This window comes from Heteronotia binoei, chromosome 6 (assembly GCF_032191835.1).
Source record: "Heteronotia binoei isolate CCM8104 ecotype False Entrance Well chromosome 6, APGP_CSIRO_Hbin_v1, whole genome shotgun sequence".
In the NCBI taxonomy this organism is placed as follows: domain Eukaryota; kingdom Metazoa; phylum Chordata; class Lepidosauria; order Squamata; family Gekkonidae; genus Heteronotia; species Heteronotia binoei.
In genome coordinates, this window is record NC_083228.1 from 8,521,882 (window position 1) to 8,582,829 (window position 60,948).

The following is a 60,948-nucleotide window of genomic DNA, read 5'->3' on the forward strand; positions in this document are numbered from 1 at the left end:
AAGATTTACACCTGACTTTGATTAATCATTTGGGTCCTTATTGGATGGACTTTTCTTTGGAATATTGGAAGCTTGTACTTCCTTATAATGTGACTGAAGATTTGTATGATTCTTTAAAAAGTCTTTGCTAAAAGTGTTAGCCACCCTGTCACAGTGTTCATTTGCTTGTTTTTACAGTGGATTAACACCAGGCTGTTCTTTCTTCCTTAGTTGGGCACCGTGAATTTCTTCAGGGTTGCCTCTCGAGAAAGACTCCCCTCTTGCCCTCATCATAGCATCCTGGGTCACTAATCTTCAGCTGCGTTTCTTTCATTTATACCAGGGGTGTCAAACTCATTTGTTATGAGGGCCGTATCTGACATAAATAAGACCTTGTTGGGCCGGGCCATGTTGGGTTGGGCTGAGCTGTGCCGGGCTGGACGATGTGTGTACCTATTTAAGATTAGATAGCAGAGATATAAACTTGATAAAGGACACAAGCACAAATATATATTTTAAAAACTTAAAACAAGCTTAAAATGTTAACATTCATTTGTCTTAAAGGTGCTTTCTTTGTATTTCTCCCATGGGATCCAGGGAACTGGGCAAAGGAAGCTCTGGCTCTTTCCTTCCTTCCACAGGGGACAGAGGGGGGAGCCTCAGCCAATGGAGAAAACAGAGGTTTTGCTCTGTAGCTCCTGTGCAATGGAGCAAGCCTTGCAAAGCAAGCTGTGATGCAGAAGGAAGCAAGATATAGGGAGAAGGAAGTAGATGACAGCCAGCTGCTTGGGGGCCTGATAGGAGCCCTCTGGAGGCCTGATTCGGCCCCTGAACTGCATGTTTGACACCCCTGATTTATACTCCACATTCCTCCCCAGGGGGAACCCAAAACATCTCCCATCATTCCCCTCTTCTCTGATTTTAAGCTCACAAAAACCCAGCAAGGAAGGCTAGGCTGCCAGAGGGTGCCTGGGCCCAAGCTCTCCTTCTGAAGGGGAGGGGTGGTGGGTCCTGCAGAAGGTCAGAAGATCCCAGGTTCAGTCTCCAGCTGGACTGAGCTTTCATCAGTAGAGAGCACAGAACTAGGCCGTGAACTCCAAGGGTCACAAACCAAGAATGAGAAGCTGCCCCCTGACCCCAGTCCTTCTGCCTGCTTGAATATGAAGTTCTCCTGGCCTGAGCTGAAAGTCTCTGAGCATGTACAAAGTACCTTTCAGCTCTTGGAAGGAAAGATTTCAGTTCCCTGACCATGATCTTCTTTCCAGGCAACAGATGGACAGCTGGCAGTCCAGGAACACCTTGCTGGTTCCTCCGGTGCTGCTGGAGTGGGCTCGCTGTGTCCTCTCCCTTTGCCTGGAATGCTTCTCTGAAAGGCCAAGGACAGCTGGGTAGGAGGCCTTTGGAAAAGAGCCACCAAGATAAGGGGGTTCCAGCAGGCTTGAAGGCTGCATTGGGCTGAACAACTCTAGAAAGGGGAAGGAGGAAAGACTTTTTTCTTGCTTGCCACCTCCTTTGGTTTTTATGAATCACATCTTGCAGATTTTGCTGTTGCCAGACAAATCTTCAGCTACCTGAACTCTTTCCCCAGTGGGGCTGAAAGCATTCTGGCCAAGTTCCTCTGATCCTCACCCATTCTTTCTGCCCCCTTCCGGACGTTAAGGGTGATTAACATGTGGAACTCACTGCCACAGGAGGTGGTGGCAGCTACAAGCATAGACAGCTTCAAGAGGGGGTTAGATAAAAATATGGAGCAGAGGTCCATCAATGGCTATTAGCCACAGCTTATTGTTGGAACTCTCTGTCTGGGGCAGTGATGCTCTGTATTCTGGGGCTTGGGGGGCACAGTGGGAGGGCTTCTAGCCCCACTGGTGAACCTCTTGATGGCACTTGGAGTTTATTTTTTTTTTTGGCCACTGTGTGACACAAAGTGTTGGACTGGATGGGCCATTGGCCTGATCCAACATGGCTTCTCTTATGTTCTTCTGGAAGCTGCTGAGGTGGTAGAGCCCCCTCCTGAGGAGGCTGTGGGCCATCCGGCCTGCATTCCCCACACACACAGAATGAAGAAAGGTGTGGAAATCCCCCTCCCCATTTACATTTGGAAGGAGAAACCCTGCAGGATCACATAGGGAATGACTGGGGAATTTGTCTGTCCAATTGACTTGGATGGCTTTTTGGTTCTTCGATAAAAAGCCTTCACTTTTGTTAGTGCTAATTCCTGCGTGCTGGGCATAAGAGTTCTCTAGGGATGCAGTGACCCTAGACCAGCTTTGGGTGGGGTTGTCGCCTGCCCCTGGCCTTCCTTGCAGGGCTGCTGGTTTTGTCCCTGGTGGAGCCAGGTGAGGTTTCTCCTTTCCCCCTCCTGGGTGTAACTTTAAGAGTCGTGGCAGACTAGCAAAGGGCTGTGTGTGATACCAGCCTGTGTTCTCCTAAATAGCTGCTTGACTGAGCTGGGTGTTGAAGGCTGAAGGCAAAGGGAGCTAAGAAACAGATAAGGACCTTTCTGTGACTTCCCAGCACGGAGGTGCAAAACCTAAAAGGCAGCCCTGTCAGAGTGAATAAACGAAGGGGGGGGGGGGGCTGAGGTGAGTTACGACAAAATGAGATCTAGGTCAGACCTCCCTAGTTTGCCCCCCCCCCCACTTTCCAGGAACCTTTGACTTCAAGACCTGCTGACTATTATTTCATTTTTTTTTAATTGATTGCGGTAGATTTTTTAATTCTGCCCTCCCCACGAGTGCGTTTAGGGCAGATCACAACAGCAGGGAAAAAAATCAATAGTTGAAAGTCCAGTGATTCAGGAATTAAAACCATCTAATTGGGAAAGCTGGTGGGAAAAAAGTACTAGATTTCCACCATCTCATTCAGCTCTGTGGTCTAGATGAGCAACTGGTAGGAATGCATTCAGGCACTGCCCCATGGGGCATCGTTGCCCTTTCAAATGGATGTGTAGCCCCCACCCCATACACACACACAGTTGCCTTCATGCTCTCCCACCACAACGTGGGTCTGCTGTGATCCCTGCATGGAGCTCTCCCAGGAGTCAGTGGGTTTCTTTGCCCTCGAACCAAGGCACCAGCTTCCTCTCGCAACAGAAATGGAGATGAAGTCCCCAACCACTCCTCAGTGAAAGACGCAAGAACCAGGGGTTTGTGGTGGCCATTTTGTGTCTGCCTCATCTCCTTTTCATGCTGAATTCAGAATGCCAACGGTGCCCCCAGGCTCAGAAAGGTGGGGGAGCCTTGGGCTAATCCCTGCATCTCTGAGGCCTGTTCCCCAAAACACCCTAAGCCCTCCAGAAACAATGACCCTTTTGAAATGCCACCTTGGGGAAGTTTGAGGCTTGACGCCCACCCCACCCCCACTTCAGCCAGTTTCGTGTAGTGCAGCATGCCCCAACCTTTTTGGCACCAGGGATCGGTTTTGTGGAAGACAATTTTTCCATGGACTGTGGAGAGGGGGTGTTGATGGTTTCGGGATGATACGATTGTGCACTTTATTTTGGTGTGGTGGTTAAGTGCATGGACTCTTATCTGGGAGAACCAGGTTTCATTCCTCACTCCTCCACTTGCCGCTGCTGGAATGGCCTTGGGTCAGCCATACTATCACAGAGCTTGTCCTCGAAAGGGCAGCTGCTGTGAGAGCCGTCTCAGCCCCACCCACCTCACAGGGTGACTGTTGTGGAGGAAGATAAAGGAGATTGTGAGTCACTCTGCAATCCAGAGTGGAGGGCAGGATATAACGCCAATGTCATCGTCATCTTCTCTACTTCTCCTCCTTCCTTCCTACTACTACATTGTAATATATAATGAAATAATTGTACAACTCACGGCCCGGTTGCTAACAGGCCACAGACCAGTACATGAACCTGGTGTAGTGTAGTGTAGTGGTAAGAGAGTCAGACCGAGAACCCCTGTTCAAACCCCCTGGGTACCAGAGAAGCGCATTGCATGACCTTGGGTGTTGGGAGAGAAATACTTTCATTGCACTCCAGAAACCATTTCTCCATTGTTTCTACTGAAAGGCTAGATGTTCAGTTCAGTTTAGTTTATCATTATTTCGGCCCATGGCCGGCATAGATCAAAACAAACTAATTTACATAAAATACAGAAAGTGCACAGCCAATGGGAGTATTATGGCCTGTCAGTGTTCTTGGTGGGGGGGTCTACCGAAGGAGAGGAGGGCAGCTGGTCACCAAAGGATGTCCAGGTCTTCTTCTGTCAGCAGAGGAAGAGGGGAGCCATTCCAGAGTCCCCTCAGGAGATCCTCCAAGAAGGCCGGAGAAGCCGTGATCTCTGGAAGGTCCTCCAACACTGAGTAAAGAGGAGCTGGTTGGGGCAGTTGTGGCTGACTGGAGGGGGTGGGTGGAGGCTGGGGGAGGACAGAAGTGGGGAATAGGACTGTTTGGAAGTTGCCAGCCAAAGTGGGAGCAGGAGCAGCTTTCAGCTGTATCTTGGAGGGCCGCCTGGCCCTCCTGTTCTGAAACCAGACCTGCAAGGAAAGGAGAGAAGCAAAGGGTCCCGTTAACTCTGAACAGAAACGTGTCTTGCTTCCCGCTTTTCGGAACTCATCTCTGTGGACATTCTCTGATGCTGAACCTACGAATGTCCCCTTCCCCATCCTGTCCACTGCAAGCCTGAATGCGATCCACTAATCACAGAGGAGAAAGATATCTACTCAGCCGACTGCCATTCATTCCTGCCCCTTTCTCCTGGCCTCCGTCACCTGTTATGCTGGAAGCACAAATGTCTCTAGCCTGCCCCAGAGATTCCCCGTGAAAAAGAACTTCCAGATGGTCGGCAATCCACACTGCAGAAAGGCCCATCCCAATATTTCCCAGCTAAGTGGTTGGCCCTGGAGCAGGGGCCGGATCAGGAAGGGGGCAGAGGCTTCCAGCATCTGGGGGGGGGGATTTATGGGTCTTTCTGGGACTGCCACACATGGGACAGAATGCTAACATTTCTGAAAAAAACATTGAACTTCTTCCACCTCAGGGGGGAGGATGCCCTTCAATCTGGCAGGATCTTCTTAAGAAACAGATGGAGGAAAACCAGCGCTCACATGCTCAGACTCATTCTTGTCGACATCCAATTGTACAAAAATGTGGGTCCCATTTCAAGGATTTAGACCCTCCAGCCCCCCCCACCTCCCCACCCCCACTGCTCTGGTCTGAGAAGCTTCAACCCACTCAGTCATTTTAAAACACAGTCAAGACACACAAATTGTTAAAAACCTATACAAGTAAAGATACTGAAGAAGCAGCCCCAACTTACTTGGGTCCGGCTTTCAGGGACTCCTATTCTCCTCGACAGTTCTTCCCGTTCCACGAAGCCCGGATATGGATTCCCTTGGAAGGCTTCCTCCAGGGCCTCCAGCTGTTTTGGGGTGAAATGGGTTCTCCTTCTCCTATCACCACCTTGGAAACTGGCATTCTGGTTGAAAGGAGCATCTGTAGGGGGGAAATGAACAGGGTTAAGTGCCTCATGAATGCCCAGACGACTGCCCAGTTCCCACTGTGCTCACTCCACAATGAATGTAGCCTCCACATCCCATAGGACAGGAATATCTGACAGGCACAGTTTACAGACCTTCCTTCTCCCATTTTCCATTTGATCCTCACAGCCCCCCTGTGAGGTAGGCCAGGCTGAGGGGGTGAGACTGGCAAGAGATCCCCCAGGGGATTTCCATGGCAGAGCAGGGAGGCGAATGGAGTGGGAAGCAAAATGTCTTCCTTGAGAAGGAGACGGATTTCCAAGCAGGGCATCCAAGAGACCAGCAAATTTGGAAAGTTCTGGGGAGGGGAATCATTTGCAAATGCTATTTTCAAGGCAGAAGGGCTGATGGAATGCAATGAACAAACTACTTTATCTCCTCCCCCATCTAATTTCTGAATAAGGGGGGGGGCATATTCAGTCCACACCAACTACCCCCAATGTACAACTGACCCTTCCCCCTATGATTTCCCTCCCCCACAATTGCTAGAGTGATCCAGCCCACGTTTCTCGGGGTGGGGGGGGGGGGGAGGAAAGGCCAAGGAATTAAATGGGTTCTTATTTGACATGTACACAGAGCTGCATGGCAGCCAAAATCCCAATAAACTCTCGCAAAGGCAAAGGCAGGAACTGCCCGCTGCCTGGATGGGATTCTAAAAACAAGGCAGGTGAGAGAAACGGGCAATTCGCGGCCCTGCATTTATTTAGTCCAAAGCAAACTAGAGGAACCCACAATGCAGTCCTAAGCAGACTTAATCTAAAGTCACTGAAATCAATACAATGACAAAGTAATGCATGTGTTTACAGCTGTCATTTGAAAACGAAGGGGCCTGAAATTGCCACCTGGGCACGATTGGATTCTCATGGCAAGTAGTCCCAACAAGCAGGGCCATCCAAGCATTGCTATTCCAGATGAAGGACCCGAGATCAGTGGGCTGAGACTGCATTTCCCTGAATGCATTTCTCTGGCAAAGCCCCTCCACATTCCCCTGGGAGGAAAAGGCGTCTCTCTCCTGGGTCACAGGAGCCATGAAAAGAGAACACTCCCCCCAAAATGCAGTTTCAGTTCACAGCGGTTCTTTTAGCCACTTACCAAATGAAAAACTGGGTTCTGGCACAAATTTTGAAAGGTTATAGCCCTCCTTTCCTCAGGCAATCTTTTTAGTCCACAAACCTCTCTCCTGGACTCCAATCGCTAGATGTTGTAAGGCCTGGCCCTCAAGTCTCCACTTGACTTCCCCAGGGAGGGGAGGAAATAGCCACCCCCAAAAGTTTTTTCCCCAAAACTGGCATTCAAAGACAAGCTGCCCTTGGAGAACATGGAGGTTCTGGTTGGCTGCTGCCCTCTGGGACCTTTCCACCTCCATGAACCCGTCTCTTCCCCTTTCCAAGTCTGCTAAACCAGCAGGAGTCACCTCCACATAGTTCATTCTATAGAAGGATGATTCCAGCTTCACTGGGCACTTAAGCTTACCTGGGACCCAGGAAGTTTCAACCCCCAGACTCTCCTGCCCCTTCTCTGTCATCCCTGCTTACCTCCTCCAGCAGCAGCTGCCATCTTGTCAGGCTTCCTGGAGAGAAGGAGGCTTTTGGTTCGGATGAGTTTAGGGCAAAACCTCCCTGCTAGATCACTGTGGGACCAGGCCTTCTTCTAGACCAGGATCTCTGGATAAGGGAAGCTGGGTTTGGGCCAGGCTCTTATGGCCCACCTGAGAGGCAACACCTTAATCTTTGACCAATGGGAGATGAGCCAGGAGGGTGATTTTAGCACCATCCCTGGGGGTCTTTGGTGCTTCATGCAACAAAGGGGTGATTCAGAGGTCCCTATCTGTCTCCCCATTAGACCTGAGTGCAAATGGGCCTGCAATCTGAGGACTCTTTCCTGGGTGGGGCCCCTTGAATCACAAAGGTCACTCCCGCAGGCTGAGTTAGATGCCCTCTCCCTTGGCCCATTTCGCCCTAAGGGGAGGAAATGGCCCATTCCTGGAAAGATAAGCTATAGGACACCTTTGCAGGAGATCTTCTCTCCCTCTTGTTCTGACCGTTTTTGAAGAATATCTCCTTCTCTCCAAATTACTGAAATCCCGGAACTTTTTTCTGAAGCTGGAAAAGATTGGTTTTCTGTATTCATTCTGTATCTTAGATCGCCAGTTGTGAGAAATCTCTTGTTCTCCACAATTATTTATTATATTGACAGTCTGCAGTTTTGGAGTTATTAGCTTTGGGGAGTTGAGGGTTTTACCCTGAAAATATTGATGGTCTCACAACAGCAGAACATTTGGATGGGAAGAGAATGTGTTTTTGAAATGTTTCCTTTGTATCCTCTTAGCCCACGTAGAAAGGTCACAGACAAAGATTGTAGAAGGTTCAAGAGGACCTGAGGAGGATGCTGAAAAGGCCGGCTGGGCCCAGCCTTTCCGAGACCTCTGGAGTCCATCCCAGTTGAGAGGAATGAAGTTATAGCTTTAGATTTTGTGAAATGCAAAAAACCCCTTTCCATTAAATGTCGCTATATTTCACTGATGTGAAATCTTTGACTACAATATCACCAAAGGTTCACCAAAGGTTCTGTTTTAATTATTTATTTGAAGCCTTTGTTAGCCAATATAGACATTGCAGAACTCAAGGCAACATTCAATACGATTAAAACAGAGAAAAGGCCACAATTTGAAATCCGATTAAGGAGTGCCAATAAAGAAAGATGGGCTGAGTCAAAGGCAGTTCTCAGTCACACTTCTAGGGCCTTCGGGAGCTCCAAATGGAGGGGGCCAGATGCAGACCAGAACTGATGTCCTATTTTTGTCATGCAGAAACAAGAAATAGTGACCTCATGATTATTAGAGCTTGCATCTAGCCATTGCTTTGGCACAGTCACAGATTCTCAGGAAGCCTGACAATAAATCGTGTAAAGAGGAGCAATGTTATTCTTGAGAAAACAGCCGCTCACCTTATCAGGGGGGGTCATGGCTTGGGAAAAACCATCTGTGGGATTCTCCCCTGGAATTCCTGCTTGTTCCATGATTCTCTTGAGCTCATTGTAGTGACGGAGGAATCCCTGCTCTTGGGGCTCTGTCCTTGCCTTCTGAGGTTGCCCCAGCACACGCAACTTCACCAGGGAGCAAACGATGACAGTTCTCAACCTGCAGATGAGAACAGGAGAGCTCCCAGAATTAGGACTGATCCCCTGACCACAGAGAGCAGTTCCCCTGAAGAACATGGCTGCTTTGGAGGTCGGACCCTGTGGCAGTAGAGCTGGCTGAGGCCCTTCCCCAAGTCATCCATCCCCGCCTGCCACTCCCAAATGTCCAGGAATTACCCAACCCAGAAGTGGCAACCCTAAGAGTTCTGCTCTGTGGGTCTGGATCACTGGCAGAGGGGGGAGGGCGAGAAGGGGCAGAGATCAGAACGGCCCCTGTGCTATGGGGACTGAGGATCAGGCTTTGAGAAGATGCATCTGAACCTACCGTGGTTGCCTCCAGCAAACACTTCCTGAGACATCCCAAGGATATATCCTGGGACTTGTTTTGTTCAACATCTTTATAAATGATACAAATGATTTGGATGAAGGAATAGAGGGAATGCTTATTAAATTGCCGATGATACTAAATTGGGAGGGGTTGCAAATACAGTAGAAGACAGAGACAGAATACAGGATGACCTTGACAGGCTGGACAACTGGGCTAAAACCAATAAAATGGATTTTAACAGGAAGAAATGTAAAGTTCTGCATTTGGGTAGGAAAAGTCCAATGCATGGTTATAGATGAGGGAGACTTGTCTTAGCAGTAGTATGTGCAAAGAGGAACTAGGGGCCTTAGTGGACCATATGCTGAACATGAGTCAACAGTGTGATGCAGTGGCTAAAAAGGCAAATGCAATTTTGGGCTGTATCAACAGAAGTATAGTGTCCAGATCACATGAAGTCATGGTATCGCTTTACTCTGCTCTGGTAAGACCCCACATGGAGTATTGTGTTCAGTTTTGAGCACCACATTTTAAGAAGGATATAGACAAGCTGGAACGGGTCCAGAGGAAGGCAATGAAGATGGTGAGGGGTCTGGAGACCAAGTCCTATGAGGAAAGGTTGAAGGAGCTGGGCATGTTTAGCCTGGAGAAGAGGCGGCTGAGAGGTGATATGATCACCATCTTCAAGTCCCTGAAGGGCTGTCATACAGAGGATGGTGTGGAATTGTTTTCTGTGGCCCTGGAAGGCAGGATCAGAACCAATGGGTTGAAATTAAATCAAAAGAGTTTCCGGCTCAACATTAGGAAGAACTTCCTGACCGTTAGAGCGATTCCTCAGTGGAACAGGCTTCCTCGGGAGGTGGTGGGTTCTCCTTCTTCGGAGGTTTTTAAACAGAGGCTGGATGGCCATCTGGCAGCGATGAAGATACTGTGAATTTGGGGTTGGTATTTGTGGGTTTCCTGCATTGTGCAGGGGGTTGGACTAGATGACCCTGGTGGTCCCTTCCAAATCTATGATTCTATGATTATATTCTATGATTCTGTTAGAAAGAACTTCCTGACAGAGCAGTTCCTCAGTGGAACAGGCTTCCTCGGAAGGTGGTGGGCTCTCCTTCCTTGGAGGTTTTTCAACAGAAGCTAGATGGCCACCTGACAGCAATGCGGATCCTGTGAATTTAGGGGGAGGTGTTTGTGAGTTTCCTGCATCATGCAGGGGGTTGGACTAGGTGACCCTGGAGGTCCCTTCCAACTCTATGATCCTATGATTCTAAGGAGGTAGAGTCTAGTAGCAGCTTAAAAGATGGACAACACTAGCTTTTGGTTGGGCTTTCATGAGTCATTGCTCACTTACTCCGGTACAGTGACCTACAAAAGCTCCTCCCCTGCCAGAAATGTTACTCTTGAAGGAGCTCCGGGACTCTCGCTCTTTTCTACTGCTGCGGACAGACAAACAGGGCTTCCCACCTGGATCTCTCTGCCGGAAGATGTGGACCAACACTTGCGTGGGTGGCCAGTGGGGGGGAGAGGGGGGAGGACACCCACACTGCTGTGGTCCTGATCCTAGGCAGACACTACACACACAGGAATGGAGGACGACCCACAATGTGTGTATCGGCTGGAGGGAGCTTTGACTCTGGAACTGAATCCCAGGAGGCTAATCCCCTTGGGGCGGGGCAGGTTAAAGACCAGGGAAAGGGAGGGAGACCTTCAGGACAAAGGGAGAGTCTCCTCTACTGTGAGCCTGGACTGATAAGCCGCCTTCTGGGCAAGGTCCCTGGGTTTCTTCCAGACCTTTGCTTTAATTTGAGAGAGAAAATGTGGGACTCTGGCATAGAAGGCCAGGAGGATCAGGAAAAGTTGTGTCAATTAATTTCAAACATTTATGGGCCACCTTTCTTCCTCATGGAGTTCCAAGCAGCTTAGAAACATGGACAAAACACCTAGTATAAAATACATGAAAATCATAAGACCAAATTTTAAAAGAACAAGACTGCAGATTTATACCCCGCCCTTCTGACTCAGAGACTCCAAGCGGTTTTCAATCTCTTTTAACTTCCTCCCCCACAACAGACACCCTGTGAGGTGGGTGGGGCTGAAAGGGCTTTCCCAGCAGCTGCCCTTTCAAGGACAACCTCTGCCAGAGCTATGGCTGACCCAAGGCCATTCCAGCAGCTGCAAGTGGAGGAGTGGGGAATCAAACCCAGTTCTCCCTGTCCACACACACAACCACTACACCAAAGTGGCTCTTTTAAAGACATTATTCAGGATTGCTACTAAACTGAACCCAAATAAAACCATATTCAGCTGCCTCCTACAGCTTGAAAGCCAGCCCTTCCCTCACACAGTTGATCCCCCCCCCAGTTCTATAATCCTAGTCCTGCAGCACTCTCCATTGGCTGTTTCATGGCCCCTGGCTGGACCATTTGATATTCTGTCACCCTACTGAGCCTTAGCAAGAAGGGCAGGCAGTAGAGAAAGTCTATCAAGAACTGTGGGTAGAATGGCAGGTGTGTGGGGGGGGATTGCATGACAGAGTCAGTCTGGATCCCCACCTGTGCCAGGTGTGAACATAAGAGAAGCCATGTTGGATCAAGCCAATGGCCCATCCAGTCCAACGCTCTGTGTCACACAGTGGCCAAAACCCGAGGTGCCATAAGGAGGTCCATCAGTGGGGACAGGACACTAAAAGCCCTCCCACTGTGCCCCCCCCCAGCACCAAGAATACAGAGCATCACTGCCTCAGACATAAAGACATAAGAGAAGCCATGTTGGATCAGGCCAATGACCCATCCAGTCCAACACTCTGTGTCACACAGTGGCCAAAAAACCCAAGTGCCATCAGGAAGTCCATCAGTGGGGCCAGGAAACTAGAAGCTCTCCCACTGTGCCCCCCCCCCCCCCAAGCACCAAGAATACAGAGCATCACTGCCCAAGACAGAGAGTCCCAACAATACGCTGTATTCAGTGTCGGACTGAGTCTAAAAATACTGGTTGCCAGGAGACATAGGGGGTCCACCCACAACTACAAGGCTATCATTTAATTTGTATAAGAAATAAATAAAATTTTCAAACAAATACATAAGTGAGCAAAAGGTCTTGAGAAGAAGACTGCAGATTTATACCTTGCCCTTGTCTCTGAATCAGAGACTCACAGCGGCTTACAATCTCCTATATCTTCTCCCTCCACAACAGACACCCTGTGAGGTAGGTGGGGCTGAGAGGGCTTTCCAAGCAGCTGCCCTTTCAAGGACAACTCCTACGAGAGCTATGGCTGACCCAAGGCCATTCCAGCAGGTGCAAGTGGAGGAGTGGGGGATCAAACCCGGTTCTTCCAGATAAGAGTCTGCACACTTACCCACTACACCAAACTGGCTCTCATAAGGAGATTTATATCCAAGCAGGGCATCCAAGAGACCAGCAAAGGGCTCCATGGTTCTTGGGAGGGGACATCATTCTGAATAGGGGGGTGTTTCATTCAGACCACAGCAGCTACCCCCAATCTGCAACTGTCCCCCCCCCCCCCCGCCCCGAGTTTCCTTGCTTGCTCCCACAATTGCTGGAGGAACCCAGGCCAGGGAGGGAAAAATAACAAGGAATTTAAAGGGACTTATATTTGCCATGTGCACAGAGCTGTGTGGCAGTCAGAATCCCCAACAAACTCTCCTAAGCCACGGAAGTCACTGCCGGCTGTCTGGATGGGATTATAATAACAAGCCGAGTCAGAGAAATGGGCACTTCCCAATCCCAATTTTATTAAGTCAAATACAAACCTGAGAAACTCACAATGCAATTCTATCCATACTTAACCCAAGCCTTTTAAAGGTAAAGGCATTTCCCTGTGCAAGCACCAGTCATTTCCGACTCTGGGGTGAAGTTGCATCACAACATTTTCACAGCAGACTTTTTACAGGGTGGTTTGCCATTGCCTTCCCCAGTCATCTCCACTCCCCCCCCCCCCCAGCAAGCTGCGTACTCCTTTTACCGACCTTGGAAGGATGGAATGCTGAGTCAACCTTGAGCCAGCTACCTGAACCCAGCTTCTCCTGGCATCGAACTCAGGTCGTGAGTACAGAGCTCAGATTGCGGTACTGCAGCTTTACCACTCTGTGCCACGGGCTTACAGCTGCAGTTAAGTGGCCCTGAAATTTAGGGTTGCCAAGTCCAATTCAAGAAATATCTGGGGACTTTGGGGGTGGAGCCAGGAGACATTGGGGGTGGAGCCAGGAGTAAGGTTGTGACAAGCATATTTGAACTCCAAAGGGAGTTCTGGCCATCACATTTAAAGGGACGGCACCTTTTCAATTCCTTCCTTCCATAGGAAATAATGGATAGGGGCACCTTCTTTTGGGGCTCATAGAATTGGACCCCCTGGTCCAATCGTTTTGAAACTTGGGGGATATTTTAGGGAGAGGCACTAGATGCTGTACTGAAAATTTGGTGCCTCTACCTCAAAAAACAGGCCCCCCAGATACCCGTGGATCAATTCATGATTTTCTATGGGAATAAATCTCCATAGGGAATAAGAGTTCCCAGCAGACATTTCCCTCCCCTCCCCCCGCTTTCTGACGACCCTGAAGCAGGGGATCCAAACCGGGGGGGCTTCCAAACCGGGGGATCCCCTGCCCCCACCTGGGGATTGGCAACCCTACTGAAATTGCTACCCTGGGATGGTCATTGGATTCCCACGGCATGTAGTCCAAATGAACAGGGTGACCCATACAGTCATTCCAGGCGAAGGACGGGAGATCAAGGGGCTTGGGCTGCTGCGGTTTTGCATGGGACTTTAAACACATTCATAAGTATTGCAATCCTTCATGAATTTCCCCTCCACATTTACCTGGGAAGGCGTCTTTCTTTTGGGCCACAAGAGCCATAAAGAGAGAACTTTCCCCCCAAAGCAGCTTCAAATGAAGGGGTTCTTGGAGTCCCTTACAGAAGATAAAACTGTGTTTTTGCACAAACTTTGGAAGTTTGTAGCCTGCTTTTAGTCCACAGAAGCCTTTCCTGGAATCCAACAGCTAGACTTTAAGGGCTTTGCCTAAATGCTCCACTTTACTTCCCCAGGGAATGGGGGACACGGCCACCTCCAAAAGTTGCTTCCCCAGTGCTTTGACTGTATCTTTGACCTTTATCAAATGGGAGATGAAATAGGAGGGGGGTTTTGGCACCAGCCCTGGAGGTCTTCTTCCCCTCATTCAACAAAGGGTCCCTATCTATCTCCCCATTAGACCAAATGGGCCTGCAATCTGAGGACTCTTTCCTGGGTGGGACCCCCTGAATCACAATGGAGGTCCCACCCGCAGGCTGAGTTAGATGCTCCCTGCCTTGGGCCATTTCACTCTACAAGGGGCAAATTGAAAGGGAGAAAACGTACGTTTAAACGCATTCATAAGTATTGCAATCCTTCATGAATTTCTCTGGAAAAAGATAAGTTATAGGACACCTTTGCATGAGATTTTCTTCCCCTGTTGTTCTCCAAATTGCTGAAATTCCTGGTCTCTCTTTGAAGCCTAAATAGAATGATTTTCTGTATCAGTTGCTGACCACAGAGAAAAGCAAGAAGCGACAACTGTGTATATAAACAATAAAGAATGTATAAATCTTTGAAAGTCTATTTGTCCTTCCTTATCAGTGATGCCACAATACACAATATGAAAATATTCTTACAAAAAGGAGGTGATTCCACTGCAGGAATGTAAACAGTCCAGTTTCATTCCCAAAATAGTCCAGGTTCTTATATTAAATTGTTCATGCGGAACAAACCGTCTGTCCCACTTCTTCACAAATCTTTTTCTGTGTGGAATCCAATTCCCTTAAAGATTTTGGCTCCAAAGGTAAAGGTTCTTCCTTACGTACCCATCAGCTAAGAACCACCACGTTCCACATTAAGATGCTTTTTCTAGAGCCAATCTGTTCTATAAAATGCAACGAGTCAAATTGAGAAAGACTGCCATGTGGTTAAAAAAAAAAATTAAACCAGAGGCAAAAGGCATACCTGTAATATCAATCAATCAATGTCAAGCAAAAAATTCTTCAAACTTTTCCCATTTGACACAAGCTCAGTGATTGCCTTACAATACATTTGCCATTTTCAAAGGATCAACAGGTGTTGTGTATCATCTCCTTAAAGGTACGGTATCTTACAGCTAATCCAAAAGTTTAAGCATTTAAAAATTATAGAGGAGTACAGTTACAACTAACTTAAAAACCACTTACAAATTATAAAGGAGTTAGATTTGCCAATCCCCAGGTGGGGGCAGGGGATCCCCCGGTTTGGAGGCCCTCTCCCCACTTCAGGGTCATCAGAAGCAGGGGGACGGGAGGGAAATATCTGTTGGGAACTCTATAATTCCCTATGGAGATTTATTCCCATAAGGAAATAATGGAGAATTGATTTGCGGGTATCTGGGGCTTGGGGGGAGCTGTTTTTTGAGGTAGAGGCACCAGATTTTCAGTATAGCATCCAGTGCCTCTCCCCAAAACACTCCCCAAGTTTCAAAAATATGAGAATAGGGGGTCCAATTCTATGAGCCCCCCAAAAAGGTGCCCCTCTCCATTATTTCCTATGGAAGGAAGGCATTTTAAAAAGTGTGCTGTCCCTTTAAATGTGATGGCCAGAACTCCCTTTGGAGTTCAGTGATGCTTGTCACAGCCTTGCTCCTGGCTCCACCCTAATGTCTCCTGGCTCCACCCCCAAAGTCTCCTGGCTCCACCCCCAAAGTCCCCAGATATTTCTTGAATTGGACTCGGCAACCCTAAGAGGAGTACAGTTACAACTAACTTAATTTATCAAAACAGGACAAGTCATTACTTGAATTGAGACCAAAAGGTTGCATGGTTTTTCATTGATGTATCCAGCATGCCTCCATTTGAAGCACGGTCCTCTGCAAGTCCCCATATTTAAATTTGGGGTTCTCCAATTTTTGTACAACAATAAATCTTATTAAGTTAATATCATGGCCAGATTGCCGGAAATGATTTACCAGAGGAGCCCACCAAGGACTGGGCTGACTGGGGAGAGGCTGCAGCTGCTGCTGGGAGAGGCAGGGGGGCTGAAGTCCTGGCCTGTCCCCACAGAGACCATCCCCTGGCCCTTGTGGCCTCAGAGGCCTGGTCACAGAGGAGGGCTGGGCTGACTGGGGAGAGGCTGCTGCTGGGTAGGGTTCCCCATCTCCAAGTAGAGCCTGGAGATCTCCCTCTTTCACAGCTGATCTCCATCTGGCTGAAATCAGCTCCCCTGGATAAAATGGCTGCTTTGAACAGTGGACTCTTTGGAATTGTACCCTGCTGAGCCCCCCCCCCCTCCAGAAACCCCCCACTCTCCTGGATCCACCCCCAAAGTCTCCAGATATTTCACAACCGAAACCTGGAACCCTATGAGTGAAACTGTTGACGTGGGGAAAAGGAACGGAACCAGAAGAGACCAGTAATGCAGACCTAAAGGAGGTTAATGGAAGAGCCGCAGAGGAGATGAAATTGTTTTCTGATTTACTGGGTAAGATTCACAACTGAAACAGAAATAATATTAACTTCTCAAGGAGGATGCTTTTCCATTGGTTGACTGAATCCCAGATCACCTTATCCCAGAAGCCTTTTTAAAATTATTACTCTCTCTGAAAGGTTACAGTTTTTCTGGCATGCAATGTATTACACTTAATATGTTAAGACTTAACATCACAGAGACTTAACATCACAAAACATCCTAGTCTTTTTTCCAATTTAATTTATTGAAATGTTGTGAAAGAAGGCACAAATGGAATACAAAAATAAACCTAGAAAATGCAACAATCAAGAGTATGTAGAAGTCAAATTATGACTACACAATGGAACAACTTTAACGTTATCAGTAGTAGGAACCAAAATTTTAAGTACAGGGATCAATTAAAAAAAACCCCAGTTTAAGTGAGCTGGAACAAACACTATTCAATATCAAAACAATCCTAAAGTTTGTTAAGTGGATCAGGCAGCAGAAAGTTTTCATCCAAGACAGCTTTCTTTGGAAAACCCTGCTTGCTTCTGCAAAGAGATTGTAAAAGTCCAGCACTGGCATAGCGGCGGTTGCAGTTTGGGGCACATTTGGGCTGAATCCTTTTCTAGAGTCCACCGGCCTTTGCTGTTGAAGCCCATTTGGCGATGTCCACATATGGCACTCCTTCGACCCGCTGTCTCTTTAGAGGCCCCAAGTCGAGCCAAAAATGTTTTCTCATTTACGTCCTCTAAAGTAGCTTCCTTTCCTCTGTAGCCTCCATTTAAAACCAGCTCCTTTTGGCCTGGGGCTGGAATGACGGTCTCCAGATGGGTCTGGTCAAGTTTCAGTTTGGCTCTGGAATCCACCATCTTGACCACCGCTGTGTATCTGTCGAGTACTTCCTTAACCACGGCCGCCTTCTTGTGGTATTTCTCACCAAGTTTCTTTGTAGTGATTTTGACCACAAGTCCAGGTTGCAGCCAGTAGTCGGTCGGTCGGGGTGGACTTTTTCTTCTCTTCTCCCAGCTCTGTGATCTCCTCCAGTGCTGTCTTTCTCTTTTCTTCTTTCGACTGCCCGGAGTTCAGAGGGATTTCTTTGCACTTCACCGTGTCTGTGTCGGTCCTGCCATCCCCAGCCTGCTGGGTCCCAGCAAATGGAGCTTGCGTGGTGGCTCTGTGGAAGTTCTCGCTCCTTGGTTCAGATTAAAGACCACTTTATTTGAAAGTGTGTCAAATCTTAGAGTTCAGCCAAATTCTCTTAGGGGGTTTGAACGATGGAGCCCAGAAGCAATTTTTTTGGAGGGTGAGGGTTAAGAAAGAAAGAGCACAATAAAATGTAGAGGTTCCAGAGCTCCGCTCCTGCCCAAAATGAGGCCTGCAGAAGACTCCCTCCGCCCTCCCCCACCCCCGTGTGCTGTGGTCTTGATCTTAAGCAGCCGCTCCACACTTTGGAATGGAAGAGACCCCATAACTGTTGTGTGATTGTAGGATGTCTTAGAGAGGATGGGGACTGCCGATCCAGCCTCTGCACTCTGTTGCGTGTCTAGAGGCCCTTGTGAGCTTCTTGGTCCATTGAGGGGGTCAACGCAACATACACAGGCTCCAGGCTCAGGGATGCTTTGCCAGGAGCTGGGCACACAAAGCGCAACTCCAGGGACTTTAGGCTGGAGGTACAAAAGGAGGAAAGAAGCAGATTAACTGGAGAGGACAAATTCAGATGGGTAGCTGAGTTGGTTTGAATTAGCTGATCAAAGTTTGAATCCAGTGGCGCCTTTAAGAACAACAAAGTTTTATTCGAGGTATAAACTTTAGTGTGCAAACAAGCTATATCTGAAGACGTGTGCGTGCGCATGAAAGCTTATACCAAGAGCAGCCAAACTTACTTTAACGTAAGAGCCACATAGAATAAACATCAGATGTTTAAGAGAGACAAAGCATGAACATCAGAAGGAAGAAGAAGACATTGGATTTATATTCCACCCTCCACTCAGAGCAGCCCACAATCTCCTTTATCTTCCCCACAACAAACACCCTGTGAGGTGGGTGGGGCTGAGAGGACTCTCACAGCAGCTGCCCTTTCAAGGACAACCTCTGCCAGAGCTTTGGCTCACCCAAGCCCATTCCAGCAGGTGCAAGTGGAGGAGGGGAGAATCAAACCCGGTTCTCCCAGATAACAGAGCTCTGGCTGACCCAAGGCCATTCCATCAGCTGCAAGTGGAGGAGTGGGGAATCAAACCCAGTTCTCCCAGATAAGAGAGCTCTGGCTGACCCAAGGCCATTGCAGCAGCTGTAAGTGGAGGAGTGGGGAATCAAATCTGAATGCATGTATCTGAAGAAGTGAGCAGTGCCGCACGAAAGCTCCTGCCCTACCGCAGATTTGGTTAGTCTTTAAGTAGCTCCGGGACTCTTGCTCCTTTCTGCTGCTAGAGATGGACTAAGAGGGCAGCAGACTCAGCCCTGCCTGCACCTCCCCAGACCTGGCTCATTATTACATATTGGGACTGGAACATTCAGGGTTGTGCTGCCAGCGACTTTGCTGAGCACAGGAGCCCCCTGGACTTTGGGGGGTGCCCAAGCAGGAGTCAATGGGCCAGTACTGGTACCTGCCAGTTAAAAGGTGATGGGTTTAGGGTGGGGTCATTTGCATGCATTTAAGCAGGGCTGTTAGCTCTGTGAGTCAGTCTTGTTGCTGATTTCACTAAATAAAGCAGAGCTCTTTCAGTGCAATGGGTCTTGAACCCAGTACTTAATCCTCCTCTTGTATCTTTCTTTAGACCCTGGCTGGGAAGGGCCATCACTTGCTACTCTGTTCCTCAGCTGGGGGAGGGGGGGGGTTTTGAATGGGACAAATGTGGGATGGTGTCAAGAGTACCTCTTGCCATTTAGGCAGAATGTTACTTTCGCTTTTAGCTTCACCAGCTTCTATCTCTGTGGAAGGGATGGGATAAAGCATTTTTTCCAGCCTGATCTCAGAAATGGCCTGGGAATGAACAATGCAGGAGGGACTGCTGGCTGCACTGGGAGAGCCAGTTTGGTGTCGTGGTTCAGTGTGCGGACTCTTCTCTGGGAGAAACAGGTTTGATTCCCCGGTAGTAAAGGGCAGGATATAAATCCAATCTCTTCTTCCTTCTCTTCCTCTTCTTCTTCTTTCTGGAGAACCAGTTTGGTGACGTGGTTAAGAGTGCGGACTCTTATGTGGGGGAACCGGGTTTGATTCCCCACTCCTCCTCCACTTGCACCTGCTGGCATGGCCTTGGGTCAGCCATAGCTCTGGCAGAGGTTGTCCTTGAAAGGGCAGCTGCTGTGAGAGCCCTCTCAGCCCCACCCACCTCACAGGGTGTCTGTTGTGGGGGAGGAAGGGAAAGGAGACTGTGAGCCGCTCTGAGACTCTTCGGAGTGGAGGGCGGGATATAAATCCAATATCTTCGTCTACCTCACAGGGTGTCTGTTGTGGGGGAGGGAGGTAAAGGAGGTTGTGAGCCACTCTGAGCCTCTTTGGAGTGGAGGGCGGGATATAAATCCAATATCTTCATCTACCTCACAGGGTGTCTGTTGTGGGGGAGGAAGGTAAAGGAGATTGTGAGCCGCTCTGAGACTCTTCGGAGTGGAGGGCAGGATATAAATCCAATATCTTCATCTACTTCACAGTTCATGGTTCACATCTCCTCCAGCTCTTTGACCTTGGTTACTTAGAAATTAGCCAGTTCCCAGACATGCCATCCTCCCTCCAGATAAGTAACAAGTTACAGTTATAGCAAAGCCATAGCAAGCACAGCATAGCATGGTACAATTGAATACATATGACAAGAGTAATAAAATGGAGTGACTCTTGACACCACCCTGAACCTGCTTCACTGTGCACTTGCCCCGTGGTTGATCATTCAGATTGTTGTGGCATCCTCTCTCTTTTTAAAAAGAAATCTTTAACGCATGCATGTAAGTGTGTATCCGAAGCTTCAGCTCCTTTTACATGAGAATAGTCCCATTGATAGGAAGAGCCCTGTGCCACAGAGTGGTAAACTGCAGTACTGCAAGCTCTGCTCATGACCTGAATTTGATCCCGGCGGAAGCTGGGTTCAGGTAGCCGACTCAAAATTGACTCAGCCTTCCATCCTTCCGAGGTTGGTAAAGTCCCCAGCTTGCAGGGGGGGAAGTGTAGATGACTGGGGAGGCAACGGCAAACCACCCCGTAAAAAAGTCTGCCATGAAAACATCATGATGCGGCGTCACCCAATGGTTCGGTAAAGACTTTGCATGGGAAGGTAAAGATGTTCCTAATTATTGCAGTCCTGAATGCATTTCTCTGGCAAAACCCCTCCACATTTCCCTGGGAGGAAAAGGCTTCTTTCTTCTGCACCACATCAGCCATGAAAAGAAAACTTTCCCCCCAAAGTACCTTCGAATCAAGGGGGTTCCTGCAGCCACTTACAGAAGGAAGAACTGGCTTCTTGCACAAAACTTTGGAAGTTTATAGCCCTCCTTTTCCCCAGGTAAAGCTTTTAGGCCACAAAAGCTTCTCCTGGGATTCACGGGCCAGACTTCAAGGGCTTTGCCTAAGAGCTCCACTTTCCTTCCCCAGGGAATGGAGGACACAGCCAAGCCCCAAAGTTACTCCCCCAGTGCCTTGACTGCCCCCTTCATCTTTATCACATTGGAGACAAACTAGGAGACAAACTTGTCTCTCCTAGACAAACTAGGAGAGACAAACAATGGAGACCGTAAATAGTTTTCAACATTTTCCCCTCTGATTTGCCCTTACAAAAATCCGGCTAGACATAAGGGGAGGGATGGTGGCTCAGTGGTAGAGCATCTGCTTGGGAAGCAGAAGGTCCCAGGTTCAATCCCTGGCATCTCCAAAAAAGGGTCCAGGCAAAATGGTGTGAAAAACCTCCGCTTGAGACCCTGGAGAGCTGCTGCCAGTCTGAGAAGACAATACTGACTTTGATGGACCAAGGGTCTGATTCAGTAGAAGGCAGCTTCATATGTTCATATGTGTTTGTGGCACCATCCCTGGGGATCATTTGGGCTTCATGCAACAAAGGGGTGACTCAGAGGCCCCTATCTGTCTCCCCATTAGGCCTGAGTGCAAATGGGCCTGCAATCTGGAGGGCTCTTTCCTGGGTGGGGCCCCTTGAATCACAATGGAGGTCCCTCCAGCAGTCTGAGTTAGATGCTCTTTGCCTTGGGCCATTTCACTCTGCAGGGGACACATTGAAAGGGAGAAAATGTTCCATTCTTGAAAAGATAAAGGCTGCAAGGACACCTTTGCATGAGCTTTAATTAAATATAGCTGCAATTTGCAATGTTGCTGCCCTATATGTGGTGTACTGTGTAGCTTCTCCCCTTACTGGTTTTAAATGTCTTCTATTCCCACACTCATCTCCAAAGTTCTAAAAACAGAGAGTGAAGAAGGGGGTAGTCTCTAAACAAGTGAAATAAGATGTGCTATATTTTTAAAACAAAAAAAACCCAGATTCCTAGTCTCCTATAGGGCTGGGGAGGGACAGTGGCTCAGTGGTAGAGCATCTGCTTGGGAAGCAGAAGGTCCCAGGTTCAATCCCTGGCATCTCCAAAAAAGGGTCCAGGCACATAGGCTTAAAAAACCTCCGCTTGAGACCCTGGAGAGCCGCTGCCAGTCTGAGTAGACAATACTAACTTTGATGGACCAAGCGTCTGCCCCAGACAGAGAGTTCCAATGATAAGCTGTGGCTAATAGCCACTGATGGACTCTGCTTCATATGCTTATCTATGAAGCTGTCTATGCTTGTAGCCGACACCACTTCCTGTGGCAGTGAATTTCAGCTTCAGCTGAGAATTTCTGCTTGAACACCACATTCCCAACCCAAATGAGACCGGGGGGGAGGGGGGGTCCTGTTGCATTATCAGGGACTTTTATTCTCCACACTGCCCCCCCCCCTTGTTATGAACCATCAGGGTTGCCACTATACCTTGGCACTGCAGTGTTGAGAGCTACTGTTTCCAACTCTTTCTAGCCCAAGGGTGTCGAACTCATTTGTTACGAGGGCCAGATCTGACATAAAAGAGCCCTTGTTGGGCTGGGCCATGTTGGGTTGGGACGAGCCATGCCAGGCTGGGCCATGTGCGGACCTATTTAAGATTAGGCAGTAGAGAAATAAACTTTTTAAAGGACACAGACAAACACAGCATTAAAAAAAATCCCTTAAAACACAACATGCTTAAAACATCAGCACTCGTTGGTCCTAAAGGTGCTTTCTGTGTATTTCTCCCATGGGATCCAGGGAACTGAGCAAAGGACGCTCTGTCTCTTTCCTTCCTTCCCCAGGGGACCAGGAGGGTCAGAAGCCTCAGCCAATAGAAGGAAGAGAGGCTTGGTTCAGTAGCTCTGCTGTGCAATTAAGAGAGACCGGCAAAGCAAGCTCTCCCCCCTTCCTTCCCAAGGGAGGAGCCTCACCCAATGGAGAAAGCAGAGTCTTTGCTCTGTAACTCCTGTGCGATTGAGCAAGTCTGACAAAGCAAGCTGAGATGCAGAAGGAAGCAAGAGAGGGAGAAGGAAGCAGACAAGAGAAAGTTGCTCGTGGGCCTGATAGGAGCCCTCCAGGGGCATGATGCACAATGCAGGAAACTCACAAATACCTCCCCCTAAATTCACAGGATCTTCATTGCTGTCAGATGGCCATCTAGCCTCTGTTGAAAAACCTCCAAGGAAAGAGAGCCCACCACCTCCCGAAGAATCCTAGAGGTGGAAGGGACCTCCAGGGTTATCTATTCCAACCCCCTGCACAATGCAGGAAACTCACAAACACCTCCCCCTAAACTCACAGGATCTTAATTGCTCTCAGATGGCCATCTAGCCTCTGTTTAAAAACCTCCAAGGAAGAAGAGCCCACCACCTCCCTAAGAATCCTAGAGTTGGAAGGGGCATCCAGGGTCATCTAGTCCAACCCCCTGCACAGTGCAGGAAACTCACAAACACCTCCCCCTAAACTCACAGGATCTTCATTGATCTCAGATGGCCATCTAGCCTCTGTTGAAAAACCACAATTAAAGGCTCGCAGCCCTGCAGAGCAGCCTAACTGCCACCTGCAGCCACACCCAATTGAGCTAGGCAGAGCGTGACCTGATGTCTAAGGCACTGGGCTCTTGGAGAGCCCTAAGAGGCAAGTTCAGGCAGGTACTTTAAAAACAGTAAGGCTTTTATTAGAAAAGCAAGTCAAAGTTTTAAAGGGAATTAAGGAAGTGCCAAAGAAAACAAAAACACTAACACAAATAAACAAACTAATACAACAGACAGCAGACAGGCAATTTACCATGTGGTTCCACCGCTTCTGTGGGACAGCATCTTGTCACCCGGAGAGTGGCTAGAAGAGTGTACGCAGCATGGCCCACGCCCTCTGCAACAGATTCTACTTTGGCAAAAACTGGTGTTGGTTGAGTCTTTGAATAGGCTGGGGCAACTCAGTAGGGGTTCTCCTCAGCTTCCTTGGCATGCTGCAAAATGGCCTCCGGGGGTTGCTATCCTCAGTCTTACGCAGGGCAATATTCTTGACAATGTAGGAAGACAGAGTCCTGCCATGACTTCCGACACGGCCGCCACGGCCTGGTCCTGCCACCGGAGGTTCAGGCTTGTGAGATTTCAGAGGATCCAGCCGATCCTTTTCCAGCTGCTTTTTTGTACTTCTGTGCCGCGGTTCAAGGAACATGGGAAGCGCGTGAGGTGTTATAATAGAATCTTGTGTGAGAGTCTCTGCCTGTCCCCCTTTTCTTGTTGTCTTCACAATGCATAATTTTGCTCCCCTTTGACTTTTGATGGGATCGTAGTATACTTTAGCTAATCCATTCCCTGTACCAACCATGATCTGGTTCAGCTTGGGGTGCCAAAGACAACGGACGACGCTCGCGTCTGTGACGTCTATTTCATGCACTTCCTTCAATGTCTTCCGCTCAAAGAAAAGAAGTTTTCCATGGCCACCCCCTTTCTTAACCGAAGTACCAGTAACAAGTAGTTTATCATATGGGCTGAAACAGCAGTCTGTCATGGGGAAGAAGCTAGGAAGACCAGTTACCGAGTTAAGGGGTGTTTTAAACTGTCTGATATCCCATATTTTTAAGGTGTCGTCTCCTCCTCGGCTGGCGAGAGCGACGCCATCATAGGAAAACGTCAAGCATGACGTGTCAGTGCCTGGAGCGTGTGCCTGCCTGCAGTGGAACTCGGTGTGGAGGTTCATGTTCCGGTCCCAGATCTGGATGGACCCATCCTGGCAGCCAGCCGCTATGAGTTTGCCCTCTCTGCTGTAGGTGCAGCTTGTGGGAACTGCTCGCTGACCTTGAGCTGACCGTGGTTTGAACACCCCTTTGTGCTTCTTGTCGTGGTTCACATCCCACGTTCTCACCGTCCCATCATTGGAACAGGTCACAAACTCCTCCTGGATTTTGGGGTGCCAGCAGCCTGAGTTGAGCATTGCCGTGTGCCCCTTGGTGTTTGCCATGTCTACAATGTATTGGTCTCCTTTGATGCACTCCATTATGGGGAAGCCGTCCCGGTCAAGGACTTTGGCTTGAGCGTTACCGGAGACAACAAGAATGACGTCCCCCGTGCTGCTATATTGCAGGGACCGGATCTGGTGACATTCACATGGCTGCAGAGATCGAAAAGCTTGAAGAGAAGCGTCCATTCCAGCAAAATCCCAGAATTTAACATTGTAGTCATAACCTCCAGTTATCAAGCGTGCACCAGATGGATCCAACCCTAAAGCAGAGACTGTTTTTGTTCCATGGTGCAGTGTGATTTCATGTGAGTCTGGAATCTTCTTGACAGGATGCTAATCTTCATCTTGTGTGGTTTCTTCTTCCTCCTCCTCTTCCTCCTCATTGCTCTTGTACCCAGGAGGAAGGGGTGGCCCAATAAGTTCATCATCCTCAGTTTCTTCCACTGGTCCTTGGGGTGGTAGAGGTGGCCCAATTAACTCCACACCAGAACTGTTTTCACTTTCGCTACTCTCTGAATCCTCAGAAGGTCTTCTTGGAATTGTATGTGAAGAGGCAGTTGCTCGATGGACGCTATCACGTTGACTTCCAAGTTCTCTTTCATTCTGAGCTGCCTCTTTCTCACGCCTTTCCAGAACCCTCCTACTTCTTTCCACAGCAGTTCTTCGAGTTTGTTCAAACATTGCGTTGAAGTCAAATGTTTGAGCTTTCTTCCCAAAGCTTGAGAAACCCATTGTAGATGCCAGTTACAGATCAGGTCCAGCCGTCAGGTCAGCATCGCTGTCTTTTCCCATCTGCTCCATCTTGACAATCTTCAGTCCTATGCAGAGTTAATCCAGAATAAAGTCCCTGAAATCAATAGATTTAGAAAGGAATAAGTATGTTTATAGCTGCAATTTGAAATTGACACCTGGGGACAGGCCAGGACTTCAGCCCCCCCCCCCCCCCGCCTCCCCCAGCAGCCATAGCCTCTCCCCAGTCAGCCCAGCCCTCCTCTGTGACCAGGCCTCTGAGGCCACAAGGGCCAGGGGATGGGCTCTGTGGGGACAGGCCAGGACTCCAGCCCCCCTGCCTCCCCTAGCAGCAGCCTCTCCCCACTCAGCCCAGCCCTCCTCTGTGACCCAGGCCTCTGAGGCCACAAGGGCCAGGGGATGGTCTCCGTGGGGACAGGCCAGGACTTCAGCCCCCCTGCCTCCCCCAGGAGCAGCCTCTCCCCAGTCAGCCCAGCCCTCCTCTGTGACCAGGCCTCTGAGGCCACAAGGGCCAGGGGATGGGCTCTGGGGAGACAGGCCAGGACTTCAGCTCCCCTGCCTCCCCCAGCAGCAGCAGCCTCTCCCCAGTCAGCCCAGCCCTCCTCTGTGACCAGGCCTCTGAGGCCACAAGGGCCAGGGGATGGGCTCTGGGGAGACAGGCCAAGACTTCAGCTCCCCTGCCTCCCCCAGCAGCAGCAGCCTCTCCCCAGTCAGCCCAGCCCTCCTCTGTGACCAGGCCTCTGAGGCCACAAGGGCCAGGGGATGGGCTCTGTGGGGACAGGCCAGGACTCCAGCCCCCCTGCCTCCCCTAGCAGCAGCCTCTCCCCCGTCAGCCCAGCCCTCCTCTGTGACCAGGCCTCTGAGGCCACAAGGGCCAGGGGATGGGCTCTGTGTAGGGTTGCCAAGTCCAATTCAAGAAATACCTGGGGACTTTGGGGGTGGAGCCAGGAGACTTTGGGGGTGGAGCCAGGAGACATTAGGGGTGGAGCCAGGAGACATTAGGGGTGGAGCCAAGATCAAGGCTGTGACAAGCATCATTGAACTCCAAAGGGAGATCTGGCCGTCACATTTAAAGGGACGGCACACCTTTTCAATGCCTTCCTTCCATAGGAATAATGGATAGGGGCACCTTCTTTTGGGGCTCATAGAATTGGACCCCCTGGTCCAATCTTTTTGAAACTTGGGGGGTATTTTGGGGAGAGGCACTAGAAGCTATACTAAAAATGTGGTGCCTCTACCCCAAAATAGAGCCCCCCCAGAGCCCCAGATACCCGTGGATCAATTCTTCATGATTTTCTATGGGAATAAATCTCCATAGGGAATAACAGAGTTCCCAGCAGACATTTCCCTCCCCTCCCCCCGCTTTCTGACGACCCTGAAGCGGGGGGAGGGCCTCCAAACCGGGGGATCCCCTGCCCCCACCTGGGGATTGGCAGCCCTAGCTCTGTGGGGACAGGCCAGGACTTCAGCCCCCCCCCCCGCCTTCCCCAGCAGCCACAGCCTCTCCCCAGTCAGCCCAGCCCTCCTCTGTGACCAGGCCTCTGAGGCCACAAGGGCCAGGGGATGGGCTCTGTGTGGACAGGCCAGGACTCCAGCCCCCCTGCCTCCCCTAGCAGCAGCCTCTCCCCACTCAGCCCAGCCCTCCTCTGTGACCAGGCCTCTGAGGCCACAAGGGCCAGGGGATGGGCTCTGTGGGGACAGGCCAGGACTCCAGCCCCCCTGCCTTCCCTAGCAGCAGCCTCTCCCCACTCAGCCCAGCCCTCCTCTGTGACCAGGCCTCTGAGGCCACAAGGGCCAGGGGATGGGCTCTGTGGGGACAGGCCAGGACTCCAGCCCCCCTGCCTCCCCTAGCAGCAGCCTCTCCCCACTCAGCCCAGCCCTCCTCTGTGACCAGGCCTCTGAGGCCACAAGGGCCAGGGGATGGGCTCTGTGGGGACAGGCCAGGACTCCAGCCCCCCTGCCTTCCCTAGCAGCAGCCTCTCCCCACTCAGCCCAGCCCTCCTCTGTGACCAGGCCTCTGAGGCCACAAGGGCCAGGGGATGGGCTCTGTGGGGACAGGCCAGGACTCCAGCCCCCCTGCCTCCCCTAGCAGCAGCCTCTCCCCACTCAGCCCAGCCCTCCTCTGTGACCAGGCCTCTGAGGCCACAAGGGCCAGGGGATGGGCTCTGTGGGGACAGGCCAGGACTCCAGCCCCCCTGCCTCCCCTAGCAGCAGCCTCTCCCCACTCAGCCCAGCCCTCCTCTGTGACCAGGCCTCTGAGGCCACAAGGGCCAGGGGATGGTCTCCGTGGGGACAGGCCAGGACTTCAGCCCCCCTGCCTCCCCCAGGAGCGGCAGCAGCCTCTCCCCAGTCAGCCCAGCCCTCCCCTGTGACCAGGCCTCTGAGGCCACAAGGGCCAGGGGATGGGCTCTGGGGAGACAGGCCAGGACTTCAGCCCCCCTGCCTCCCCCAGGAGCAGCAGCAGCCTCTCCCCAGTCAGCCCAGCCCTCCTCTGTGACCTGGCCTCTGAGGTTCTCCCAGATAAGAGTCCACACACTTAACCACTGCACCAAAGTGGAAAGGGACACATTTGGGAAAATCCATCTCAGTGTATTTTCATCTAATCAGAATATTCCTTTTCTGGGTGTGTTGCACACTGTATTAGGCTGGGTGATGGGAGAGACAGCAGTGGCCCCACATCAGGGGAGGGGGAGGGGGGTCTGCCATGAATTTGGATTCCTACCCACATGATACATATGTGGGAGGCAGGGTTGCCAACCACCTGGAGAAAAACATCCTGCCCCTTTAAGAGAGGCACAAGAGGCCAATATCTATCTTCAGTCCATGAAAAACTTCAGCTGCCCATTTCTGCCTCTGAAGCCTCTCTTAAAGGGACAGGGCATTCATTCTTCCGTCCTGTTGGTATCCCAGGTGGGAGGCAACTGAAAGGCCTCTTGAGCAACTAGAGGAGTGAGACACACACACCCAGGGGTCGCTTTGTAGAACAATAGGTGGTGGAGCTCATCCAGGGATTGTTATTTAGCTGCTTCTACTATTCAATGGACAAAGCAGGTAGGGAGAGGGGGAACCCTTGTAAAGATTCAGGAGCTGTGCTCCTATGAGCTCCTGCTGAATCCGAGGCCTGCACACACCCCCTCCAAAGGAGGAGAGGAAAACCAGAACTGAGGTCATAAGAACATAAGAGAAGCCATTCTGGATCAGGCCAATGGCCCATCCAGTCCAACACTCTGTGTCACACAGTGGCAAAAAAAATTTGTATGTATGTGTGTGTATATATATATATATATATATATATATATACATACACATATATACACACACACACACACACATACATATACACACTGTGGCTAATAGCCACGGATGGACCTCTGCTCCATATTTTTATCTAAACCCCTCTTGAAGGTGGCTATGCTTGTCTTCAGCCAAGAGAGGAAGGGCAAGCCAGAGAGGAACTGGATCCTGCAGCATTTCTCATCCCAAATGTCAAGGGGGAGGAGAATTTTAAACTCTGCCCCTCTTAGGGTTGCCAAGTCCAATTTAAGAAATATCCGGGGACTTTTGGGGTGGAGCCAGGAGACATTAGTGGTGGAGCCAAGATAAAGGCTGTGACAAGCATAATTGAACTCCAAAGGGAGTTCTGGCCATCACATTTAAAGGGATGGCACACCTTTTCAATGCCTTCCTTCCATAGGAATAATGGATAGGGGCACCTTCTTTTGGGGCTCATAGAATTGGACCCCCTGGTCCAATCTTTTTGAAACTTGGGGGGTATTTTGGGGAGAGGCACTAGAAGCTATACTAAAAATGTGGTGCCTCTACCCCAAAATAGAGCCCCCCCAGAGCCCCAGATACCCGTGGATCAATTCTTCATGATTTTCTATGGGAATAAATCTCCATAGGGAATAACAGAGTTCCCAGCAGACATTTCCCTCCCCTCCCCCCGCTTTCTGACGACCCTGAAGCGGGGGGAGGGCCTCCAAACCTGGGGATCCCCTGCCCCCACCTGGGGATTGGCAGCCCTAGCTCTGTGGGGACAGGCCAGGACTTCAGCCCCCCCCCGCCTTCCCCAGCAGCCACAGCCTCTCCCCAGTCAGCCCAGCCCTCCTCTGTGACCAGGCCTCTGAGGCCACAAGGGCCAGGGGATGGGCTCTGTGGGGACAGGCCAGGACTCCAGCCCCCCTGCCTCCCCTAGCAGCAGCCTCTCCCCACTCAGCCCAGCCCTCCTCTGTGACCAGGCCTCTGAGGCCACAAGGGCCAGGGGATGGTCTCTGTGGGGACAGGCCAGGACTTCAGCCCCCCTGCCTCCCCTAGAAGCAGCCTCTCCCCAGTCAGCCCAGCCTTCCTCTGTGACCAGACCTCTGAGGCCACAAGGGCCAGGGGATGGTCTCCGTGGGGACAGGCCAGGACTTCAGCCCCCCTGCCTCCCCCAGGAGCAGCAGCAGCCTCTCCCCAGTCAGCCCAGCCCTCCTCTGTGACCAGGCCTCTGAGGCCACAAGGGCCAGGGGATGGGCTCTGGGGAGACAGGCCAGGACTTCAGCCCCCCTGCCTCCCCCAGGAGCAGCAGCAGCCTCTCCCCAGTCAGTCCAGCCCTCCCCTGTGACCAGGCCTCTGAGGCCACAAGGGCCAGGGGATGGGCTCTGGGGAGACAGGCCAGGACTTCAGCCCCCCTGCCTCCCCCAGGAGCAGCAGCAGCCTCTCCCCAGTCAGCCAAGCCCTCCTCTGTGACCTGGCCTCTGAGGTTCTCCCAGATAAGAGTCCACACACTTAACCACTGCACCAAAGTGGAAAGGGACACATTTGGGAAAATCCATCTCAGTGTATTTTTATCTAATCAGAATATTCCTTTTCTGGGTGTGTTGCACACTGTATTAGGCTGGGTGATGGGAGAGACAGCAGTGGCCCCACATCAGGGGAGGGGGAGGGGGGGTCTGCCATGAATTTGGATTTCTACGCACATGATACATATGTGGGAGGCAGGGTTGCCAACCACCTGGAGAAAAACATCCTGCCCCTTTAAGAGAGGCACAAGAGGGCAATATCTATCTTCAGTCCATGAAAAACTTCAGCTGCCCATTTCTGCCTCTGAAGCCTCTCTTAAAGGGACAGGGCATTCATTCTTCCGTCCTGTTGGTATCCCAGGTGGGAGGCAACTGAAAGGCCTCTTGAGCAACTAGAGGAGTGAGACACACACACCCAGGAGTCGCTTTGTAGAACAATAGGTGGTGGAGCTCATCCAGGGATTGTTATTTAGCTGCTTCTACTATTCAATGGACAAAGCAGGTAGGGAGAGGGGGAACCCTTGTAAAGATTCAGGAGCTGTGCTCCTATGAGCTCCTGCTGAATCCGAGGCCTGCACACACCCCCTCCAAAGGAGGAGAGGAAAACCAGAACTGAGGTCATAAGAACATAAGAGAAGCCATGTTGGATCAGGCCAATGGCCCATCCAGTCCAACACTCTGTGTCACACAGTGGCAAAAAACATACAGATACACACTGTGGCTAATAGCCACTGATGGACCTCTGCTCCATATTTTTATCTAAACCCCTCTTGAAGGTGGCTATGCTTGTCTTCAGCCAAGAGAGGAAGGGCAAGCCAGAGAGGAACTGGATCCTACAGCATTTCTCATCCCAAATGTCAAGGGGGAGGAGAATTTTAAACTCTGCCCCTCTTAGGGTTGCCAAGTCCAATTTAAGAAATATCCGGGGACTTTTGGGGTGGAGCCAGGAGACATTAGTGGTGGAGCCAAGATCAAGGCTGTGACAAGCATAATTGAACTCCAAGGGAGTTCTGGCCATCACATTTAAAGGGAGGGCACACCTTTTCAATGCCTTCATTCCATAGGAAATAATGAAGCATAAGGGCACCTTATATGGGGCTCAAAGAATTGAACCCCCTGGTCCAATCGTTTTGAAACTTGGGGGATATTTTGGGGAGAGGCACTAGGTGCTGCACTGAAAATTTGGTGCCTCTACCTCAAAAAACAGCCCCCCCCCAGAGCCCTAGATACCCGCGGATCAATTCTCAATGGGAATAAATCTCCACAGGGAATAAAAGAGTTCCCAGCAGACATTTCCCTCCCCTCCCCTCCCCCCGCTTTCTGACACCATGAAGCAGGGGGGAGGGCCTCCAAACCAGGCGATCCCCTGCCCCCACCTGGGGATTGGCAACCCTAGCCCCTCTCCTGCTTCCTGCTAGTCTGAGCCAGATGTGGAGATTGACTCAGGCCAAAAGGAAGGGAGGGAATTCAGGCTGTTAGGGAGTCTGCCCCTACTCCTTTGTGCTTTCCTGGGCCTCCGGAGGAGAAAAGGAGCAACCCTCCTGCCCTTCCCAGAAAGTTAACCAACCTACAGCCCTGCAAGGTAGTCCCCTTGCAGCCTGCAGACTCACCCAGTTCTACTGGCAGAAATAGGGCCAAAAGGCTTAAGGTACTGGACCCCTGGAGAGTTGTAGAAAATAAGGATGCAGGCTGGTGCTTAAACTAGTTAACGCTTTTATAAAGAAGCAAATGGTGAAATTAAGGCACATGAGCAACAGAAAATAAAAACATGATAGGATACAACTAACTAAACTATACAACACAGCACTTGGACGGGGAAAAGTTACCATGCTGACTTGGCTTCATAGTTCTTCAGACGGACAGCATTCCGGTATCCTGCTCTTGAGGTTGCAGTAACAGAGCAGGAGGCTGGTAATGAGGGGTTTCAGCCCACAAGGGTACTCCGGATTACCCAATGGGGTTGCCCACCCATGACCTCATCCTAATGCATGACGAGTCAATGACTGAGTCCGCTGCAGCTTCAGACACAACCCTGCTGATCAGGACGACTTACAGGTTGCACTTTTGGGAATGCTGCAGCCAATGCTCAGAGTCCATCTAGGCCTGTTGGTCATTAGCCCTGATCTCAGCAGGTGTGAGGACTCCTGGTCAGTTTGCACTCATGACTTGGCTCTTCAAGGGCCCTCCCCTGCTGAATTCAGCCACAGCCAGCAAAACGTAGGCCTTGGAGCCTGATTCAGGGGTTTGGAATCAAGGAGATTGAACCAAGAAGAGGCATTGAGAACTGCAATAATTAGGAACATGTGTTCCCCTCCCATGCAAAACCACAGCAATCCAAGCTCCTTGATCTCATGTACTTAACCTAGATTAACAGTGGTATGGATTGCGCTATGAATTTCAATTATGTGCTGTCGGAATCCAATGATCATCCCCAGGCGGAAATTTACAAAATGCAGCTGCAAACACACTTTTTGTTGTTGTAGTTAAGAAAGAGTATTTCCCACTTCTCTAGAGTAGTCACTTCTCTGCTTTCAAAAAGATGGAGATGAGTGAGGGAAGGGAAGGCAGCTTAAACGGATCAGTGCATAAGGACCGATTTCACATTAGGACTTTTTCTGAGTGGAGAGTCCTTTTGATCCCAGCGCTTCTCTCTGTTTTCACACAAGTTGTCCCTGAGCTGCCAGTTGGCACCCCATTCTCCCATGGCAAGCAGAGACTGCTTGGAAGAGGATCTTGCTTGCTGTGGAAGAGTGCCACGCCAACTCACAGCAACTTGTGTGAAAATGGAGAGAAGCCCCAGGAGCAAAAGGGCTCTCCACCCGGAACAAGCCTCGTGCAAAATTGGTCAACAATTCAATGGGGAGAGGCTGCACATTCCAGCTCGCAGAAGGTAGCAACTTGGCGAATCTTGACTCAGTGGGCCAATTCCTTCCTCAGGTTGTCATACCCGGGTCTGCGCATCTGAGGTAAGAGAAATGGCCCCGCTTTGGCTGGGGCCATGACCCCGCAAGCCTTCCCTTCTAGATGGGTTGGGACATCCTGCTCCAAACTGGAATCCAAGCCAGAGAAAACCTCAGTGTGGAAGCAAACCAAGTTGTTCGGATCCTTCCTCTCACAGCCCAATCCCGGCCCCTCTCCTTCCCTAGTTTGTCACAGTGGCAAAAGCAGAGGGAAACTTCTGGGTGGAAACAACCGGTGATTGTGTAGAAACAAAAGGGGGGAGGGGGGGAGGGAGTGCTCTGAGTGCCAAGAGAGGAGCTAGGAGATCTGGGTTCGATTGCCCCCCACCCCCGGTCCTGGAAGTCCCCCAGTGACCTTGGGCCACTCAGGCCCACTCAGCCTACCTCACAGGGCTTCCATGAAGGGTACAAAGGAGGAGAAGAGGACGAGGTCAGCCCGTCTGGGGCCCTGCTGGGGAGACAGGCAAGACTAAGAAGAAGTCAATCCAAGAAGGGTGGGCGGTGTTGCTGGAGGCATCCATGGTGCAGCTCAGATTCCTGCCCTCCATGCCGGATCCCCAGCCCCCACTCCCTCCCCCGTCTGCCAGTGAACCAGGCCAGCTGAGCAGAGTTTCGAGGGTTGCCATCTCTGGCCTGGGAATTTCCTGGAGCTTTCGGAGTGGCGGGTGGGGAGGGAGGATTTGGGAGAGAGGCCTCAGCTGGCTCTAATGTCATGGGATCTGCCCTGTGCGGCAGCCATTTTCTCCAGGGGAGATCAGTCCTCATTCTGGGAGCTCTCCAGTTCTCATTTGGATGTTGTCATTTGCCCTCTGTTGCCCTCCTGATATGCTCCCTTACTCGTGTTCCTGCCTGGCTCATTGGAACCTTTAGGTCTGAGCTGGGGAACTCGGGAACAATGGGCAGGAGGATTCAAATCTCTGCTGCCCTGCTCCAATCACGGGCCGCCTGCTGGTTCAAATGACCCAATGGCGTCCTTGCGCACGAACCTTGAAGTGTATATAGTTGGCCGCATTGGCCCAGTTTAGCAGTCTTCTAGTTCAGTGATTACCATGCTGTAACTTAATAAAGAGCTATGATCACAGCTACCTCCCCTCGTCTGTACGTTGAACCCGCTATATTGTACCCTCGATGAAGTTCAGTGTGTCCCCTCAGGTTTCCCTAGCGGAGGCCCCAAGAGCAGGGATTCCCCCATCACCACTGTCAGTTCAAGAGAGTCACGGGACAAGCACGAATTCAGCTGAGATTGGATTCCAGCTAAAGATTCACATCAATGAAATGCAGTGACATTTAATGGACAGGGGATTTTTACATTTCACAAATCTAAAACTAGGACTTCATTCCTCTCAGCTGGGATGGAATCCAGAGGTATCAGAGCGGCTGGGCCCAGCCGGCCTTTTCAGCATCCTCTTGAGTTCCTGTGGAGCCCTTTTCAGTCTCTGCCTTTAACCTTTTTACTTGGGCTAAGGGGACACAAGAGAAGTATTTGGGGTGTCTTCTCTTCCAATCAAAATGTTCTTCTGTTGTGTATCCAGGAGCAATTTAGAGACCAACAAGATTTTCAGGGGAGAAAGTTTAACTCCCAAAAGGTCATAGCCCCAGAACTGCAGACTGTCAACATAGTAAATAAAGTATTGTAGAGAGTGAAAATTCTCAGTCCTGGGGATCTGGATAGCAACTAAGACAGAAAATAATCTATTTTCGCTTCAGGAAACAGATCAGGAATTTCAGCAATTGGGAGAGAAGGATATATTTTTTTCAAAACCCCTAAGAACAAGAGGGAAAGAAAATCTGCAAAAGTGTCCTACAATTTATCTTTCCAGGAATGGACCATTTCCTCCCATTAGAGTGAAATGGCCCAAGGCAGAGAGCATCTAATTCAGACTGTGAGAATGACCTCCATTGTGATTCAAGAGGTCCCCACTCAGGAAAGAGTCCTCAGATTGCAGGCTCATTTGCACTCAGGTCTAATGGGGAGACAGATAGGGACCTCTGAGTCACCCCTTTGTTGCATGAAGCACCAAAGACCCTGGTTATGTCCCCTATTCCCTGGGGAAATAAAGCAGAGCTTTTAGGCAGAGCCCTTAAAGTCCAGCTACTGGATTCCAGCAGCTTTTCTGGAATAAAAACATCACCTAGGGAAAGTGGGCTATAAACTTCCAAAATATGTGCAAGAACACAGTGTGAGGAAATGACCCCTCTTTTTCAGTATTATAGTCACAAGCATGGTTGCCAGGGTGCCTGGAGATTTGACTCTCACACATCTGCTCTAAGAAGTGGACTTTGCTTACAGTTTCTAAGGCTTATGTGGCAGCTTTGCATTCTACATCTCTGAAGGGTGTTAGCCAGAACTACAGACATGCTTCAGCTGCTCCTTGTGTGCCCAGTCTTGGCCGCTGCAGTGGAAGAAGCCAGGCTACCATGTTTCCAGCCTGTCTCCATGAACCAAAAAGGCTTACACCAGAATCCATATTGCTTTCCTGATACAAGCATACCCTGCCAAGCTGAACTAATTCCTCCTTAGTGGGAAAGTCACAGGTACACACCCTGAGCCTGCAAGCAACCCATCCACTTCATAAAAGGGATTAATAGCTCAACTGGTAATCTTGAGTGTCTAGCAGTACCCTAGACAATGGATCCTGCCAGGACGAAGATAAGGAAGAGGAGAACATCTCCAGTCTTCATCAAGTCTTTTGTCTACCGGGAGTACCTAGGTGCATATCTGAGCCCCTATTGTTACCTTCCCAGTTAATCACATTTAAACTTAAGTACCCTGCCATTCCCATTCATATCCCAGTGCAGTACCCTGGAGCCATCCCAGATCCTGTAGCACCTTGGAAATTTCCAGGTTGCACAGGTAAAAGTGAAGCTCATTGGTCAAAACAGACATCCAATTGAATGTCACCCAAGAGCTCACCATTGGTCCCACTAATGTCCAGCCTTCGCTGTCATCACGGACCCTCCTTTCTCTCCTCCCTTGGACCTCCCAGCCCTAAGGGCCTAAGAGAGTCTATTTAACCTCTGACCCAACTCCACTCATGTGTGCTTCTATTCAGCAACCCACCTTCCGCTGTCTAGATCCATCCCCAATTCTGGCCACAGTTTTGGGTCCATTTCCCCTGTCCTCATTCGTCGCCATCGGAGTCTTCCTTGGAGTCTGCGAGAGGTAGTATTACCCTGTCTGTTTACCCATATATGTTTCCCTGTCAATCTATCTACTTTTTCCTAGACCCTTTTATGAATGTGTGAATGTTTGTAATTGTACCTTGTGTGAAAGAACTTTATCACTTCAAATAAATTACAATTGATTTTATTAAATTAGAGTCCTTTATTGAGCATTTACTGTCTGGACGGTTGAGCCTGGTATACAATTGATAACAAAGATCCTATTGGGTCAGCTGTCTCTCAGTCTAATTCCCCAAGTTCATTTTGAGAGCAGTTACCCTAACAGAATTGGTGGAGAAAGCGTTGGCATTATCCTGTTTGTATGAACACACGCGTGTCTTCATACAGACAGACGTAGGGTTGCACCGTTCAAACAGTCTTGCTAGCGAGGCTATTGCGTGAGTGATTGAGTGAATGAGTTCTGTGTGAACGGCTCTAGTGAGCATCTCTATAATTGTGGGTTGGGCTGCTCCCTTTCTATCATTCAGCGTGGACTTCTCAGCCGCCCCTAGAAGGCCAGACACCTTGCAAAAGGACTGAGCCCGATAGATTGCAAGGGAGAAGTCCCGTGAAGCCTGGCCGCTGTCCCGAGGCCTTCTAAACGCGTCTATCGTGGGTGGGAATGTCAGGATAGGTCAGAGCTGTTAAGATCTGGACAGAGCACCCTTCCCTTCTCCCCTTTCTTTAGAGCTTAGTGCACACACGCACACACACTGCACATACACACTCATACACTTACACACACACGTTAAGTCCCTACCCAACCCCGGTCGAGGCCAGTCGCAGTGACAGGCTCACCGCTAACTCCGGTCGAGGCCAGTCGCAGAGACAGGCTCACCGCTAACTCCGGTCGAGGCCAGTCGCAGAGACAGGCTCACCGCTAACTCCGGTCGAGGCCAGTCGCAGAGACAGGCTCACCGCTAACTCCGGTCGAGGCCAGTCGCAGAGACAGGCTCACCGCCAACTCAGGTCGAGGCCAGTCGCAGAGACAGGCTCGCCGCCAACTTAGGTCGAGGCCAGTCGCAGAGACAGGCTCGCCGCCAACTCAGGTCGAGGCCAGTCGCAGAGACAGGCTCACCGCTAACTCCGGTCGAGGCCAGTCGCAGAGACAGGCTCACCGCTAACTCCGGTCGAGGCCAGTCGCAGAGACAGGCTCGCCGCTAACTCAGGTCGAGGCCAGTCGCAGAGACAGGCTCGCCGCCAACCCCAGGTCGAGGCCAGTCGCAGAGACAGGCTCACCGCTAACTCCGGTCGAGGCCAGTCGCAGAGACAGGCTCGCCGCCCAAAACTTTTAGCCGAAGCGCAATTAGAGATTGGCAGTAGGCAAAACAAAAGAAGGGAACATAAGTAAAGTTGCCAGCCCAAGTGTAAAATAGCACATAGGAGCCAGAAAGCATCTGGAAATATGCTGCTAGTTCTTACACTTGGCTGTGCCTTTAAGAGAATTTAGTGGAAGGAGCAAGAAGCTCTCCCTTAGGGTTAAAAATTTGTCCCGGGTCTGAGGAGATAGGAACTCTTCCCAGCCGAAAAATTTCCCTTTTGCTTAGAGCCAACGGAGGAAAAGCTCAGGCTCTGAGACTTTTAAAACCTTTTGGTGAACTCAGGACTGCCCCACTAAGGAAAGGTGCAGGGCCAGTGACTTTTGATGGGTTTGGAGGCAGAGGCTAGAGAAAAGTCCTCCTGAGGACCTCAACAATGTGTGCAAGGCCACAAGCCTATGCCACAAACATTTGCTAGTGTTGCAGAGAACTAAGGAAGGTCCTGCAACTCCCTCCTTTACTTGTGAGACACACAGAGGTGTCCTGGAAGTTCTTTGCTCCCCAATAGGCAGGAAAGTGCCAAGGAAAGCTCCTGCATCAGTTAATTTTGGTGGCCTGTGGTTAGGCACCTAACAGTGCAGGAAAACCAGCCCTGCAAGTAAAGTAAGAACTTAGAGAGGATACACCCCTGAGCTGAAATGGATCTCTTCACCAAAAAGGAGGAAATCCCCAAACTGGAAAAGTGGCTGGTAAAGAAAGGGGATAACCCCTGGAAGAGGGGAGTCTTTAACAAAAGCTCCGACCCCCTACAGTTCCTCAGAGATACACTCGAGGAGCAATGTAAAGCCAAAACGATAAGCGCAGGGAAAATAGACCTGTTCGCTTCATGGGGTTTATTCATAGCCTTGCAGGACAGCGTGGCTATGATTAAACAACTTAGAGAACAAAATCAGAAACAAGAGACAGAACTGGAACAAGCTCTTAAAGGTCATGCAACAGCATTAGAACAAGCATACCAAAAATATGCGGAAGAAAACAATAACCTAGAACTAGACTGGCAAGAGGCAAAGAGGGAAGTAGAGCAGCTAAAGGTAGAGAAGTTTGCCTTAGCCATGGCACAGCAGGAAACTTTACCTGCTCTAAAAAAGGCCCAATCGCAGGTAAAAGCGTTGGGAAAAGAGCTGGAACAAACTAAAAACCGAAATGACAAATTGCAACATGCCCTAGAATACGCCTCAGAGAAAAACAAAAAGGCAAGGGAGGCAGTTAGTCACGAGGTATGTAAGAAGGAGATTGCCGCTCTACAAAAGAAATTAAACCTTAAAAGTGCTTTCATAGCTGCCGTCTCAGCCCCTGGCCTCTATGAGTTTTCATCAGATGAGGAAAGTGAGGACGAGGCAGTTGGGAAGTTCAGAGCAGAACAGCCAGCCCCAGTCCGTCCTGTGGTCACTAAAAAGACCACAGCCAGGAAACAGAAGGAAGCTGAATCTGTAAAAGTAGTGAAGGAAACCAGATCTTGGGGAGCAGAGGATATTAAAATGACTGCCAGCTTCCTCGGCCCCTATAACATAGACACCTCAGTATTGTGGATGGCTAGCGCTAGAATTAACTACAAAGAAGCCTCCCTAACTGAATTAAACCATGTGCTGAGATTATGCGCCTCAGGCCCTGAACTAGACAAAGTAAGAAATGTAATGTATTGCCTGAACCCTTCTAATGCCACCATCTTAGAATGGATGGCTGAGGTAATATCTTACACCTGGGATGGAGAGGATATAAAAGATCTCTACCATCAGACCTTACAAGGTCATGATGAGCATCCAGTGAACTATCTAATAAGGAAGAAATTCCTAGCAGAAGCAGCTAAAGTAGTATTACCCAAAGACAATAGGGAACCAGATTACGAGAATCAAAATTTCATATCGGACGTGATCAGAGGTCTCAATATACCCACCGTGAAGTGCTATGGCATAACAGCCATGGTAAACACCACCTGGAAAGATCTAGAGGCTAATCTCTACAGAGTTGGCAAATTTATGGTAAGAGAGAGTAAAATGAAAGCTGACTATGCAAAAAGGGAAATAATTCATGAAGACTACCCAGCTAGATTAAGTGCTTATGAGAAGGAGATAGAAAATCTAACCCACACTCTCCATGAGGCCAAATGGAGACTGGAGAATGCTCTAAAGCATGCCCAAGTCTCTGAACAAAAAGTTGCTGTTTTAGAAACACAGCTCACTCAGGCACAATTTAATGGCAGAGGCCAGCACCATGCTTACTGGAATCAAGAGCAGGGTGGGCATGGAAAAGAGAGCCAGAACTGGAAGTTCCAAAACAGTGGCTTTGGTTCCAGCTCTTCTTGCCATCCCCAGCTTGTCCCAAAGGTTCCCCTTCACAAGCAGGCTCATGCTCCTAGGCAGACACAGTCAGCCTCTGAGCAACCCTGTCCTCCCTCAGCCCAGTGGACCCCTCGAGACAAGGTCAGAATGGCAGCCTGGTCCCAGCTTAGAGCCACTGGAGCAGACATGAGGCAGTTTGATAAGCAGCCCACACATGTGCTACTTGCTGCCCTTTCAGAAGCCATGAAGCCACCAGGGCACATGGTTCCCAGAGCCACAGAGTTTGCAGAAAATGGAGATAGCTTCCCCAAGGCTACTGCTTTGGAAGATTTCCCTAATAAGGAAATGGTAGGGAAAATTACAAATCCTACCCAGGAAAAAGATTTAGAAATCCAAAAGCTTGCTGAGAAAAATCAGGAACTCCAGCAAAAATTAGAAGCTAGTAAAGAAAAGGAAACTGCCAGTCTCCTGCAACATGTCCTGGAGTCTTGCAGGGCCACAGAGAGGAGACTAGAAATTCTGGAAGGGCTGGATAAGAGGAAACATGGCGGGGCAAACCCAGCTGTGCAGCCCCAGACTTCTTTCCCCCATGAAAATGAGAAAACAATCCCTGTTTCAGTTCTCTTACCCCAGAATCATGAAGGAAATGTGGTCTCTGAGCCTATGCAGAGTTCCACACTCATGGCACAAGGTATTCCTTTTAGCAAGGACTTGCTCCAGACACTCCTACATGAACAAGCCTCAGTCCTTCTTGCCAGAAATTTTCTGTCCTTAGCTCATCCCATTTGGGGAATTTGAAAGCCAGAATTCTGTGGAACTTCAGGGAACGGTAGTCCCACATGGGCAGGCAAGGTTCCTTTGTCTCTGAACCTCCCCCACCCAAAGGAAAATCTTACATCTAGACTTGAATGTCTCTTAAAAACAGAGAGGTCTGGCTTTGTAAGGTCTAAAGGTAACAAGGGCACCTTTTCCCTTGACTAAATAAGAAAACATACAAGCAATGACTTGGACTACAATTAGACCAGGCCATTTCTCCAGGTGAGGCCTGGAGATCTCCTGGAATCTCAGCAAGGGTTCCAGCCTGCAGAGTTAGTTTTCTCTGTAGGGTAATGGGAGCTTGATGTAATATATTTAGGTTAACCCTTTAAAAATGCCAGCATCAAGTACCTGAGAAAGAGTGGTTGAAATAATTTTTGTTAATTCAAAGCATTCAGAGCAAAATGTAAGAAACTGACTGTTTTAACTTTCAAATTGGCTGAATGAAAATCTGTGAAACTCCCAAGTTCACCTTTCTCTCTCTCATGCTTATAAAGTCAGAACATATTTGTTTTCTCAGTTCTATGAATTTTAAATGGTATAGCCTCTGAGCTTGTACAGAGTGCCTGCAGATCAGCCCAAATAGAGCTGGCTAAAGTATTGCAAATGCTTAGCACTCTTGCCATCAGGAAGAAATGCTAATTGTTCTCCCTCTTGCTCAATGGAAGTCTGAAGCAGTGAAGGTTTGATAAGTAACTAAGGCAAAGGAATAGAGTTTTAAATGCATTGCCCTGAGAAGTTAAATTTTTATCTCAGGTCTCTTTAAGGTACAAGCAACTCAATGTCTTTGAGAGAAAGCCTAATTTTCTTATAGACCTATAACTAGCCAGTGGCAAGAAGAATAGTTTTTGTTTGCCACCATTTGTGTAAAGAACTTTTGCCCCAGTATCTTCCAGTGGATTGCTGGCTAGGAAAGTTTTCTTGCAGAGCCTCAGAAGAGATCAAATTCAGTGTTTGTAATATAAGAGGTGATGCCTCTCCTTCTCAAAGGTCACAGCAACACAAGACAGCTAACCTCAAATGGGCAAATCCGTAATTTAAATTTTAAGGTACAGAAAGTAGAGCCTCCAGCTGCAGGAGCATCAACAAATGATGTAGTACTGATTGGCAAATCTCATACAGACCCTCTTGAAATAAACTCAGCCAAATTCAGCTTGAGTTAAAGAAACTGGAAAGAGTTACAATTTTGAGCCCCACCCAGGCAGAAAGCCCATGATTTTCCTCTCCACCTTTCTTTGTGAAAACTTATCAGGATCAGATAAGAGAGTACTGGCCAAATCCATTGTGTCTGTTTTAGCCTTTTGTTAAGCTAAAGCCTTCCCTCACCCCAGAGGGAAGGAATTTTGGATTTGTCTGTTAAAACCTTCCCCTCCTTTCACATCTGGGGGGGGGGGGGTGGAAATACAGTTGAGGTATTTTGTGCTATTTTGAATTCTCATCCCCTGACTTTGGGGTCTAAAAGATATAATTTCAAAGGTTTTTCATTACAAAACTTTTTTTTCAATGTTGCAGTCTCTCAGAGACAGCCTCTTCCCAGCCAGAGAAATACCTGGATGGAAGATGTGCATACTACTTTGTTTTTGTAAGGTTGCCAGTCTCCAGGTGGGACCTGGAGGTCTCTCCCAAAATCATAGCCTTTTCCCCAGTACATTGAGGCTAGTGCCTCTGGAGGAAATAAGTGTCCAAGGAAATGGACTGCATGCCTTGTGATTTCCAAATTTGACCCAAATTTCTAGAAATCTCCAGCCTGGAGCTGGCATCCCAAGGTTCTACTTACAGCAAATCCTTCTCTGCTAGAGAAAATCCTCTGCCTGTAAACTGCCCTAATACCAAGAGTTCTCCTAGATTAGAAGCTTTTTATCTCACAAATTTTGGTTCCTACAAGAAGTATAGGACATCTGTACACTTTCTTGGGGTAAAAGTACCCTCTCCCTGTGCTTTTCCTCTCTCAAGCCTCAAGAACTAATACTCTTTGGCAGAATTCCTGAAAGGTCTTGGTCTCCATTAGAAATTTGGACTCCTCAAATGTACTTCAGCCATTGATATCTTCATTTGCTCTCTGAATGTCATTTATAGTTATGTTCCATCTATGATCAATCTTCCCTTTGTGCTATTTGGTGAAGCTTGAGTTTTAATTTTAGTTTAATCCAGTCTGCCTGTGGAAAGAGGTATCCACATGTTCTTAAAGGGCCCCACCTTGGGGGGGTCAGTATCTTTGTTTGGCCTTAAGCAATATAATGACCAATAGTATATCTTGTTAGAACTAGACTTTTCCTGAGTGAAAACCCTTTTCTATTTTTCATGTTTTCAAAGAAATGAGCAATAATCTGTCAGATTCTTAACGTAGATTCCTCAGAGTTGATTTCTGATCATGATTTTCTTCTTGCTACTAAATGTCCTTTTGTGTTATGATTGCACCTATTAAGGCTTTCCAAATTAAGTCTTGTGTTATGCTCAAATTTTGGTCTACTTGATATTTCTACTTGGTATCTCTGACTGTTATATTTCAATCTAGAATTGGTCATCTGCCTTGACCATTCTCTCTCCCTCAGTTATTATGATCACAGCATGTTGCCTTCTAGCAACACATTCTTTGCACTCTGTGTATGCACAGAGGAAAATTGTTCTATGGCACAAGCCTTAAACCTGGAGCATCATCCTAGTTCTGCCTTTTACTCCATAAAAGGTTTCTTCCTAAAGAGATATGCTTTCATGCTTCAAGTCTTTCTTTTGACTTGTCCTTGCAACAACTCAGCATTTTAATCTTGGTAGTACAGATGCCCTGCCACATCTTTTTGCTTTTTATGAATTGTTTTAGTGTGTTTGTCAAGGAATTAACCATAATTTGATTTCTAGGATTTTGTAACTGTCTTGTTAAACTTGCTCATCTTTTCTTTCAATATAGATGTGCAGGGAATCTGGACCTGCAAATCAAATCTAATGCATGCTCAGTAGTTTTAAGAATTGTTTTATGTATGTGTAACCATTATGTTGCTTTTCAGAATTCTTGTTTTGTTAAGTTTTTGTTGGAATCTGTGCTCACATGTGAGATCGTTTTAGCTGAACTAGCCCAGAGAAAAACTGGATTTAGTGGGACCTGATCAGCTCACTAATGTCCAGGGTTTTTATTTCTCTGCTCTAGCTCACCTGTCATTTTGGGTATGATCCCTCTCATATAAAGCTAACTAGCATTGTTCTATTGAGGCCTCAGTTTTTGTTTTTGAAGTTTTTCTATTGTTTTGACAATTTATTATATTCCAAAGCTATAGCAAAGGTTTTCTTTTGTCTCTTCTTTGTGGAACTATTTTCATTATATGGGGGACGCCCCAAACTATGGTCATTTTCCTGGAGCTCCAAGCTTATGCATAATGTTTTATTTTGCCCTGTTAATTTGGATGACATGCTGTAAGAATCCAATTATCACCATCCTCAGGTAGCTGTTTTAGGGCCACAATTTTAGGGCAATTGTAGGACCAGCTGTAAGTATATTTATTCCTTTCTAACTCTATTGATTTCAGGGATTTTAGACTGGGTTAAGTCTGTATAGGAGCCCCGTGGCGCAGAGTGTTAAAGCTGCAGTACTGCAGTCCTAAGCTCTGCTCCCAACCTGGGTTCGATCCCCGGCGGAAGCTGGGTTTTCAGGTAGCCAGCTCGAGGTTGGCTCAGCCTTCCATCCTTCCGAGGTCGGTAAAATGAGTCCGCAGCTTGCTGGGGGGGAAGTGTAGATGACTGGGGAAGGCAACGGCAAACCACCCCGTAAAAAAGTCTACCATGAAAACGTTGCGAAAGCAACGTCACCCCAGAGTCGGAAACGACTGCTGCTTGCACAGGGGACCTTTCCTTTTCTAAGTCTGTATAGGGTTGCATTGTGAGTCCCTCTGGTTTGCTTTTGCCTCAGTAGACTCAGGAGTGGGAAGTGCGGGCCTGTAGCTACAGGGGGCCCAGGGGGAGTCCAGGCCCATCCTTTCAAAACCCCCTTCCAACTCTATGGCCCCTCCGTTGGAGGGCCCTTCGCTGACCGCCACTCTGAACACGTAGTAGCCTTGCTGCTGGTCTTTTCGCTTTTTTCTCTCCCCTTCCCTAACACAGCAAGCAGAGCAAAGGGGGGGGGGAGTCAAGAGGGGAACATAAGAAAGGGGTGGGGGAGCGGAGCTGCTGTGACTGCCCAGGATAATGGCGGGGGGGGGGGCGGTAACTTGTGGAACTCAAGGCAGCTTACAGTACTGAGAGCGCAGGGCTGCCAGACCAGGTGGTAGGGTTGCCAAGTCCAATTTAAGAAATATCTGGGGACTTTGGGGGTGGAGCCAAGATCAAGGCTATGACAAGCATAATTGGACTCCAAAGGGAATTCTGGCCCTCACATTGAAAGGGACGTCACACCTTTTCAATTCCTTCCTTCCACAGGAAATAATGAAGGATAGGGGCATCTTTTTTGGGGGCTCATATAATTGGACCCCCTGGTCCAATCATTTTGAAATTTGGGGGGGTATTTTGGGGAGAGGCACTGGATGCTATACTGATAATTTGGTGCCTCTACCTCAAAAAACAGCCTCCCCCAGAGCCCCAGGTACCCACAGATCAATTCTCATTATTTTCTATGGGAATAAATCTCCATAGGGAATAACAGAGTTTCCAGCAGACATTTCCCTCCCCTCCCCCCGCTTTCTGAGGACCCTGAAGCGGGGGGAGGGCCTCCAAACCGGGGGTTCCCCTGCCCCCACCTGGGGATTGGCAACCCTACCAGGTGCCCCCCCCTCCCCCCAAACAACAGATCCTGTTGTGGGCCCCACCAAACAGCCCTGGGGAAGGGCCAGTTTCTTTGACTTGCCTTGTTTTTAGAACCCCATCCAGACCACCTCCTGTTGCTTCCATTGCTTTTAGTAGGAGAGGTTAGGATGGATTTTGATGGCCTTGCCAATCGGTGCCCTTGCCAAATCCAAGCCCATTTAATCCCTTGTTTTTTTCTCCCTGAGAAATGTGGCCTGGATCACTCCAGCAATTGTGGGAAGGGGAAATAATGTGGGAGGGGAGTTGTAGATGGGGGGGGGAGTAGCTGCTGTGAATGAAACAACCCCAATATTAAGGATTATGTCCCTTCCCCAGAACTTCCAGCCGTGAAGCCCTTTCCAAATTTGCTGGTCTCTCAGCGCCTTTCTAGGAAATCCATCTGTTTCTCAAGGGAAGGCCTTTTGCTTCCCCAAAATTGAGCTTCTCTGCTCTGCCACTGAAGCGCTCTGTGGGATCTTGGGCCAGTCACACCCTCAGCCTGGCCCACCTCACAGGGGGGTTGTGAGGATCAAATGGGAAAAGGGAGAATGTGTTATACCACTCTAGCTTGCCATTGGGGACCAAAGTGGGGGGGGGGTAAAAATGAAGGGAATCGTACTGGTCTTTAAGGTGCATCCACTAGACCTTGCTTTCCTATGGGATGTTTAGGCCAGATTCTTTGTGGAGTGAGCACACAGAATCCAGCAGTCAGGGCGCCGCTCGTGAGCAGTGTTCCCTCTGAGTTAGTGTGAGCTAGCTCACCATTTTTTAGTCTCCAGCTCACACATTTTTGTCTCAGCTCAGGAAAAAGGGACCCAGAGCGTACTAATTTATGCAGGAGCTCACCACTTTAATGGCAGTAGCTCACAAAGTAGAATTTCTGCTCACGAGACTCCACAGCTCAGAGGGAACATCGCTCATGAGGTATCCTCCCTGGTTTTCCCCCTATTCTTCAGGCCCTGAATGTGAATTCTGGAGGCAGCCACAGAAGGAAGCAGACCACAGTCACATAGCAACAGGTGGACGTGATGAGCAATGTAAATGATGTTTATAATGTGATGCACTTACATTGCACTTGAAGGATTGAGTTCCATTGTCACCTCTGCTTTAAATATATTATTAATTTAGAGTCTTGGGTATTGTAATCAGCGAAATGTACTGACATTTAATGGGCATATTTTGCATTTCACAAATCTAAAACTGGTACTTCATTCCTCTCAACTGGGAAGGAATCCAGAGGTCTCAGAAAGGCCGATCTCTTCAGAATCCTCTTCAGGTCTTGTGAAACCTTTTACAGTCTCTATCTTTAACTTTTTTACTTGGGCTAAGAGGACACAAGAGAAGTGTTTGGCGAATATCTTCTCCTCCAATCAAAATATTCTTCTGTTGTGTTTCAGGAGCAACTTAAGAGACCAACAAGATTTTCAGAGTAGAAAGTTTAACTCTTTTTTTTAATAACTTAAATTTTATTAAATTTTTATACTAGTCAATCAGCAACACTTATAGAATATTGCCCATCAAAGGTAAAGGAATAGCAATGAAAAACAAACTGCAGACTGTCAATATAGTAAATGAAGTATTGTGGAGAGCAAGAAAATTCTTAGTCCTGGGAATCTGGATAGCAACTGAGACAGAAAATCCATCTATTTAGGCTTCAGGAAACAGATCAGGAATTTCAACAATTTTGGGAGAAGGATGCATTTTTTTCAAAAACAAGAGGGAGAGAAAATCTCCTGCAAAAGTGTCCTATAACATCTTTCCAGTGAAATGGCCCAAGGCAGAGAGTATCTAACTCAGACTGCAGGAATGACCTCCATTGTGATTCAAGGGGCCCCACCCAGGAAAGAATCCTCCAGATTGTAGGCCCATTTGCACTCAGGTATAATGGGGAGATAGATAAGGGACCTCTGAGTCACCCTCTGAAGCACAAGAGACCCTCAGGGATGGTGCCAAATCACCCTCCATGCTTATCTCCCATTGAAGGATGATTAAGGTGTTGCCTCTCAGGAGGACTATAAGAGCTTGGCCCCAACCCAGCTTCCCTCATCCAGGGATCCTGCTCTAGAAGAAGACCTGGTCCTGCTGTGATCTAGCCGAGAGGCTTTGCCCTAAATTCAACTGAACAAAGAGCCAACTTCTCTCCACAGAAGCCTGACAAGATAGAAGCTGTTGCTGGAGGAGGTAAGCAGGGGTGCCAGATAATTGTTGGCGGGGGGTGGTGGTGGTCTGGGGGTAGAATCTTCCTGGTCCCTCCAAGCTGCAGAGTCTTGTGAGTAAAAATTCTACTTTCTAAGCTACTGGTATTAAAGCTGTGAGCTACTGGCATGAAAGTTGTGAGCTCCTGTATAAATCATTGTGCTCTGGAGCCATTTTTCCTGAGCTGAGACAAACGTGTGTGAGCCGGAAGCTAAAAATCTGTGAGCTAGCTCCCGCTAACTCAGTTCAGAGGGAACACTGCTCCTAGGTCATGTGGCTTCACTGGAATTATCCGTTCATTGAACAAGCTATGTTGAGAACAAAGCAAGAGTCAAGTAGGACCTTTAAGATCGACAAAGTTTTATTCAGGAGGAAGAAGAACACTTTATCAGACAGTAGGATGGAATGGCCAGCAGTCCTAAAAGTAGAGAAAGTGGGCAGTGAGTTAGTATGTAGAGTCATGGAAATGTTTTTAGCAGATTAAAAGAATAGCAAATTGGGGGTCTGGTGTTTGTTAGTTTGTGTTAATGAAGGGTAATATAAATTGGAATAGCAGATTGATGTCCATGTACTAAACCCGTTAAGTATCCTGGGTGTGAAGTGCAATAAATGAGAGTCTGTTGTAATGTTAGCTCTGGGTTAAAATGAGGGCAGAGGTTTCTCAGAGGTTTGATTTCAACACGTAATGCACATATAAACATAATTCTAGTTTGCCATTAGAAAAAAGAATACGTTAACATATAGTGGAAGACGGGTTAGTATATCTAATGAGAGAAACAGCCAGTATCCCTATTTTAATATGTCAATACAAAAAAAACATTCTTCTGATACACTATCCTAAAAGAGAAATACATTGGAATACTGTGAATATATAGGTATACTTAGTGAAAGTGGGTTTAGCATCTGTAATGAGATTAAAAAAACAATATCCCTGTTCAGTCCTGGGAAAGTGTTTGTTCCAAGTTTCATAATAATTTGTAATTCAGCAATTTCCCTCTCCATTCTGTTCTTGATGTTCCATTGGGTTTAGTACATAGACATCAGCCTGCTATTCCAACTTATATTACCCTTCGTTGTTGTTTCAGCCCAGTTAACACTAACTAACACCAGACCCCAACTTGTGACTCTTTTAATCTGCTAAAAAATATTTCCATGACTGTGCATACTAGCTCACTGCCCACTTCCTCTCTATTTAGGACTTCCTGCCATTGCATCCTATGGTCTGGTGAAGTGTGCTTAGAGCACATGAAAGCGTGCATTCTGAATAACAAATTGTTGGTCTTAAAGGTGCCACTTGACTTTTGCTTTGTTCTGCTGCTTCAGACCCACACGGCTGCCCACCTGGATCTAAGCTATGTTCAGGTGGCTCCTGCTGGTTTAGAAAACTTGGATGGGGGATAAGAGGGGTTCATGGAGGTGCAAAAGTCCCAGAGGGGCCAGTAGCCAACCAGGGCCTCCATGCTCAAGGGCAGTCTGTTCTTAAATGCTGGTCTTTGGGGAGCAGCTTTTGGGGGTGGCTGTTTCCTCCATTCCCCGGGGAAGTCAAGTGGAGATTTTAAAGGCCAGCCCTTAAAGGCAAGCTGTCGGATCCCGACATATGTTTTTGCGGACTAAAAAGATTACCTGGGGAAAGGAAGGCTAGAAACATCCAAAATTTGAGCAAAACCCCAGTTTTTTCTTCTGTAAGTGGGCAAAAGAACCCCCTGGGTTTGAAACTGCAATTGGAGGGTGGGAGTTCTGTTTTCATGGTTTCTGCGGCCCAAGAGAAAACAGCCTTTTCTTCTCAGGGAGATTTGGTGGGGCTTTGCTATACAAATGCATTCAGGACTGAAATTCTTATGAGCATGTTTCCACTCCCATGCAAAATGACAGCAGTCCAAGCCTGTTGATCCCGTGTCTTTACCCTGGAACAACAATGCTTGGATTGCCATGTTCATTTGGTCTGCGTGATACAACAAATAATAATGGGAGTGACTGTTTAAAGCAGTTTGTAGGAAAAGCCGACACTCAGGCAAACAATACACTAATGATTGTACACAATTGACGTCCTGGATATAATTAATTGATTGACGGTTAGCCTGTATGAATAATACATGACATTATGATATTAATTATAATGCAATTCATTTTAGTTCACATGTGATTAATGTAGAATTATGTGTCATATTTTAGAGCCCTAACCACTGTGTAAGAAAAAACTGAAATGGAGAAGAAAAATATCTAGGACCTTCGTTTGGAACTGGGCTATAAGACCACTGTGTTGGACACAATTATTTAATAATTAATAATTATTATTAGTGTATTTTTTTGCCTAAGTGTTGGGATTTCCTACAAACCATTTGGACTATGTGACATGAGAGTCATATTATCCAATGAGGATCCTGTGAATTTAGGGGGAGATATTTGTGAGTTTCCTGCATTGTGCAGGGGGTTGGACTAGATGACCCTGGAGTCCCTTCCAACTCTGTGATTCCAACTATATGATTCCAACTCTATGATTCTATCCCCAGGTGTCAATTTTAAATTGTAGCTATAAACATACTTATTCCTTTCTAAATCCTGTCAAAAAGATTCGGTTTCCGAGACGCTTCGGAGGCAAGATGGCGTCGGGCAGTGGGACTAAAAACCTGGACTTCCGCAGGAAGTGGGACAAAGATGAGTATGAAAAGCTTGCGGAGAAACGGCTCACGGAAGAGAGAGAGAAGAAAGATGGCAAGCCAGTACAGCCTGTCAAGCGAGAGCTTCTTCGGCACCGAGACTACAAGGTGGACCTGGAATCCAAACTGGGGAAAACCATTGTTATCACCAAAACAACTCCTCAGTCTGAGATGGGCGGGTATTATTGTAATGTCTGTGACTGTGTAGTGAAAGATTCTATCAACTTCTTGGATCATATCAATGGCAAAAAACATCAGAGGAACCTGGGCATGTCAATGAGAGTCGAGCGCTCGACGCTGGATCAAGTGAAGAAGCGCTTTGAAGTGAACAAGAAGAAAATGGAGGAGAAGCAGAAGGATTATGACTTTGAGGAGAGGATGAAAGAGCTCCGAGAAGAGGAGGAAAAGGCCAAAGCCTACAAGAAAGAGAAACAGAGGGAGAAGAAGAGGAGGGCGGAGGAAGACTTGACGTTTGAGGAGGATGATGAGATGGCGGCCGTGATGGGCTTTTCTGCGTTTGGCTCGACCAAGAAGAGCCACTGAGCGGCCTTGGGACTTTTCCTCTCGACCGAGCTTGTTTCTGACCAGGTGACACTTGAAAACCCCTGGAAGATTTTGCAGGGAATTTCTACCTAAATGCCCCGAGAGGCAGTGGCATTGGGAGCTGGGAAGCCAGAGGGGAAAAAACATAGAATTTGAAGAATATAAATGGGAGGAGGCTCACAAGGAAGCTGGAATTAAGCAGAATTCTTTTGCCTTATGCAAGAGAAAACAAATTTCTGTAAGCAAAATTGTTTCCATGCACTGGGCTTAAAAAAGTGAATTATCGCTTAACATTATAACTATGTTTTGTAAGCAAAGATCATAAATAAAAGCTTATTTTTTAAACTTTGTTTTCTTTTTTAAAAAATCTTTTATTATACATATAAAACCAAACACGTGTAACATTAATACAAAGTCTATTTCCTCTCCAGTTAATAGAATTTTCATCATTTATCTATCAGACATTTAAAATCTAATTAATTAAAAATTATGTGTCAGACAGACAAATAATGCCCCCCCCCCCCAAGTCTAAGTATTTCTTAGGAACTGAGGAGTTCTGGCACAAATCTGGGCAAAAGAAAGGTCTTAATCCAATTTAATTTTTCTAAAAATGTATTTGTAATTGTAGTAGCAGTCCATTCCATTGTGTTTTCTTTTTTTAAAAAGTCTGCATAGGATTGCATAATGAATCCCTCAGGCTGCTTTTGAACATAGACGGAATCAGACGGTTGGATGGGCATCCAGGAGGTCACTGCAGATGCTCCTTTTACATTTAGTAAAAACTTTTAAAAGAATCATACAAATCTTTCATCACATTATAAAGAAATAGAACCTTACAAAAAAAAAATCCCAGGCAGTGAGGACCCGGATGTAGGCTTGCCAATGTGAGGTGTAAATCTATAAATTTAGTTAAGGAATAGATATTCTCTTTTGATCTTTAAATCATTTATATCTGTTTACATCTAGAGCAGGGGTGTCCAACTTGCAATTTGGGGGCCGAATCAGGCCCTCGGAGGGCTCCTATCAGGCCTCTGAGCAACTGGCTGTCATCTGCCTCCTTCTCCCTCTCTACGCCAGTTTGGTGTAGTGGTTAAGTGTGCGGACTCTTATCTGGGAGAACCGGGTTTGATTCCCCACTCCTCCACTTGCACCTGCTGGCATGGCCTTGGGTCAGCCAGAGCTCTGGCAGAGGTTGTCCTTGAAAGGGCAGCTGCTGGGAAAGCCCTCTTGGCCCCACCCACCTCACGGGGTGTCTGTTGTTGGGGAGGAAGGGAAAGGAGATTGTGAGCCACTCTGAGACTCTTCAGAGTGGAGGGCGGGATATAAATCCAATATCTTCACCTATCTCACAGGGTGTCTGTTGTGGGGGGGGGGGGAAGGTAAAGGAGATTGTGAGCCGCTCTGAGACTCTTTGGAGTGGAGGGTAGGATATAAATCCAATATCTCTTCTTCTTCTTGCTTCCTTCTGCATAACAGCTTGCTTTGCAAGGCTTGCTCAATTGCACAGGAGCTACAGAGCAAAACCTCTATTTTCTCCATTGGCTGAGGCTTCTCCCTTGGGGAGGAGAGGGGGGGAAGAATAGCTTGCTTTGCCAGGCTCTCTCAATTGCAAAGCAGAGCTACTGAGCCAAGCATCTCTCCCTTCTACTGGCTGAGGCTCCTCTCCCCCCCACAGTCCCCTGGGGAAGGAAGGAAAGAGCCAGAGCTTCCTTTGCCCAGTTCCCTGGATGCTATGGAAGAAATAAAAAGAAAGCATCTTTAAAACCAATGAGTGCTAATGTTTTAAGCATGTTTTAAGTTTTTTTTAAAAAAAAGTATTTGTTTGTGTCCTTTATAAAGTTTATATATCTGTTATCTAATCTTAAATAGCTACACACATGGCCCAGCCCAGCACAGCCTGGCCCAACAAGGTCTCCGGCCCTCATAACGAATGAGCTTGACACCCCTGATGTAGAGTTTCTGTTTTACAAAGTACAAACCTACTTAAGAAGAAGAAGATATTGGATTTATATCCCGCCCTCCACTCCGAAGAGTCTCCGAGCGGCTCACAATCTCCTTTACCTTCCTCCCCCACAACAGACACCCTGTGAGGTGGGTGGGGCTAAGAGAGCTCTTACAGCAGCTGCCCTTTCAAGGACAACCTCTGCCAGGGCTATGGCTAACCCAAGGCCATTCCAGCAGGTGCAAGTGGAGGAGTGGGGAATCAAACCCGGTTCTCCCAGATAAGAGTCCACACACTTAACCACTACACCAAACTGGCTCTCTTAGGATCTTTTCTTCATTTGTGAAGGGAGGGGGAGAACCTACAGTCGCTCTGCAAAACCGGATGGGAAAAGAATTCTTAGCCGAAGGACCGAAATCTGTTAAAGACTGGTTCCAGATCACACTGGCTGGTTCCCTTCATCAGATGCAAATTGCCAGATCTGGCGACTTCCTTTCGTTTATGGGCTGTTTGTGAGGGGGGTGGGGAAGAGAAGGGTGTCCTACTTGGGAATCCAGCTCCTGGCATTTCTACCAGCATGTTTAGGGCTGCCAAGTCCAATTCAAGAAATATCTGGGGACTTTGGGGGTGGAGCCAGGGGACTTTGGGGGTGGAGCCATAAGCAAAGTTGTGACGAGCACAACTGAACTCCAAAGGGAGTTCTGGCCATCACATTTAAGGGGACCACATACCTTTTTAATGCCTTCCTTACATTTGAAATAATGAAGGATAGGGGCACCTTCTTTCGGGGCTCATAGAATTTGACCCCCTGGTCCAATCCTTTTGAGGAGAGCATTTTGAGGAGGCTCATCAGATGCTACGCTGAAAATTTGGTACCTCTACCACAAAAAACTGCCCCTCCAGCACCCCAGATACCCCGGGATTAATTCTCCATTCTACCCTATGGCCCAGCAGACATTTCCCTCCCTCCCCCTGCCCCCATTTCTGATGACCCTGAAGCTCCCCTGCCCCCACCTGAGGGTTGGCATCTCTACTCATGAGTTGCTGAACTTCCAAGTTTTTCTCAGTACCACAGGGCAACCAAAGGTTCAAGTTCACCTTCACACTATGCAAAGGAGCTCTGCAAGGATTGTGCAACCAGCAGAGGGTCTGGGCTCCTTTCACAGCCATGTTGTTCTGCCTTCTCCCCGCCTGCCCTTCAGCCTTAAAGACGCAGACACCCCATCCCAAGAGGAAGGCTTTTTCAAGTAGAGACTGAAGCCTCCGGAGGTGGAAAGGCACATGGTGGCTGTGGGGGTGGGGCTTCCCCCCTGCCGGCCAGCTGACTGGGGGCGGGAAGGAGCCTGGGAAAGCGGGAGAACCCCCGCTGGGAGCTGGGGATTGGCAAGCCTAAGCGTGTTACAGGTGAAAAGCAGTGGCTGAGAACTCGCACCCCAGTAATCAGCTGTAAAACACCATCCCTCCTTTGTCCCATTCAAAATCCCCCCTCCCCTGCTGAGGAATTGAGGGGCATCAAGTGATGACCCCTCCCAGCCAGGGGTGCAGAAAGACACCTGAGGAGAGAGGGGAGGGGCAGGCAGCGCGGAGTCTGCTGCTATCCAGAGGGATGAAGAAGGGCTGCCATGTTACTCTGTCTGCAGCCGTAGAAAAGTGTAAGAGTCAAGAAGCACCTGAAAGGCCAACACACTTGGGGGGGGGGGTGGATACAACTGTATACAACTGTATCTGAAGAAGTGAGCAGCGACTCATCAACACTCCCGCCCTGCCACAAATGTTGTTAGTCTTTAAATTGCTCCTGGACTCCTGGACTCTCACGCTTTTCTACGCGTATCCGGCTGGAAAGTCTCCTAGGAATCCTGTGCAACCTGAGAAAGGATTCTGTGTCTGTATCTCAAAAAATATGTATTTGTTGTGGGAAGGCATTTATTTTTTGAAGAAGACTACAGATTTATACCCTGCCCTTCTCTCTGAATCAGAGTCTCAGAGCGACTTACAATCTCCTTTATCCTCTCCCCCCACAACAGACACCCTGTGAGGAGGGTGGGGGCTGAGAGAGCTCTGACAGAAGCTGCCCTTTCAAAGACAACTTCTGCGAGAGCGATGGCTGATCCAAGGCCATTCCAGCAGGTGCAAATGGTGGAGTGAGGAATCAAACCCGGTTCTCCCAGATAAGAGTCCACACACTTAACCACTACACCAAACTGGCTTTTTTGAAAAGAAAAAAAGTCTGACTTTGTAAATTAATCTCAAAAAAGAAGTACACAGAAGTCAGCCTGGTGAGGACTAAATTTTCTCCAGAAGGGAGACCCTCAGCTAAAGGGATGGAGAAAGTAGAGAAAGAAGTCCTTTTCTCCCTTTCTCACAATACAAGAACTCGTGGGCATTCAATGAAATTGCTGAGCAGTCGAGTTAGAATGGATAAAAGGAAGTACCGGTACTTCTTCACACAAAGGGTGATTAACATGTGGAATTCACTGCCACAGGAGGTGGTGGCGGCTGCAAGCATAGACAGCTTCTAGAGGGGACTGGATAAAAATATGGCGCAGAGGTCCATCAGTGGCTATTAGCCACAGTATATTATTGGATCTGTCTGGGGCAGTGATGCTCTGTATGCTTGGTGCTTGGGTGGGGGGGCGGGCAAAGTGGAAGGGCTTCTAGACCCACTTGTGAACCTTCTGATGGCACTTGGGTTTTTGTTTTGTTTTTTGCCACTGTGTGACACAGTGTTGGACTGGATGGGCCTTTGGCCTGATCCAACATGGCTTCTCTTATGTTCTTACGTGACACAGAGTGTTGGACTGGATGGGCCTTTGGCCTGATCCAGCATGGCTTCTCTTATGTTCTTAACTAAGGGGGAAAGAACGGGGAGGGGGGAGAGGAAAGAACAGCCAGCAAGTTTAAAGAATCTCAAAATTGTCTTCCCTCCCCAGTGATTCTTCACAGGACTCTTGGTTTACAATTTCTCTGCCTCTTAAACCAGCCCAGTTTGAGTAAGCTGATTTCTAAGGAGAGCTCAGACAAAAATCCAGATTTTTAAGGGCAGCTGATGCTTTCTGAGAAGTCTGTCAAATCTGTAGCATAAATATTATCCACCCAACTGGCAAAAGTTCTCTGCTGAAGCTGCCACCATCTCAGACCTAGGCCACGAGAGAATGAGTTACCTCGTCTTCATTTGCCAAGCATTTCTCCCTCTTCCTCTATCACAGTCTAAGTGAGAGAAACAAACTCCTGGGGCTGAACTCACCTTGCTCCTAAAGGTCACGTCAAGGCAGGCTCCTCAGCAGGGAGGAATGGTGATGCCTCATAACGAGAGAGAGACCACAATATCATACTGCTAAGGGGGAGGGGTACCTCAGGCCTTCATAAGTAAAGAAAGTAGGGTGGGGAAAGGAACGATGTGTGTATCTGTTGGTCTTTGCTCAGTTTCAGGGAGGACAGACACAGTGAGAGACAGAAAGTCCTATGAATGAAGACATGTCTTTCCTCAGGGATGCATCCTGATGGGCTCCTCCAACCAGGAGGGGAAACCTGCCTCATAATGAGGAACTGTGACCTGGATGAAGTCATGGGTCTCCTCAGGGACACATCCTGATGGGCTCCTCTCAACCAGGAGGGGTGACCCTGCCTCATAATGAGAAACTGTGACATGGATGAAGTCATGGGTCTCCTCAGGGACACATCCTGATGGGCTCCTCCAACCAGGAGGGGTGACCCTGCCTCATAATGAGGAACTGTGACATGGATGAAGTCATGGGTCTTCTCAGGGACACATCCTGATGGGCTCCTCTCAAATAGGAGGGGTGACCCTGCCTCATAATGAGGAACTGTGACATGGCTGAAGTCATGGGTCTCCTCAGGGACACATCCTGATGGTCTCCTCTCAAACAGGAGGGGTGACCCTGCCTCATAATGAGGAACTGTGACCTGGATGAAGTCATGGGTCTCCTCAGGGACACATCCTGATGGGTTCCTCTCAAACACGAGGGGTGACCCTGCCTCATAATGAGGAACTGTGACCTGGATGAAGTCATGGGTCTCCTCAGGGACACATCCTGATGGGTTCCTCTCAAACAGGAGGGGTGACCCTGCCTCATAATGAGGAACTGTGACCTGGATGAAGTCATGGGTCTCCTCAGGGACACATCCTGATGGGTTCCTCTCAAACAGGAGGGGTGACCCTGCCTCATAATGAGGAACTGTGACATGGATGAAGTCATGGGTCTCCTCAGGGACACATCCTGATGGTCTCCTCTCAAACACGAGGGGTGACCCTGCCTCATAATGAGAAACTGTGACCTGGATGAAGTCATGGGTCTCCTCAGGGACACATCCTGATGGGTTCCTCTCAAACAGGAGGGGTGACCCTGCCTCATAATGAGGAACTGTGACCTGGATGAAGTCATGGGTCTCCTCAGGGACACATCCTGATGGTCTCCTCTCAAACACGAGGGGTGACCCTGCCTCATAATGAGAAACTGTGACATGGATGAAGTCATGGGTCTCCTCAGGGACACATCCTGATGGTCTCCTCTCAAACACGAGGGGTGACCCTGCCTCATAATGAGAAACTGTGACCTGGATGAAGTCATGGTTCTTCTCAGGGACACATCCTGAGGGCTCCTCTCAACCAGGAGGGGTGACCCTGCCTCATAATGAGGAACTGTGACATGGATGAAGTCATGGTTCTTCTCAGGGACACATCCCCCGGCTCTTGTGACCTCAGAGGCCTGGTCACAGAGGAGGGCTGGGCTGACGGGGGAGAGGCTGCTGCTGCTAGGGGAGGCAGGGGGGCTGAAGTCCTGGCCTGTCCCCACAGAACCCATCCCCTGGCCCTTGTGGCCTCAGAGGCCTGGTCACAGAGGAGGGCTGGGCTGACTGGGGAGAGGCTGCTCCTCTCTATATATATTTCTCTCTGAAAGGTTACAGCTTTTCTGGCAGGCCGCGTTTTACAGTTAACATCACAAAACATCCCAGTGTTTTTTCCAAGGTAATTGTTTATTGAAATGTTGCAAAAGAAGCCAAAAACAGAATGCAGAAGTAAAACTAGAAAATGCGACAATCAAGGGTATGTAGAATTCAAATTATAACTATACAATGGAACCACTTTAATGTTAGCAGTAGTAGGAACCAGAATTTTAAGTACTGAGTACAGTAAGGATAACCCCCCTCCCTCCAGTTTAAGTGAGCTAGAACAAATACCATTAAATAAACCAATCCTAAAGTTTGTTAAGGGGATCAGACAGAAAGCTTTCATCCAAGACTGCTTTTCTTGCTCGCTTGCGTCTGCAAACAAATTGTAAAAGTCCAGCTGTGGTACAGTGGCAGTCACAGCTCAGGGCGCCTTCAGGCTGAATCTTTTTCTAGAGCCCACCACAATTCCACGTTGCAGCCAGTTGTCCGTAGGGGCGGACTTTTTCTTCTCTTCTTCCAGCTCCATGATCTCATCCAGTGCTGTCTTTCTCTTCTTTTCTTTCGACTGCCCGGAGTTCAGAGGGATTTCTTTCCGCTTCACCGTCTGTGCTGGTCCTGCCGTCCACAGCCCGCTGCGTCTCAACATACAGGGCTTGGGTGGTGGCTCTGTGGAAGTTCTCGCTCCTTGGTTCAGACTAAAGACCACTTTCTCTTTGTTGTTTCCTCGCTTTAGTTCTGTGTAGACCGGGACTTCCTGCTCCTTCCCCTGCAAGCCTCTCCTGATTTGCTCCTGAATGAACCTGGCCCTCTTCTCTTCATCGTCCAAGGCCTGCTTTCTCTTCTTCTCATGTTCCTGCTGCTGGTGGACCGTCTCCGGGTTCCGGTTGATGTACTGGAGGTACCAGCCTTTGGAGGTTTCGTCCACCTTGCAGTAGCCTTCTCTCCCGAGCCACTTGGTGAAATCGCTCAGCGTCTCCCACTGGGTGGCGTTCAGGTGGATGTGCTCCCGATAGCTGATGTATTCGTTGTACACAGCATTATTGTGGACTCTCTTGGTTCCAAATAGTCTCCGGAGGAGTTCCAGGAAATTGTTCTGGAATTGCTCCGAAAAGGAATCCAGGAACCGCTGAGGGTTTTCTGACGCCAGCAGCAGCTGTCTCTGGTGAGATTCGGACATGCAGTGACACCTGAAGCCGTTCTCATCCCTGCACTGCTTCCGGCACATCTGGCAATACCAGCGCAGCTTCTGCAGCCCCTTCGCTCTGATGCGGTTGCCAATCGCCTTGGGGCTCAGGAAATCTGAGCTCTTTCTTCTTCCTCGCTGGGAAGGGGGGGAGGGACAAAGAGGGTGGGGGACTGGGCAGGCTGTGGGGTGGGGTTGCAGGGCTGTGGGCCAGTCTCCTAGTTCGCCTGGCTTCCCCCTGCCCTCGTGCTGCTCAGGAGGAAGCAGAAGGGGGAAGCACACACCAGGCTTTTTATGTTTTTAACATTAATTCAATTAGTGGTGCCCCCCTGGAAGAATTTCCTAGATAAGGCCCGAAGGTGGGGTCAGCTTTCTGGGGGCCCTCGGCTGGTTCCCGTCCTTGGGGTCTGCTACGGGCTCCTCCTCCTTGAGCCCAGGATGCCCGGCCTTTCGGTTCTGAAACCAGACCTGCAGAGAGGCAAGGAAAGAAGCAAAGAGTCACCGTTATCTCTGGACACAAACCTCTCCTGCTTTCCACTTTCCACAAATCACAGAGGAGAATGATACTTGCCCATCCTAGCGGAATTCATTCCTGCCCCCTTTTCCTGGCTTCCGTGTCACCGGTTATTCCAGAAGGACAAATGTCTCTAGCCTGCCCCAGAGATTTGCAGCATAGCATCCAGTACCTCTCCCCAAAATACCCCCCCCCCAAGTTTCAAAAAGATTGGACCAGGGGGTCCAATTCTATGAGCCCCAAAAGAAGGTGCCCCTATCCTTCATTATTTCCTATGGAGGGAAGGGATTTTAAAGATGTGTGGTCCCTTTAAATGTGATGGCCAGAACCCCCTTTGGAATTCAGTGATGCTTGTCACAGCCTTGCTCCTGGCTCCGCCCCCAATGTCTCCTGGCTCCACCCCAAAATCTACTGGCTCCGCCCCCAAAGTCCCCAGATATTTCTTGAATTGGACTTGGCAACCCTCCCCCCATCTGTTCCTTAAGAACCGCCCATGAAAAGCACTTCCTGATGGTCAGCAAGCAACCCTTCAGAAAGGCCCGGGGCTTTTTTGTAGGAGGACCTCCTTTGCATATTAGGCCACGCCCCCCTGGTGTAGCCAATCCTCCTGGACTTTACAGGGCTCTTAGACCAGGGCCTACTGTAAGCACATCAGAGGGGTGTGGCCTAATATGCAAAGGAGTTCCTGCTACACAAAAAAATCCCTGGAAAGGCCCATCCCAATATTTCCCAGCTGAGTGGTTGGCCCGGGAGCAGAGGCTGGATCAGGTAGGGGGCAGGGGGCAGAGGTTTCCAGCATCTGGGGAGGAATTTGTGGCTCTTTCTGGGACTGCCACACATGGGACAGAATGCTAACATTTCTGAAAAAAAACCCCAAACTTCTTCCCCCTCAGCAGGGAGGACGCCCTTCAACCCAACAGGATCTTCTTAAGGAACAGATGGGGGGAGGGTTGCCAGGTCCAATTCAAGAAATATCTGGGGACTTTGGGGGCGGAGCCAGGAGCAAGGGTGTGACAAGCATCACTGAACTTCAAGGGAGTTCTGGCCATCACGTTTAAAGGGACCACACATCTTTTAAATCCCTTCCCTCCATAGGAAATAATGGATAGGGGCACCTTATTTTGGGGCTCATAGAATTGGACCCCCTGGTCCAATCTTTTTGAAACTTGGGGGGTATTTTGGGGAGAGGTACTGGATGCTATGCTGCAAATCTGGTGCCTCTACCTCAAAAAGCAACCCCCCCAGAGCCCCAGATACCCGAAGATCAATTCTCCATTATTTCCTATGAGAATAAGTC

The 60,948-nt window shown here is 48.8% G+C and overlaps 2 protein-coding genes and 1 pseudogene across 2 annotated transcripts; 1 reads left to right on the forward strand and 2 right to left on the reverse strand.

Moving 5' to 3' along the window:
- Positions 1-16,912: 16,912 nt before the first annotated feature.
- On the reverse strand, positions 16,913-59,217 carry LOC132573490 (DNA/RNA-binding protein KIN17-like). The gene is made up of 3 exons (XM_060240982.1): positions 58,426-59,217; positions 45,528-45,533; positions 16,913-17,370 (listed from the first exon to the last, which is right to left on the reverse strand). The coding sequence occupies exons 1-3, from the start codon at positions 59,177-59,179 to the stop codon at positions 16,913-16,915; spliced, it is 1,218 nt and encodes a 405-aa protein (XP_060096965.1). The 5' UTR covers positions 59,180-59,217.
- On the reverse strand, positions 23,661-32,291 carry LOC132573418 (WD repeat-containing protein 70-like; annotated as a pseudogene).
- Positions 50,481-51,180, forward strand: LOC132573520 (zinc finger matrin-type protein 2-like). The gene has a single exon (XM_060241031.1). The coding sequence runs from the start codon at positions 50,502-50,504 to the stop codon at positions 51,099-51,101; it is 600 nt and encodes a 199-aa protein (XP_060097014.1). The 5' UTR covers positions 50,481-50,501; the 3' UTR covers positions 51,102-51,180.
- Positions 59,218-60,948: the final 1,731 nt, after the last annotated feature.

Coding starts and splice junctions, on each gene's coding strand:
- LOC132573520 (XM_060241031.1), top strand. CDS start 50,502: ATGGCGTCGGGCAGTGGGACTAAAAACCTGGACTTCCGCAGGAAGTGG.
- LOC132573490 (XM_060240982.1), bottom strand. CDS start 59,179: ATGTGCCGGAAGCAGTGCAGGGATGAGAACGGCTTCAGGTGTCACTGC.